The following is a 72,089-nucleotide window of genomic DNA, read 5'->3' on the forward strand; positions in this document are numbered from 1 at the left end:
TCTTAACGAAATCTACTGACACAAAGTACTCTATTTTCTAGTTTTCAGCTTTTATACTAAAAAATGTATCTTTCAGTAACTTTTTGAGAGAATTAAGCCTTGTTTCACTAAAATAGCCTCAAAATCACAAACTGCCATTAAGAGTCACCTTCTTAACGAAATATACTCTAACAGAGTACTTCATTATCTATAGTTCCACTTTTATCCACAAAAGTGTATCTTTCAGTAACTTTATGAGAGAATTAAGCATAAATCTGTGAAATGTTCAAAACAGCCTTGTTCCACTGAAATAGCCTCAAAATCACAAACTGCCATACACTTTTCTTTTCAAAAGCTGACCACTACCATGAAAATACTCTGTTTTATTAGATTTCGTCAAGCATCTGACTCTTAATGGCAGTTTGTGATTTTGAGGCAATTTCTGTGTAACAAGGCTGATTTGAACATTTGACAGATTTATGATTAATTCTCTCAGAAAGTTACTGAAAGATACACTTGTGTGTATAAAAGCTGAAAAGTAGAGAATGAAGTACTTTGTTTTATATGTTTTCTTGAAGCATCTGACTCTTAATGGCAGTTTCTGATTTTGAGGCTATTTCAGTGAAACAAGACTGTTTTGAACATTTCACAGATTTATGCTTAATTCTCTCAGAAAGTTACTGAAAGATACACTTTTGTGTATAAAAGCTGACCACTACCATGAAGTACTCTGTTTGAGTATATTTCGTTGGAAACTGACTCTTAATGACAGTTTGTGATTTTGAGGCTATTTCAGAGAAACAAGGCTGTTTTGAACATTTGACAGATTTATGCTTAATTCTCTCAAAATGTTACTGAAAGATAAATGTTTTTAGTATAAAAGATGAACACTAGAAAATGAAGTACTTTGTGTTCGTAGATCTATGTTAAGAATCGGACTCTTAATGGCAGTTTGTCATTTTGAGGCGATTTCAGTGAAACAAGGCTGTTTTGAACATTTGACATATTTATGCTAAATTCTCTCAAAAAGAAACTGAAAGATACACTTTTGTGTTTAAAAGATGACCACTACCATGAAGTACTCTGTTTGTGTAGATTTCGTTAGGAATCTGACTCTTAATGGCAGTTTGTGTTTTTGAGGCTATTTCAGTGAAACAATGCCGTTTTGAACATTTGACAGATTTATGCTTAATTCTCTCAAAAAGTTACTGAAAGATACATGTTTGTATATAAAAGATGAACACTAGAAAATTAAGTACTTTGTGTTATTAGATCTTTGTTAGGAATCTGACTCATAATGGCAGTTTGTGTTTTTGACGTTATTTCAGTGAAACAAGGCTGTTTTGAACATTTGACAGATTTATGCTGTAATGCTTATAATGTATAATGTCCTTTATTGTTTTATGTTTCATGTGGAACCTATATGCTGCAGGTCTCCCTTGAAAAAGAGATCTTTGATCTCAATGGGACCAATCTGGATAAATAAAGGTTTGAAATGAAATTAAATGAATGCTTAAAAGTAAAAAGTTACTGAAAGATACACTTTTGTGTATAAAAGCTGAAAAGTAGATAATGAAGTACTTTGTGTAGAGGAACATTCTGTGTAGCAATGCATCTGGAGTCACTGACTCATGAAAGAGACACAGGACGAGCAGGAGTTTTGATGTCAAACACTGAGATTTAATACAGGTATCGGCCGGAGAAATTCACATCACAAGTCACATAGTCAAAGGTTCTTACTGCACGGGTGGGTTGCCATGTCAAATCTGTATCCGCCTCTCATCCTAATAGACCTTTTAACCAGCTTACAGGGAGTCAACCCCCACATTGGGGAAGGCATCTGTGTCCAGCTGGAAGCACTGAATTATCTTTATCTGACTCTAGGGCTCTTGTGAACGAGAGTTGACCGGTCATTAAATTGGTAAGGTCAGCCACAGCTGACCGTTCCCCTTCCTTAAGACATATACCAGACTTTGGCTTGGTCATAAAACGTCAACAGGCTGAAAGGTCAAATATCTTTGTAAAGCTACAATTATTCCCTTACAGCCCACTCTTTTTATCATCTTTGATAACCTGAAAACGTTAGTCTAATAATAATTTGGTCAATACTTAAATCAATAGGCGTCTTCAGATATGAGTGTGGTCCCACCGTACATCAATTACATCATAAAGTAGAATAAGATTGAAACATTCAACCACAATGATTGATACAGACAACCACAATAGAAAAATCATCTTTCTTCAGTGTTTGACTTCTTTTGTCAAAAGCACAATAATAACACACATGAAATACAAACATATAATAGTAAAATATGTTTCAAAAATAAGATCTTTTATCATTTATCACTCAGTTAATCTCATTCACCAAACACAAATTCAAAATCAGTTTTCATCTCAAAGATTTACTTCAAGGCAATTACTTATTAAAACACAATTATAATTTAGGATTATAAGAAATCCAATTGAGGTATAAAATCAGAATCATGAGAGATCCAGCTAAAATTCCCAGTTAGGGTATACATTCACAGTGATGAATCGATCAATCTGTAATCTGTAAAGTTACAGTGTCCTCAATCTTTAACATTACTTTACGTTTACTTCAGTACGCTTATTCAAGAGTAAGGCACTTAGTAGTACATACATTTTATTGAAATACATTTGTTCAAAATCTGAAAAGGAAAAATCAGACATTTTATTGTGTAACAACCTGAGGAAGGAAAAATCAAAACATCTGTTCATTAATTGAAGGAAAAATAAAAAACAGCTGTTCTTTATTCTGAGGGTCAACTTTAATCAATGTATCAATCACTGAATGGGGGTACCCAAGGTGCAGAAACTGCGATGGAGACCCATGGGTCTGGAAGCTTGGCGTCGTACATCAACATTGTGTCATCTACAGTTGAATACCCCACCAGCCTCTGTGGGGCTTGGAGAGCAGACTTGACAACCCTGCGTATGGCTAATTTAACTACAGTGATCAAACAGGTCACTAGGATTAGCACAACCAAGATAAACACTGAAACAGTAACAACAAATGTAACCAACCCCGCTCCCCAGGATCCAAAGGTTCTACTTAAATCCCCAAATGTAAACCCATGAGTTTCATGCAATTCTTTTATCCCCTTCGCAGTATCATGAGCCATATCCATAACTTCAGGTGTAGCATCAGAGACGAAAGAACAGCACTCGGTTCCAATCACCTTACATGTGCCCCCCTGGGCAGCTAAGAGGAGGTCCAGCGCCATGCGATTCTGTAGTGCTACTGTCCTAACTTCCTGCAATTCTTTGTGTTCAGCTAACATCGCTGTATTAGATACATTTAGATGATTTTCCACTACTTTGGACAATGCCACGATTTCCTGCTGAGTAACATAAATAACGTACCAAGGCAAAAATAGGCTCGCTATCTGTTGTCCTTGTGTAATGGACCTGCTGTTCCTGTGTAGAGAGGGAAGTATCGCTGCAATCTCATTAGCCTCTACTTTATGGATTAAAGGGATTAGGTAGGCTAGATAACAGGTGCCATAAAAAATGTCATAGGGCACACAGCCATAGTCCCGGTCCCCACAAACTAAGTAAACTCTCTGTGGGAGGGGAATTCTGGCTAATTTTACCCTCACTATGATATTACAGTCGCTGTGTCCCACATCTGTAGAGGTGTGAGATCCTGCTTCATTCTGGAAACAGATGGACACATTCTTCCATTCATGTACTACAATTGGGGGAACATATACTGAACAGTCACGTGTAGGGGGCTTGCCGAAGGGTATTGGCTGCGTACAGTCATGTATTTTAACCTCAAGGCACAACTGTTACCAAGGCTTCAACCAACAACGATAGCGTGTGTGGTTGTTTCTTACATGTTGGACTTGTGGAGTTAGCCAAACAATTGGTCTGGGCTAGAGCTAACTGGAATCTGTATTCAAAAGCTAGGTTAATGTATTTCTTCACATATATTAGTTTTAAAAACATCAATCGTTTGAAACCGTCAGGCAGGTCATTTGTATTTACTGTATCAACAATGAGAAAGACTAAGCCCTCGTACTGTAAAGGTTGCTCAGAGTCTATGGGGTAGGAAGGAGTGTACCAGTCCTCAGCCTCATCGCTAATTCTGGATGCTATGTCATTCCAGCTCACTAAACCATAGTCAGCTTTCGTGAAAGGAATTGGGCAAAACATGGGATAATGCATGGATTCTGGCATATTTTGGCACAGCCAACAGTTGCTAATATTGCGTTCATGCGCGTAGTCTAACATTAAACTTACTGCAGAATTAGTTTTAGTTTGTTTAAAAGGAGTGATTAAGGCCTTTTTTGAAAAATCTACATCACCTCCTGATTGTTTAAGTGGAGTGGATAGAACATTTGTTTTTCTATCTGGTCCAGAAAATGTGCATGCAGTAACACCTGGATTGGGAACCTGGTAATCTGGCATCCTCATTGTACATTTTACCTTATCCCTTATCAGTGTCTTTAACTGTTCGACAGTGCTACACCACAGTTTTGGGGGCATTTCTTCATTGGTGCTGAGAGCTATTCTTACCCCCTCTGATGCGACCCTGACCCAATGGTACTGGTCCCTTGGATATATCTCCCACGTTGAGTAAACTAAGGACACAGGAAACACAATAATACAGTTAGATGAGTCACATATTGAAGTTGGGCAGTTAAAAGAAACAGTCTCTGATTTATGATCAGTGAGGGAGACAATCCTCCTGATTCTCCCTCCTTTTTTCTCTCTTTGTGTCTCTCGCACCATACTGAATGTCTGTGTGGTGATTGGATACAACCTGTCCTTGTCGCTAGGCACTGATTTGCCCATTGGTGTCGTTTTGCCCTCAGGGTCTGGGCCCTGAGTAGTCAAGTCGTCTGTGCTCTTAGATAAGAGCACCTTATTTTCTCCCTCAGAGGGGCGAGATCCCTCGCCACCTGTCATTGGGATTTCCACAGCTTCATCTAGCAGTGCGTCCTTGGTCAGGTACAGAAGACCCAGAATGACGATGATGATGACTGCCTTCACACGCCAGCATCCGGTAGAGGAGAGAGACGACATCTGGAAGCGTGAATCCACTCCGGTCTACCTTGTACTCTCAGGGCTGTTCTGGTCACTATTAACACCTGGAAAGGACCTTTCCACCTGGGAGACAAAGCATCTTTTTCAAGAGATTTGATTAGTACATCATCACCAATCTGAAAAGGGTGGCTCCTCTCCAGGCTTGGGGAGCCTGTCAGCCACCTGCCTGTGAAACTTTCTCAACATGTCAGTTAGATATTTTACATAGTTAGTCATGTAATCATCTGTCCACAAAAGAGTGAGTTTGTGGGGTGTTACTGGGGGGCTAGACCCTGCGAACATTACCCTTCCCATCAATACTTCGTGTGGGCTAAGCCCTGTTGTTGCATTTGGTGAGCTTCGGATGGAGCACAGAACTAGCGGCAGCGCGTCTACCCATTTTAGTCCTGTGGTCAACATTGTTTTAGTGAGTTTCTCCTTTATAGTCAAGTTCATTCTCTCAACCTGGCCTGAGCTCTGTGGGTGATAGGGAACATGCAATTGCCATTGAACCCTAACACTGTAGCTAGACTTTGGGTTATCTTAGAAATGAAGGCTGGACCTCTGTCACTGTTAATTCTTGTGGGCACAACACATCTAGGAATAACATATTTGAGAAGACACTTTACAACTGTTATAGCGTCTTATTTTCTGGTAGGGTAGGCCTCTACCCATTTGGAGAACTGGCACACTATTACCAACATATATTTGAATCCTTGGCATGGTGGCAAATGCGAAAAGTCAATTTGCATATTTACAAAGGGCCCTGAGGGTGGCGGTAAATGATCATGCTGAACTGGACCACTTCTTCTTCTTGTCTGCTGGCATACCATGCATCTATCTACAAGGGTCTGTGTAGCTAGTGTGATGCCTGGAGCAAACTATTGTGACTTTATAATCCCATTCATCCCTCCTTTTCCTACAAATCACCTGGCAAATGAAGATGAAGATGAACTTTTATTAATCCCTCATGGGGAAATTATTTCTCTGCATTTGACCCATCCTAGTGTTAGGAGCAGTGTGCTGCCATTTTGAACGGCGCCCGGGGAGCAATGTGGGGAACGGTGCCTTGCTCAGGGACACCTCGGTAGCACTTGGTCTTTCGGGGACTTGAACTGGTGACCTTCCAGTTCCCAAGTCCAAGCCAAGTCCCTATCGACTTCGCCACCACCGCCAAATCACATGATTTGCCACGTGCAACATGTGCCAAAACATGGAGGAATGAACGTGGACAAACCATCCGTCCGTCTGGGTGGAGCCACAAGCTGGACTCAGCGTTAAGTGTACAACTTCGTCTTAGCCATACATCTTTCTCCCTAACATCAGCGCGGGCTTGCATGTCCGCAACATCATTAAAGGAAGGCAAACAAATGGGTTCTGCGGGTTGTGTTGAGGGGCATTGGAGCACCATAGAAGAGCAGGAATCTGCTGCTTGTTTAGCCGCGGTGTCGGCTAACGCATTTCCACGCGAAATAGGATCATCAGAATTTGTGTGAGCAGCACACTTAACTACTGCTAGCTGTGCAGGGAGCATGATAGCGTCTAATAGCTCAGCTACTAACGCATGATGTTGAATAGGCTTACCAGCCGATGTTAAGAAACCGCGCATTTTCCACAAGACACCAAAATCATGGCACACACCAAATGCATACCTGGAGTCTGTGAAAATGGTTGCAACTCTACCTTTAGCCAAAATACACGCCCTCAGCAGAGCATACAACTCTGCAGCCTGAGCCGACGTGCCATTTGGCAAGGCCCGGCTTTCTAAGACCTCCCAGTCATTCACAACAGCATAGCCTGCTAAGTGTACTGTGTCAGACGGCCTGTTCGCAGACCCGTCTGTGTATAGAATCATATCTGAATTAGGGATAGGAGTTTGCAACATATCAGTTCTGGGGGAAGAAGACATGTCAATCGTTGTGACACAGTCATGTGTTATTTTAAAATCTGGAATTGGCACCAGCGTAGCTGGGTTTAGGGGGGGGGGGGCGTTTAAGTGTGATGTGTGGGCTTGAAAGAATTATCGCTTCATAACCAGATCGCCTTGCTGCTGTCATATGAGTAGCAGAGGTGTTCAGAATATGCAAAACTGCATGTGGGACATGTACTACACAGTCACTGGCCAGTACAATAGGAGAGGATTGTTTGATAACAATTGCAACTACGGCCACTGCCCGCAGGCATGAAGGCATACCGAGCACCACAGGGGAGAGTCGAGATGAGTAGTATGCAACAGGCCGGAAATTAGAGCCATGCTTCTGTACCAAGATGCCCGTTGCAAAGCCCCCCTTTTCATGGATGTGTAGATGAAAAGGTTGATGGTAATCAGGGAGCCCCAGGGCAGGAGCTGAAGTCAGGGCTCGCTTTAAGTCCTGAAAAGCTGTGTGCATGTCCTCAGACCATTGAACAATGTTAGGGTCAGCCTGCAGAGTGGCAGCACGCAGGACAGAGTCCATAGCAGCGTACTCGTATATCCAATGTCTGCAGTAGTTTGCCATACCCAAAAAGGAAAGCATCTCCTTCTTTGTGCGGGGTGGTGCCACTTTGTTCAAAAGACAAATCCTTGCTGGCGAGAGGAGTCGGTGTCCATCCCTCAGAATGTGACCCAAATACGTCACCTCAGTCTGGCAGTACTGCAACTTAGCCAGGGATGCTCTGTGTCCGCATTCAGAAAGTCTTTTCATGAGCAGAATGGAGTCGATGCGACAGGCGTCCATGTTGGGAGAAGCTAACAACAGGTCATCTGCATACTGAAGCAAGGTACTACCTCCTGTAAGGACCAAAGTGTCCAGATCTCTCTTAACCGCTGCTGCGTACACAGTAGGCGATTCAACATACCCCTGTGGGAAGCGCGTGTATGTGATTTGTTTACCTTTAAAAGTAAATGCAAACAGATACTGGCTGTCTGGATGCAGAGGAACAGAGAAAAACACTGAACACAAATCAATCACTGTGTAGTACTTGGAATCTGGGGGCAGAGAAGCAAGGATCAAATTAGTGTCAGGCACTATAGGAGCTGTCGGAATGACAATAGCGTTAATAGCTTGCAAATCTTGGACAAAACGCCACTCATCAGGGCGATTGTGTTTAGGTATGGGTAGAATTGGGGTATTACACGGGCTGGTCGTGTATCTCAACACGCCCTGATCGAGCAGAGATTGGATGACTCCTTCAATTCCCAAAATGGCTCTATGGGGTAAATTGTACTGCCGGATAGCTGGTAATCTGGCATTGGCTTTAAGTGTGACTCTGTGTGGAGGGGCTGAACAAACAAACCCCACATGATTCTTGTGTTTAGCCCATAATGTGGCCGGAACCTCAGAGAAGTCTGAAGGGGGTCCATATTCTATGAGGGCAGGTGGTTGTAAGTGGAGAAATGTGCTTTGAGGGAGAGAAATTAGCTCAGAGAGACGCAGCATGTAATGCTCCTTTCTGAGGTTAATTCGATTATGTGTGTGTGTGTGTGTGTGTGTGTGTGTGTGTGTGTGTGTGTGTGTGTGTGTGTGTGTGTGTGTGTGTGTGTGTGTGTGTGTGTGTGTGTGTGTGTGTGTGTGTGTGTGTGTGTGTGTGTGTGTGTGTGTGTGTGTGTGTGTGTGTGTGTGTGTGTGTGTGTGTGTGTGTGTGTGTGTGTGTGTGTGTGTGAGAGAGAGGCTGTTACAGCTTCCAGCCGAGCATGGCAGTGGGCTGCCATAGCCCCCACCTCCTTAGGATCACTTCCTGGAGTCACAGCTAGTGTAACGTGAGGGATCGTTTCTGCAACATAAAGAGCCTGCTGTGTGGTTGTGAGCCTAAGGGGCAATGCGCACCCCTGGGGTCCTAAAAATAGAAACTGCTCGCATTCCAACTGATCTGAGCTGTTGCAAAAACCTTTTACTGATAGCGCATAGTCATCTGATGGGTTAAAAGCAGCTGTGCAGTGACAATTCAACACAGGCCCCATAAGTAACATTAAGGAAGCACACACAGGGGAAATGATAGCAATTTTCTGAATCCCTGTTGTTGAGAAAACAGAAATCATGTTGAAATCTGGAAATGACCAACAATAAAGGTTGTCTTGAGATAATTGAATGAATTGGACAGCTTGATAGACTTTGCTGTCAGGAATAGTCAAAAACAATCCGTCTGGAGTGCAATGTATTGTTGCCTGTAATTTACAAAGCAAATCTCTGCCCATTAGATTAATAGGACTTCTATCTGAAATAATGAAAGAGTGTTGCACATTTGACCCATCGATTGAAATATTAGTACTCTCTGAAATGGGCTCGGACATAGGAATGCCAGAAACTCCCATTGATGTAACAAAATGATTAGTTGCTTCACACACTTTCTCCTTAGTACGCACTACTGACAATGTGGCTCCACTGTCAATCAAAATATCTACAGCCATACCACTAAAATCAACGGGCATTATCAGATCTTCACGCGGGTTATTGGAAAGGCGAATTGTTGCTGCTTGAATGGGGAAATGCTGTGAATCTGATCCTATTTCTCCATGGTACCTCTATCGTCTATTACATTGACTTTGCTGACCGTTTTGCCACTCTTGAGCCTGTCTGTCGTAGTGACTGGTAAGGGGGGGGGGGGCAATAATGCAGGGTGCCGGGGGGGCTGGGGGAGAGCAGGCAAGGATTGTGTATTCTGCTGTGCTCCCCACCTCTTTTCGCACTGCCCCGCCCAGTGGTCCGTCGCACCGCACACATGACATGGCATCAACTTTTTGGCATTTTTGTTCTGCTGCTGTCTGCCCTTGTCTTGATAACCCTGTGATCTTCTCCGATTTTGATACGGCTGTGTGCGGTTTTGTCCCTGAAACAGCTGGGAGTTATCCGCACTCTGATAAGCCTGTGTATTTTGAGGCAATTGTTGCAGCAGCTGGGCAATTCTGGGGGTCAGAAATATCTGGCTCCTATGCAGGGCACGTATTGTGGCTATCGTGATTTTCCAGGGTTTAAGTTGCCAGTCAGGAGTCGCCATTATGTAGGCTTGAGCTGTCTCAGGGATTAAATTATGTAACAAACTCTGTATGGCGAACAAATCATTGACCTCCCTTTTAATGCCCGCATTATTATCCCACACTGTCATGAAACGCAGGAGAAATTATGGGACAGTTTCTGTTGGGTTCTGTATGCAAGCCATCACTTGCGAAACATCTGTGTGAGTCTTAGCGCATGCTCTAATAGCCAAAGCAGCGACGGTCTGGATCCACATATCACGCGTCTGTGTCGGCATACACTCAGGAAATGTAAACTCGTCTCTGCACATGGGCCAATCTGCCTTGTATGTTACGATTATCAGCTGTTTAACATCATGAACCAAACAGTTATAAACTGAGCAGACATTAGTCAACCACAACAGATACTCATCTGGGCTTTTAGAGGGACTGGGAGCGTGATTAGTGACATCCATGACTTCAGCGGGTGTCCAAGGCTTATAAACTGGAATTTCTCCTATTAGTATTTTCAGGGCGGTCACAGTTTCAGCAGAATTATTATTCTGAGATGTTTGCAGTCTCGTGATAATTCTATGCGGGACAGGCTTTCTAAAACAACGGCGTGTCTGGATTGTATAATGTTTTTGGTGCAGGACTAGGGGTGGGGGTTTGTAATGGGCTGCTGTCTGAAACATCCCCTCCATGGTCCGCTGCACTGTGTTCCTGCTGCTCAATATCTTGTTCTCTATACTGTCCTGACTGATATCTCAACCCATTTTCATTCATGATAGCTGCAGCTGTCATTAACAGATCATCATCGGAGTTTCTCGGAACAGGATTTGAGAGTTCTATCGCAGGAATTATTTTTGTACAGAGATCTACAGCCTGCTGTTCTTCCAGCAGCCCAGCGTCTGTTAAAATGCAAATTAGCTGAGAGAGGCTGGGAGATTTCCCTTGTCTTTTCAGCCAATCGTACATAACTGATTTCGCAATGGCTGCAACGTCCTTTCCGTTTCTTTCCTTAATTCTGGACATGTTCTCTGATTTAACATCAAAAGCAGCCTCTAGGCTAAGCAAATGACAACTCGCCGCACATTAAGAAACCCTATCAATCAACGCTTTGAGCTCAATGGAGCCTCGCTCGGCGCCAACTGATTTTTCATTTTTCCACTCATCATAACCTCTTTTTTCTGCAATAGCCATCCAAGCTTTAACACATTCTTTCATGTATCCTATATCCCAGGAGCAATTCGCCTAATTTTCAATGAATTTAAACGCCTGCCACAACACGGTCATGTCAAATGTACCAGTTAAAGGCCAATGAAATTGAATCTTCCCTTTATGACTATTCTGTTGTGAGTGTTCACAAAGTAACGAGGTAAACGGCATAACTTTAGACCAATACAAGCTTCTTCCTACAATTCCAAACGGCATATTAGGGGAAAACATATGAGTGTAGTGGCTGTCTGTAATAGGATTGTTTGGAAGTGTCTTGGTGCGTGAATTCGCTTTCCACTTACCAACTGAATCGTTTGTGGACACAGTATTACCCATGTTTAACGGTTAGTACAATAAAACAAACACTGCAATGTAGACAAACAAACATAAACTCGTAACAAACATCAGCGTGACAGAAAACTCCTCCAACTTAATTTAATCCGAATTAGGGAGACTTTCAGAGGGGGTAGAGAAATATCTGTTTAATTATGAGTGCCTTCTTACTCATAATCCTTGTACAAGTGCTAAGAACGGAATCTGTTGAAGAGCAATAACTAATTTATTCTCGATCAACAACCACTGTCCTGAGTCAGCAGTGCTATGCTGTCCGTCCGAGAGCATAGACTTTAATTTTTTATTTTTTTCCCCACCCTTTCTTCCAAAACAACAGCCAAATTCAGCAACTCATCAGTTATGAAAACACAGCGCGATATCACATTCTCATACCACCCTTCCCATAAATAACCGCTTTCTTTAGTTCGAAATCGGCAATGGTGTGGAATAATGTGACACTGTGCTCCTTCCTCTCTCTTGCCTGCGGCTCCGCCACAGGGGGGAAGAGAATCGGCAGGCAGCCAGGAAGAGATGCCAGCTGTCAATTTAATCAGTTTAACCTCTGAAATCTCCAGAATTCAGCGATTTGTTTCAATACAAATCTATCACATTGCTTCTAATGCAGAAGCTCCACTTTACTGATGCTCTCTTTTAAGGTCTATCCGAATATTTTCTGTGTGTAATTGTCCGGTAATTTAATTCCGAGAAACACACACAGAGGAAATCAGTCAAAGTCGATATCCTAGGTTATTTATTAGCCCCAAATATTCTCATTGTTTTTACATGAGCTGTGCTTGCTCTGTAGGCACGTGCCCCAGCAGCAATCACAGGGAAAATCGGCCAGGACAAAGTCCCCTAGACACCGCTTCGTCAGGTTATGAATTAAACCCCCAAATGTAAACGAGTAGAGAAACCAAAAAAAAATGCAGCCGCTCAGTTTCACAGGTAATTTTATGATACCGTCAATCACAGATTCTGGTAAGGCAATGTCCAAATATAGATTTGAAATTACACTTACCAGTCTCTGAAGATCTTTTGGTATCCTGTCGACAACGCCAATTTGTAGAGGAAACTTCTGTGTAGCAATGCATCTGGAGTCACCGACTCATGAAAGAGACATAGGACAAGCAGGAGTTCTGTCAAACACTGAGATTTAATACAGGTATCGGCTGGAGAAATTCACATCACAAGTCACACAGTCAAAGGTTCTGACTGCACGGGTGGGTTGCCATGTCAAATCTGAATCCGCCTCTCATCCTAATAGACCTTTTAACCAGCTTACAGGGAGTCAACCCCCACATTGGGGAAGGCATCTGTGTCCACCTGGAAGCACTGAATTATCTTTATCTGACTCTAGGGCTCTTGTGACCGAGAGTTGACCGGTCATTAAATTGCTAAGGTCAGCCACAGCTGACCGTTCCCCTTCCTTAGGACAGATACCAGACTTCGGCTTGGTCATAAAACGTCAACAGGCTGAAAGGTCAAATATCTTAGTAAAGCTACAATTATTCCCTTACACTTTGTTTTAGTTGATTTCTTGAAGCATCTGACTCTTAATGGCAGTTTCTGATTTTGAGGCTATTTCAGTGAAACAAGGCTGTTTTGAACATTTGACAGATTTATGCTTAATTATCTCAAAAAGTTAGTGAAAGATACATTTTTGAGTATAAAAGATGAAAACTAGAAAATGAAGTACTTTGTGTTAGTAGATCTATGTTAAGAATCGGACTCTTAATGGCAGTTTGTCATTTTGAGGCGATTTCAGTGAAACAAGGCTGTCTTGAACATTTGACATATTTATGCTAAATTCTCTCAAAAAGATACTGAAAGATACACTTTTGTGTTTAAAAGGTGACCACTACCATGAAGTACTCTGTTTGTGTAGATTTCGTTCGGAATCTGACTCTTAATGGCAGTTTGTGTTTTTGACGGTATTTTAGTGAAACAAGGCTGTTTTGAACATTTGACAGATTTATGCTTAATTCTCCCAGAAAGTTACTGAAAGATACACTTTTGTGTATAAAGGCTGAAAACTGGATAATGAAATACTTTATTTTAGTAGATTTCTTGAAGCATCTGACTCTTAATGGCAGTTGTGATTTTGAGGCGATTTCAGTGAAACAAGGCTGTCTTGAACATTTGACATATTTATGCTAAATTCTCTCAAAAAGATACTGAAAGATACACTTTTGTGTTTAAAAGGTGACCACTACCATGAAGTACTCTGTTTGAGTAGATTTCGTTCGGAATCTGACTCATAATGGCAGTTTGTGTTTTTGACGGTATTTCAGTGAAACAAGGCTGTTTTGAACATTTGACAGATTTATGCTTAAAGATACATTTTAGAGTATAAAAGATGATAACTAGAAAATAAAGTACTTTGTGTCAGTAGATCTCGTTAAGAATCTGACTCTTAATGGCAGTTTGTGATTTTGAGGCTATTTCAGTGAAACAAGGCCGTTTTGAACATTTAACAGATTTATTTCATTTCATTTCAAACCTTTATTTAGACAGATAGGTCCCTTGAGATCATGGATCTCTTTTACAAGGGAGACCTGACCTGACCTGACCTGACCTTTATGCTTAATTCTCTCGGAAAGTTACTGAAAGATACATTTTTGAGTTTAAAAGATGAACACTAGAAAATGAAGTACTTTGTGTTAGTATATCTTTGTTAAGAATCAGACTCTTGGGGTTTCCGGTTATGGCGTTGGAGTGATCGGTCGCATTGGCGTTTGCTCCCTAAACCTTTTTCGCTTTTACACATATACACCCAGACGTCTGTTACTTTTCTTACTTTTCTTACATTAGGAGTGCCTCAGTAACTTTTTCGTTGTTGAAATGAGTAAAACTCAAGGCAGTCGTGGCAAAAGTCAGCAACAAACTAAACTCTTCAGCTCGCAAGATAAAGAGGCTAACAAGATGGCCACCAGTGCTTCGGAAGCTAGCGTGCAGCCGCTAACACTCGTTATGCTAGGCGGAGAGCTTGAGAAACTGCGTAAAGACGTAACAGGTGAACTTACCGCTTCTATGAACACCGCCATGGCCCCAATCCAAGCCTCTCTTCAAAACACCGACACCGTGGCTACACATACTGCCACCATCACCGGAATGGAAACGGCTCTCAGTGCTCATTCAGATGGAATCACTACTCTGGAGCGAGAGGTGGCCGTATTGAAATCCAAGTTGGAGACCACTAATCAGGTGAATGATAGATTGCAGCTGGCGGTGGAAGACCCGGTTTCACGTTCCAAACGACAGAATCTCCATGTGATTGGCATTCCAGAAGGAATGGAGGGGGATGATGCTTGTCTCTTCATGACTACACTGTTCAAGAAGATGGTCGGAGACCCTGAGCTGGATACCTTGGAGCTAGACCATGCACATCGCAGTATGGCTCCGAAATCGCCGCAAGGTTCCCGGCCCCTCATTGTCCGCTTCCATAAATATTCCCAGAAGGAACGTGTGCTGATGTGGGCTAGGAAATCCCGGGATGTCTCGTACCAAGGTCATCCCATCAGGATCTTTGAAGATTTCAGCGCCACACTCGCCAAGAAGCGGGCCGCCTTTAACAAAGTGAAGTTGCAGCTCTACAAGGAGGGAATACGCTTCGGCTTACTCTACCCAGCCCGCCTGCGTGTTACTTTTAACGGACAGACTCACATTTTTGACTCCGCGGAAGAGGCAGAGCGTTTCTATCAGGTTCATAGCAGTAAGTGAATGATCAGGAGGATTCTGTCCACATACCCCCTCTGAATCTTGTTTTTCACTTAAGTTATTTTTATTTCTATAACCGAGCTAAAGCTACACAGACATGAACGTTAAATTAGACATTGCTTGCAGCTCCCTGCTAGGCCAATAGAGGTCACTGCTGTCTCGTGTATGGGGGTGTGGACTGGGGAATGACTGCAATTCAGCTGCGGTTGTATATGTGATAATTATACATTTGGAAGGGAAGCAAACTACACCGTAGTTAACCGGAGGTGTGCAGAACATTTCCTGCGTTACAGGATGAGTTTAGGACAAGATTGTAGTGATTTGTTAGAGATTCAGACATCTGATCTCGTTGGGTTGTGTTTTTTGTGTGTGTTTTTTTCTTTCTCTTTCTTTCTCTTTTTTCTCAATACGGGAGGAACTTTTTTCTTTGGTGCCCATCTTTATAACACATTTGAAGTTGTTACCTTGCTCTGTGTTGTAGCCTACTGGCTAATTCATAATTTCATCATATTATTCCAAAGGCTGATATTGTGGCTCATGCTCTATGGCTGATATGAGACAGAGAGCTACGCAAGGATCAATCAGGTTTACAAGCTGGAATGTCAGAGGACTTGGCGGGCCTTCTAAAAGAGCCAGAGTATTCTCACATCTTAAGGATATGACGACGGACATTGCTTTTCTGCAGTAGACCCACCTGCGTGTCTGTGACCACACCAGACTGCGGAAACCCTGGGTCGGACAAGTGTTCCACTCCAGCTTCAATAGCCGTTCCAGAGGTACAGCAATTTTACTAGTGATGGCAGTTTGACACTGAAGCTTCGAACGGAGCTTCAACCCTGGACTTCCTATTCCATAGAAGCAGTGCTTCGAAGCTTGCTTCAAATCACGTGACATATGACGTCAGAAGCAGCAACTGCTTCAAATCATGTGACATGTGACGTCCGAACCAGTAACTGCTTAATTTCCTGAATTAATCACTTGACTGGTTTGCGGTCCATTCACGCTATTCAATGCACTGCCTCGTCTCTATTCTGACAGATGACAGGTTGAAACAGTTTCGAATTTGAGCGCTTCAACACTTTATGACTGCTTTAACAATGCGCAATGTGTGGATTGTCGTAGTTTGCGTTGTTGCTGTTGAGTTGTTGTTGGTATTGCATTTGAATTGTAGTATCATTATAGAGCAAGCCAGGAAGAAAGATAGGTCGTTCTGGCTCGGGAAACACTTCGAAATGTGGAGAAGTTTTGAACATAAAGACAATTATCAGTAATATAAAAACAGTTCAATATTTCAAGGAATAGATAGCCCAGTGGGTAGAGCCGGCGGACCGAATGCGGTTAGTTGTAACCCTAGCAATCGGCTATCTGCCTCACGTTTTATTACACAAATTCGCAAATCCCCCCATACAATAGTTACAGACCCAAAGGAGATAAATAATGTTTTCGCTTCGTACTATTCTAATCTTTACCAATCAGAGGCTCCACCTGACAACATCTTAATGAAACAATTTTTGGATAATTTGGACTTCCCTATGATCAATGAAACAAGTAAAATGAATCTAGATGCTCCAATCAGTTTAAAGGAGGTTACAGACAGTCTCAGATTAATACAGAATGGCAAGGCACCGGGCCCGGACAGCTTCCCAGCTGACTTTTAAAAGAAATTCTCTGATCAACTGGCTCCCTTGCTATTGGATATGTTCAACGACTCCTTAGAGCGTGGTTCCCTTCCTCCATCCGTAACTCAAGCATAAATGTTAATCATTCCAAAGAAAAACAAAGATCCAGCAGAATGTAGCACCTGTTAGTTTGCTCAACTCTGACATAAAGCTATTAGCTAAGACCCTGGCTAGCCGCCTGGACCCCTGTCTACCAAACATTATTTCGGGTAATCAAACTGGCTTCATAAGGGGTAGACAGTTGTCCTTAAATATTCGCCGCCTCCTTAATATTATAATGTCTAAGTCTAGCACACAAGAGGCTGAAATGGTAATCTCTACGGATGCGGAGAAGGCTTTTGACCGAGTGGAGTGGGGTTATTGATTTTCAGCTCTTGACAAGTTTGGTTTTGGTCAAAGATATATTTCATGGATTCAATTGTTGTATAGTGCTCCTGTAGGAGCACTATACTGCCCTGTCTCTGACCCGTCCAACTCATACTTACCTGGCAGGGGAGATACCATGATCACCAAGGTGGTGGTTCTCCTTTGGCTTTGTTGCTGTCGTGCGGTTTAAGGGGCGCAATAAAGTATCCGTGGTAACCCAAGACCAGTGGGTTCACCATGGCATCAAACCAGACCAATCGCCGGAACGCTGTTCGTTTTGACCTTCTGGAAGATCTACAGATGGACCGCTTGCAGTTCAGCCGACACATCCTCCAGAAAGAGCTTGATTTTTCATCAGACCATATGGAATACATCTTTGCTTACCCGGGGAAAAAGATATTTGAGGTCATCTTTACAACCAGCCAACACTTCCAAAACTGCCTGGAGAGATTCGAAAAGAAGAAAACGTCAGCATCAGGCTTTGATAAGATCAGCATGACACCACTTGCCGAAAGGGACCTGAAAACTGTTTATGTGATGATATTTTCAGAAGAAGTCAGGAACCAGGATGTCTGGACTTGGATGACAAGATACTGTGAAGTACAAAATGCAATAGAGGTGATGGAAATTGATGGAATAAAAACCGGGTCTAGACGTTTCCAGGTCCGTCTCCAACGACAGGATGGCCTGCTGAGACACATTCCCAACACCATACAGTTGGGAGCCTTCAGGGGATCTGTCTTCTACCATGGGCAGCCAAAAGAATGCAGGAAGTGTGGCAGTCTAGACCACCTTGCAGCAGACTGTAGCCGGAATATCTGCAGGATCTGCAAAGTAACAGACCACTCATCAGCAAATTGCCCAACCCCTGTCAAGTGCAACCTCTGCTCCTCCGAAAACCACCGCTTCAAAGACTGCCCGCATGCTTACTCCAACCGGGTGAAACTTTCACTTTTTGAAACCCCTGAAGCCAGAGAGGAGGAACACGCAAATGAGGAACCAGAAATCAGTCAGGCTTCCCGCTCAGAAACCAACCAAGAACCAACAAATAATGTCTCTCAGCAGCCAATACAAGAGCCCATTCAGGACCAAGAGAAGGAGACATCAGGAGGTGAATCGCTCATTGACTGGAGCGCCGACACAGTGGAGGACATCTTAGGCACGACCTACATCCCCCTCCCTATGGCCGACGCTACAGTCCATAAGGCAGATCCACTGCCCAACCACGACCCAGGTACCAGAAACGGGAGGAACCCTGGGACCCTTCAAGACGCCGAGAATACACTAGATTCCATAATGGCAAAGCTCACCACTCCTCAACCCCAGGGGAAGCAAGTACTCAGGGAGGACCCCCCTGAAAAAGCACAGGCAAGTGTCCCTTTAATCCTACCTATCGCCATCAACCAGAGAAAAGACGCAGGGGATTCACCATCATGGAAACGCCCCCAGGAGTCATCACAGTCAGGTGAACCCTCCCCCTCCCCAACCTCAAATCCCTTACTTGAGCCTGAGGATGTATTTGCTGTCCCTTCGGCTACATCTATAAAGGATATCTATCTGAAAAAAGAAAGGGCTATGAAATCCAAGAAAAAGAGATCAAAGAAGACGCCCCAATGGTGACACTTTGAAAACCATGCCGAACTTTCTGTATAAAATTAACCGCCTTTAAGAAATGCCAAATGTCCACACAGTCAGTGGTAAAGTTTTAGCCTCACAATGGTCCATGACTACATTCTCAGGGACAGAGTGAAGTTTAAGGTGGCCGAAATTAAAATCAGGTGGAAAATTGATGAAGTGATGGATGCACTTTAAATGATTTGTTGTTGGGAAAACTGAAGATTTTGATGCACTTTAAAATGAATTGTTGTTGGGACAAGAACTAAAGATATTGATGCACTTTAACTGAATTGTTGTTGGGAAAGAAAAAGATAAATAGCTGCAGATATTGATGCACTTTTAACTGAACTGTTGTTGAAAAAGACAAAATATTTGAATGCATTTTAAATGAATTGTTGTTGGAAAAAAGAAGAAAACATATATTTTGTTGTAATAGGAGTATAATTGTGTTTTTTTTAAAACAGGAAAATGTACCTGCAAGTTTGTCCTTTGTAAATTATGTGCCTTAATACCAATAAAGCGTCTAAAAAAAAATTGGTTCACCCAGGGCGAGGCTCGGCCATTGCACCCCGGCTATGCTGACCGCCGCAAATTCCCCAAATGTGGGAATCTCGACTGCATAATTTGTGGTAGTGGGGGACTGCGTTCGCGCTCTCCCCTGATTATAGTGTTGAAGAAAAGGTCAAAGAAAACCTGGCTACTTGCAGTGAGCCTCACTCAGCGTGCCACGCTCCAGAGCCAAGCAAGTTCAATTTGTCATCTTTAGCGACTTTGGCATTGAGTCCAAAAAAAATCCGCTGCAGTTTCTGCCCTCAATTGAAACCATCTGTTTTGGTTTCGAGATGCGTCTTTCTTTGTTTTTCCACAAGTCAGGAGATGGGTGCACCGTTCCCGGAGGCGCTGCAATACCGGGTCGATGCATGGAGTGAACGGGGCAAGCCCCTCTTTCAGCTCCCAGTGCTAAAAATCCATTTAATATATAGTCCCCGTATAGGGGACGTATCAGATATTAAACTGATAAGAACAGATTTTTTTTTTTAAATTTTTTTTTTTTATAACAAATCTTCAATTTACTTCATTCATATACACAGTTTACAAACAAGTAAACAATTGACATTAAATACAACACATATAACACTTTTACTTTTTATACATGCAAATACAGTTAGGTGTTCTGGTCTTCACCCCACCAGCCCTAAATGTTATGTTTTGCATGGGGCTTTTGTTGTTTTTGTGTTTAACTTGTTGTGTGCTCCTTTTACCCCTCACTACTCTGTCTTTCTGTCTCTGCAGGGCTGGTGTGTGACAGGGGGGCGTGGCTGGTTACTCCTGGCTGCAGATGAGGCACACCTGTCCCCACTCACTTGATTACCTGCTCTTTAAGAGCCTGGCCCTCACCTCACTTCTCTGCCAGAGTATTGTTAATGCTGTCCCGCGGTCCGGAGTGCCTTTCTGCAGCCTGGAGTCTGTTGTAGTTGGTTAAGGAGTTCTTTTTTAGTTTTGGTCGGAAACGTTTTCCCGCAGCTTTGTTTTTGGTTTACTACGGCCAGCCAAGCTCCCTGTCGTCAGTACCTGCCTTGGATTACCTTGTCTATTAAACTTTTTGAAACTTTATTTGTGTCAGTCTCTGCTTTGGGGTCCTAGTAGTATCTAAACGTCACACTAAACCTCCCTTCCATCTTTCCAAAGCTGCGTGTTGTCCCCATTTCAGAATGTCCCTCTCCATTCTCCCCTTCATATCTGCCCTTACTTTTCCTATTATCCCCCTTATGCTGCTGCAGCATTTGTTCTTTGCAACATCCTGCCTAGCCAGCCAAAGATGTCTCTTGAGCAGGCTTACCACTAGCCAAACGGGGAAACTTGCCCAAAATGTACCAGGACCCGAGCCCCTTTCAATCCCATCCCATGTAATTTTAAACCCAGGAAAACTCTGTCCTAACCACCCTTCTACTCTTCTCCATGCTCCCTGTGCGAATGTACAGTCCCACATGACATGTCTGATGGTCTCTTCATCCTTACAATCTGGCCTAGGGCACACCGGAGACCTTGCCAATCCATGACGGTACATGATTTCCCGCACTGGCAGGCACCTGAACAGGCACAGCCAGTTAAGGTCCTTCAGCCTATTGTCCAGTCCCTTCGGCTGGATCCTCCTCCACACTTTGGATGGTATTCCAATAACAGGACCTGTAAGAGAAACTTCAGTTGCAATGGAAATCAGGACACGGAGAGACAGGAGGAGCAGGAATTATGAATGTCAAACACTGGGATTTATTGAGAGATCCAACGGCCGGGAGAGATTACACATCATAGTCACATTGTCATGTCGGCCACCTTGCAATCTCTGCAGCCATAGCTCAAAAACATGGTCTGTATATCCATAAGGAGTGGCCTATTTTCCAGCCTCTGGTAATCAACCCCAGACCCTAAAAACAAAGACATCTCTATATGCGCCTTCAAACCCCTCACCCACAGGAAAGCAGAAGACCTCTTTGACCTTTGTCCTCCTCTAGTTACAGACAGAGCACAGGCAAGAAGAACTGAGAATCTTAAAATACAAAGAGACATCCTTATAATATTATCTAACAGATCCACTCTTTTATCAATTTATTGATAACCAATTAACATTAGTCTAAGAATATTTCAGTCACTACTTAAATCAAATAAAACGTCCTCAGAGTTGTGTGGATTTCTCATTACATTAATTACATCAAAAGCAGAATAAGATTGAAACAGTCAATCACAATGGTTGATACAGACAACCACAATAGAAAAATCATCTTTCTTCAGGGTTTGATTTATTTTGTCAAAAGGCACAATAATAACACATGCAATACAAAAATATAATAGTAAAATATATGTTTAAAAACAAGATCTTTTATCATTTATCACTCTGTTAATCTCATTCATCAAACACAAATTCAAAATCAGCTTACATTTTAAAGATTTACTTCAAGGCAATTACTTATTAAAACACAATTAGAATGTAGGATTATAAGAAATCCAATTGAGGTATAAATCACAATCATTAGGGATTCAGTTAAAATTCAAAGTTAAGGTATAAATTCACAGTGATGAATCGATCAATCTGTAATCTGTAAAGTGTCCTCAATCTTTAACATTACTTTACGTTTACTTCAATACACTTATTCAAGAGTAAGGCACTTTACTACATACATTTTATTCAAATACAGTTGTTTAACATCTGAAAAGGAAAAGTCAGACATTTTATTTTAACAACCTGAGGAAGGAAAAATCAAAACATCTGTTCTTTATTCAAGTAAAAATCAAAACATCTATTCGTTTGAAACCGTCAGGCAGTTAATTTTATTTACTGTATCAACAATGAGAGAGACTAATCCCTCGTACTGTAAAGATTCTATGGGGAAAAGTTGTACCAATCCTCAGCCTCATTGCTAATTCTGGATGCTATGTCCAGCTCACTAAACCAGCTTTCGTGAAAGGAATTGGGCTAAACATGGGAGAATGCATAGATTCTGGCATATTTTGCACAGCAAACAGTTGCTAATAATGCGTTCATGTACGTAGTTTAACATTAAACTTGCTGCAGAATTAGTTTTAGTTCGTTTAACACTAGAACCGCCAGAGGTCGCTGTATACCTATATCCGCCAACGGGTAAAGTTTACCCGCTATTGATTTCCAAGGTACAATGTACCATACAGAACGGTGAGTTTTGATCGCACAGGGATGACATGTATACCAATATAATCTGTGGACTCTCAGTTTTTCATATTATGTGACCCGCTCTATCAAAATCAGTCGGAAGTCGCAACGGCTCATTTCAGAATAAACGTGGATTTACGTAAACAACTATTTTCTTTCAGGGTTCGGGTGTTTTGTTTGATTTTAAACAAACAAAGTCTTGGCTTTCAGAATATGAAACTTTTATTTCCAAAATCACACGATAAATACATTTTTGAAGCTTGTAAAGGGACGAAGACAGGCACCTCTCACTCGCAATCTGCTCTTCCAGCAGCGCCGCCCCCCCCCTCCCTCCGGCTGAAATTATGAATGTAAGAGTAAAGTAATCATAGATAACACGGCAGGGTCCGTTACAGTTTGTTTTCATCTGATTTAAATTAAACAAAGTCTTGGCTTTCAGAATATTAAACTTGTTTCGGCAAATTCAGATGATAAATATAACTTTGAAGCTTCGGCATAATTACAAGCGGAGAGCGGAGTAACTTGACAGCAGGCAGCAGCAGGCACAACAACAGCCGGTGTTTCTCGTGAGGGTTTTCTCTGGGAAACAAACACAATACACACAAACGCAAAAATACACAAACACACACACGTATACACATACACACACACTCGCGAGCTTCCCCTCCAAATGAAAATATCTTCCCTCCGTAGTATTTTGATCATTTTGATCGCAAAATCAATAGCGCGAGGAGCGCTGCATTTCTATGAGGTAAATATTACCCGCTGGCGGAAATAGGTATAAATATCCATTTTTTTGGCGATTTTTTCAATCTGACTTCATATTGACCATTTTTAACAACACATGGTGTTACATAACACACTTTCAGGAAAAGTCACGGACTGGGAGACTTTAATATTTTATTGAAAAAAAGTTACATACAATAAAAAAACAGCTGCGGGTAAAATTTACCCGTTGGCGGTTCTAGTGTTAAAAGGAGTGATTAAGGCCTTTTTGAAAAATCTACATCACCTGCTGAGTATTTAAGTGGAGTGGATAGAACATTTGTTTTTCTATCTAAATGTAGCATGCAGTAGCACCTGGATTGGGAACCTGGTAATCTGGTTTCCTCGTTGTACATTTGACCTGGTAATGATTAAGGATAGTAACATTGTCTGTTATAATATTAGAAATATCTTATTGTTCAATACCTTATCAATCTGAAAATATCAATTAATTTATTTTGTTTAGTGTGAAAGTGTAATCTGATCTGACAAAATATATTTGTCACCACTATTTAACACATATCTGTTCATCGGAAATATAAAAACAATCATTAATTGTACATCTGTAATCATCTGGTCATTCAATTCAAATGTTATCTTTGTACAAGAGCTAGGCAAGGCAAGGGAAGGCAAGGCAAGGCAAGTTTATTTATATAGCACTTTTCGACGCAGGGTAATTCAAAGTGCTTTACAAAAAAAAAAATGAAAGACATTAAGCATTAAAAAAGAAAAGCTAACAAAATAAACATTAAGGAAAAATACATGGATAAAAGTTACAGTGCAGTCTAAAATATGAATAGTTCAATTAAACATTACAAGAAAAAGTACATGGATAAAAGTTACAGTGCAGTTTAAGATATGAATAGTTCAATTTAAAGCAGCGACAAAAAGAAAAGTCTTCAGCCTGGATTTAAAAGTAGTAAGAGTTGCAGCGGACCTGCAGGTTTCTGGGAGTTTGTTCCAGATATTTGGGGCATAATAACTGAACGCTGCTTTACCATGTTTAGTTCTGACTCTGGGGACAGAAAGCTGACCAGTCCCTGAAGACCTGAGAGATCTGGATGGTTCATAGTTTAGCAGGAGGTCAGTAATGTATTTTGGGCCTAAACCATTCAGTGCTTTATAAACCAGCAGCAATATTTTGAAATCTATTCTTTGACACACAGGAAGCCAGTGTAAAGACTTCAGAACAGGAGTGATGTGGTCCACTTTCTTAGTGTTAGTGAGGACTCGAGCAGCGGCGTTCTGAATATGCTGCAGCTTTCTAATATATATATATATATTTCTTTAGTGAGACCTGTGAAGACACCATTGCAGTAGTCCAGTCTACTGAAGATAAAAGCATGGACACGTTTTTTTTTTCAAATCCTGCTGTGACATTAGTCTTTTAATCCTAGATATGTTCTTTAGGTGATAGTAGGCTGATTTAGTAACTGTAAATCACTTACACGTGTGTGTGTGTGTGTGTGTGTGTGTGTGTGTGTGTGTGTGTGTGTGTGTGTGTGTGTGTGTGTGTGTGTGTGTGTGTGTGTGTGTGTGTGTGTGTGTGTGTGTGGTGTGTGTGTGTGTGTGTGTGTGTGTGTGTGTGTGTGTGTGTGTTTGGTTGGGGGTAGCTAGATGTTCCTCTTTGTGCCTTTAGGCCATAAAAAAAAACCCCAATGGTCGCTCTGTGGTCTTGCTCAGATTCTCTGCCCCTCCAAAGGTCACGCCTGTGTCTGACCTCGGGTGCAGGATTTTAGGAGCAGAGGAAGGGGGAGATTCCGTCCAAAATGCAAACCTCTCCATGACTTGTCTTTAAAACGTTCTTTAAGTCCTGTATTAAGTCTTCTGTTATGTAGCGGAAAATCCCATTTAAAAATGAAGAGCAAAATAGTTTAGTTTACTTCTCTGTCTGTTCGGATTTGGAAATGTTTATGATTTATTGTCTGTGCTCGTGAACGAGAGAAGGAGAAAACAACATCTACCTTTGAGCTGCAATTACTTATCTTAAAAATTGCAACATTATACTCCTTTAAAAATTGCTCAATTCATTTAAACACATTTATTATGTGCACAATAAAACCTCAACAAGTATATTTATCCTGGCTTAACCAGCGACCTTTACTCTATTGTTCATAAGCTCAGTATTTGACAACTATTAGGATTGTAGTAATGTCTGTATAGACCAATTGTACTAGAAATAATTTGAAACAGTTTAATAAAGAATGTTAAACTATATTTAAACTGTAATTGAACTTCAACGTATATCAATTATCTGATTCCAGTGGCCAGTTGGAAACAGACAATCAACAAGGTTTTCATTTTGCAGCAACAGCGCAAAAGTTTCAATTACTGTCTGACTATATTGCATTACATTGCATTTAGCTGACGCTTTTATCCAAGGCGACTTACAATAAGTACATTCAACCAGGAAGACACAACCTTGAAGAAAACAGAACCATACAAGTACATCAGGTTTCATAGAGCCAAGTATTTCATGCATGAGTGTGGTTCTGTCTTATCTTTGTTTCGGAATGTGTTCAATACATTAAGTTTTGTTATTCATTATTACCATACAATACATAGATTAAGAATGAATGAAACAAATAATACAACATTGAGCTGTTTGAGCTTTTCATCTTTACATTATTTTTTTATTTTTCTCAAGTCATTTAATTTTGGTGAGATAACTGAAGTTTAGTTCATTTTACCCTGGCTGTGGACTGATTCATTATGAGTTGTTACAACGCATGCACAAGACGGCGGGTAGACAAACAAACACGAAACAATTATACAAACAAACATGAAATCGCAACAAGTACCAGCGTGACAGAAAACTTCATTCCGCTCAATTTAGTCCGAATTAGGGAGAGTCTCAGAGGGGGTAGGAAATTATAGGAATGGAGCACCTTGACTCGCGCATCCACCCTTGTACAAGTGCTAAGATCGTGCCTGAAGACCGTCCAAAAGCGATAACTAGCTTATCCTCTTGCGACAACCACTACTCTGTTCTAGTGGCGCTATGATCCCCCGACCAGGAGAACATTGACTTGTTTTGCTACCCTCTCCACGACCAGCCTATACATCCGCCATTGAGTTCACCCCAACGGTGAAACACAGTTTTGTTTCTACGCTTGCTTGCCACTGCCCACCTGTGATCAATTAGCCTATAATTGTTATTTATGCACCCCGGACCGCCACCAGCATGTCCAGCAACGCAGGGAACGCTTTCAAGCAACGCAGGAAATGCTCCTCCAGCAGAGTAGAGAGCTGTGGTGCGTCAGGTGATGCACGCACCTCGTGCTGTCCCAGAATTTCCAGCAATGCAGAACATGGTCACAGACAACGATTGCTTTTAGACCATTCCGTTTTTTAATTGAGATGGCGGTGGTGTGAGTTAAAGCTTAGACAAAAAAAGGCTGTGACTTTCTTCCTGTCTTCCAACAACAGCGACATTTAACAACTCATCAGTTATGAAACACAGCTCCATGTCACATTTCCCGCATACCACCCTTCCCATTTATAATCGTTCTGTTTTGTTCCAAATCGACAAATGGTGTGAGGAAAAGAATATGTGGCACTCTGTGCTTCTCCCTCTCTGTCCGCTCTCCGCAGGGGGTGGGGTGAAATCACTAACACCCAGCAGCAGCTGCAGGCAGATTTGAGCCGATTTCTGCTGTTAATTTAACCAGTTTGACCATTGAGACCTCCAGAATTCGGCGATTTTTTAAAAATCTATCACATTGCAGCAGCTCAGTTCTTTTTTACAGGTAATTTTATGATACAGTCAACCTCAGATACTGGCAGGCAATCTCAAAATAGAAATGTACCTACCAGCCTCTGAAGATCTTTTGGTATCCTGTTCGTGACGCCAATATGTGAGAGAAACTTCTGTTGCAATGGAAATCAGGACACGGGAGGAGCAGGAATTCTGAATGTCAAACACTGGGATTTATTGAGAGATCCCACGGCCGGGAGAGATTACACAGCATAGTCACATTGTCATGTCGGCCACCTTGCAATCTCTGAAGACATAGCTCAAAAACACGGTCTGTATATCCATAAGGAGTGGCCTATTTTCCCGCCTCTGGTAATTAACACCAGACCACGAAAACAAAGACATTTCTATATTCGCCTTCAAACCCCTCACCCACAGGAAAGCAGAAGACCTCTTTGACCTTTGTCCTCCTCTAGTTACAGACAGAGCACAGGCAAGAAGAACTGAGAATCTTAAAATACAAAGAGACATCCTTATAATATTATCTAACAGAGAGAAGTACACAGAGGAGATATCACTATAGAGAGAAGTACACAGAGGAGATATCACCATAGAGAGAAGTACACAGAGGAGATATCACCATAGAGAGAAGTACACAGAGGAGATATCACCATCGAGAGAAGTACACAGAGAAGATATCACTATAGAGAGAAGTACACAGAAGAGATATCACCATGGAGAGAAGTACACAGAGGAGATATCACTATAGAGAGAAGTACACAGAGGAGATATCACTATAGAGAGAAGTACACAGAGGAGATATCACTATAGAGAGAAGTACACAGAGGAGATATCACTATAGAGAGAAGTACACAGAGGAGATATCACTATAGAGAGAAGTACACAGAGGAGACATCACTATAGAGAGAAGTACACAGAGGAGATATCACTATAGAGAGAAGTACACAGAGGATATATCACTATAGAGAGAAGTACACAGAGGAGATATCACCATAGAGAGAAGTACACATTCACTAGAGGGAAGTACACAGAGGAGATATCACCATAGAGAGAAGTACACAGAGAAAATATCACTATAGAGAGAAGTACACAGAGGAGATATCACCATAGAGAGAAGTACACAGAGGAGATATCACCATAGAGAGAAGTACACAGAGGAGATATCACTATAGAGAGAAGTACACAGAAGAGATATCACCATAGAGAGAAGTACACAGAGGAGATATCACTATAGAGGGAAGTACACAGAGGAGATATCACCATAGAGAGAAGTACACAGAGGAGATATCACTATAGAGGGAAGTAAACAGAGGAGATATCACTATAGAGAGAAGTACACAGAGGAGATATCACTATAGAGAGAAGTACACAGAGGAGACATCACTATAGAGAGAAGTACACAGAGGATATATCACTATAGAGAGAAGTACACAGAGGAGATATCACCATAGAGGGAAGTACACAGAGGAGATATCACCATGGAGAGAAGTACACAGAGGAGATATCACTTGTAGTGGACATTTTTAGTTATTATCATCCTTTTTCTATTTCTTTCATATGCTTAAACCAAATGCTTCTTATTTCCTGATATATTCTTACTATTATTATATATCTCTTCTTCCTCTCCTTCAAGGCCAAAGAGCTGCTTTGGCTACTGAGAGACTCACACAGACACACACGAACTTCCCTGCTCTGAGAACCGTTATGCTATCTCCCGCTCAAGGCCAGATGTCTAATAACAATATGTGACTGTGTGAATCCAGATTTCTCACGTTCCCACTCATTTTGCTATATAACCTTTGCTTTTCCATTGTTCTGCGCACTCTCGCGCAGACTATCTTATACTCTGTGCGACTTGTGACATATTATATTATTGTATCGTGTATTTGAAGCTTCAAATAAATAACCAAAAGACAGCTTTTCTCGATTCACCATTTATTTGTTTTGATCATTTGACTTGTACTCTCCAGCGCTGTGTTGGGCCCTAGATTTCCATAACAAATGGCGTTGTCGGCAGGATCTCTGTAAGTTAGATTGGGGACATCTCCGGACGCTGGTGGTCGCTCCAGGATCTTTGGATTTTCCTCTACCTCGACAGAAACCGTACGGGACGAGAGGACCAGCGCCGGGGTGGAACCGATTGACTTCACGAGATCCAACGAACTCAAAGGGCTTTGTGAGATGTGCAAAGTCTAAATTGTTTAAAGTTAAACGTAATTAAAACTCCATGACATCTGGGAGAGGGACTGCTCGAAAACAGAGATATTTGGCATATCTGGCATCGACGGATGAAAAATAGTGTTTTGGTGACACGGAGTGTTTTGGTGACACGGAGTGTTTTGGTGACACTTTAAAAGACTTTGCTATGGAGGCAAAGCAGGGGAGGGGGTATGTACAGCCTCCTGAGGGTCCGATAGTTGATGTCATGCGAGCAAAATATGGTGAAGAAAGTCTGTCTAAATTAAATATATGGACGGAAATGTTCGGATTTCCTAAGGGAGGTTCTTTGAGTAAATTAAAAATCAAAAACCTAAGGGATAAATTACAAGAGTGTGAAGATGGAATGAAGAAGAAGAGTACAATTAAAGTAAAAGACTTAGAAAAACTGGACACTCATAGAAAGTGTTTAAAATGCTGGGAGGATGAAGCAGAGTGCCGTGAAAGAAGGCAATTGGCCGCGGAAATAAAAAAGATACAGGCTGAGGATAAAAGTGCAAAGGAAGAGAAAAAGTGTTTTGTGTTTCCTCCACAACATAAACTACAGGCTCCCCTCATTCCTCTGTTTGCAGGCGTGCGGGACCCTCTCCTCGACTCGGGATTTCCATCCCCTCCTCCACTTCCCCCCGTCTGCTACCTGCAGTGGAGGCTCCTGGAGGAGCTGCTGCTGCTGGACCATGAGGTCAACATACCAGCCGCCGCTGGAGCAGCTGCACAGCAGCAAGACACACAGAGAGGGAGCAGAGACGAAGAGAGACAGAGAAAAGAAAATGAAGAAGAAGAAGCAGGACTGAAAAAGATCCATGACAAGAGAGAGAAAAAGAAAAAGAGACGCGAAGAAAGCTGAACTCTACAGAAAAGAACACCTCCAAAAAGGAATAACTACATGCCCCGCTTTCCCCGGCCAGCTGACCATGGTCCAGGCTGGCACAACCGCCTGGACCCAAAGTGATGGCCGGGGCAGAGGAGGGGGTTTCCGAGGCCGGAGCAATAACTACAATCGCTGTTTTAACTGCGGACAGACGGGTCATCGGTTCGCTGAATGCCCACACGAGAAGAAGAAAAATAACTTTTGATCGGATAAATCGGACCACAACAAAGACAATTCTTCAAACTGACAGTCGAGGGAGGGAGTGGAGTAGGAAGGAATTCGGTCGGAGGAGACGGACCCCAGGCCAACCACATCTAACCAGGGAAGTGACACACACACACGCATCATACATGCTATTGAGAAATTAGAAGAATTAGAGGACATGTCTGTAATTAAAAAGGGTACATATTTGAAATATGACAGTGAATGTTTGCATTAAGAAATGTCCCACACATTTTTGGTTGATTCTGGGGCTACACATTCTGTGGTAAAAAAGGGTAGATTTGCCTGAATGCAAATTTAGTGATAGATTTATTCATGTGCTGGGTTTATGAAAAGGAGAAGTTTCTGTACAACTTCAGGGTGGAGATAACGGTGTTGACAGTAATCCATTTCCCACATCAGTAAAAAACAGTTATTTTATCATCTGTCTGCCCAATACATTTACTGGGCAGAGATCTGATTCTCCGGTTCGGCTTGGACCTCATTTTTCCACAAATGAGGGTCTTAAAGTCCGACAGCCATCTCCTACGATGGTTCAAAAAAGTGTCATTTGATGATAAATAACTGGTGAATGTGTATCAATGGGCTGCTGACATATCCTGATTTTCAGGAGTTGTTGCGTTTGACTGATCAACGTGGTTTTCCACCTGCTGTGTGGAAACTTCTCATTTTGCATTGTACTGCTAACGTGGTTGAAAGATCCGTGTAAATGCTATGATGAGAGTTTTACTGTTAGAATGTGTGAATGATGAGCTCATATTTAAAAATGTATTGGAATTCGCTGGGTAGCGCTATCTCTGTTAGACTCACACACACACAAGACACAACCAGCTGTGTCAAATCCCAGGGGCGGTCCACACATTTCACTAGCCAGGGGGCCCCACTGATAGATGGAGGGATTTGGGTCCAATCGTTAAAGATTGGGAGTCAGTCACTGATTGGGCACCTACACACACAGAATATGTCATGTACTCTATGTCACGTGACGTGTATCAAAGGAAAATGTGCACGAACGTAGCCGTTCTGCGCACATTGCTGTTGGTTGAGGATAAGGTAATTCTCATATCTCTGAGCTTCCTGCCGCGCTTTCAGATGTGCCATACTCACTCTGGGCAGCTCACAGATATGACGTAGGGTTAATGTCCACGTTCACGTACCGTACCCATTGAAACGTGAAGCTGTTGATGGCATTCGGCCAGTGTTTACCTCTCTGCTTAAACAAGGGGTCATTATTCCGTGTAAAGATTCCAGTGTTTCCTGTCAAAAAGATCAGAGACAAACCTCCGGAATTCTTATCTGATTATTTCCCAAGTTCCAGCCTGTGCAACATATTTACTGCCATAGATGTCTCAAATATTTTTTTTCCAGTGTTCCGGTACACAAAGACAGTCAATTTTTGTTCACATTTGAATATAATGGTAAACCTTACACATTCACACGTTTGTGTTAAGACTAAATGTTAAAAAAGTCACTAAGCAACAGATGATGTCATTCTTGCGTATGTGTTCATAACACACGGCTGTTGTTATGCTTGCTGTGACGTTACATTAGTCCGTTCTCTGCTTGTAATTATGCCGTTACAAGCTTCAAAGTTGTATTTATCATCTGAATTTGCCGAAACAAGTTTAATATTCTGAAAGCCAATACTTTGAAGATGTATAAGTGAGGTGTCTTGAGTAGTCAAAATTACCTACAAATCATTGTACACACCAGGGTTTCCGTTAGCCGGTAATTACCGGTTTTTAGCTGGTAACATTTATAAAAAACCGGTAAATTCAAAACCTGACGGTCAAAATGTCTGGTAATAATTAGGGAGGCTCCGATCGATCGGCCGCCGGTCATTATCGGCCGATATTCACTCTTAATAGTTTGATCGGTGCTCTCTATAAAGGCCGATCAGGAGAGCTGGATCTGATCGATATGGACATGAACGCGAGTGAAGTGTAACCGGAGCGAGAGAGAGATCAGATCAGCTGCTGAGTCTGACCGAGACACGCAGCTCTGCAGAATCACCTGAAGCCCCGCCCTCTGTTTAGTGCGCTGCAGGAGCTGCTTAAGAAACTGACTGCTGTGAGAGAGAGGGAGGGAGAGGGGAAAAGAGAGGCTCCGTTTCTCCCGTGTTATTATTCAAAGTTGATGTAAACTTCTGAATAATGTACGTTATCTACTACAAGTAGTTTGTTTGAATGTAATAATTATGTTGTTTGTTGTTTGTGGAATCATTTATTGAAAAATTAATCTGAATTTTTTTCGATCTGTTACGATTATAAACTGAAGCAATATAAAAATGAGCCCCGTGAACTGAGTTTTAAACATCAGCATATCTGCTCATAGTCCGGTAATTACCTGCTAACGGAAACTCTGCTACACAACTATTATTATTATTATTGAAATATGACCGGTAAGTTTCAAATTTGTCCGGTAAAATAAAATCTGCCCGGACATTTGACCGTCGAGAAAAAATCCTAGCGGAAACCCTGGTACACACGTGTACATATTATTCTATTTTTATGCAGCTCTGTGTGATTTTGTAGCTACAATTCAGACTAATATACTACCAAAAGTGGAATAAGTACTCAGATATTGTACTTGAGTAAAAGTAGAAGTACCAGAGTGTTACAGTAACAGTCCTGCATTCAAAATGTTCCTCAAGTAAAAGTAGAAAAGTATTATCGATAGTGAAAGTAAAGACAGTAAAAGTAGTCGTTGTGCAGATTGGTCCATTTCAGAATAATATATATATATGTTTTATAATGATTGATCATGAACGTGTTCTCAAAGCTGGTGAAGGTGCAGCTAGTCTGAAGTACTTTGTAGACTGCAGGGTAGCTGGTGGATTTACTCCAGGTGGAACTAAAGTCTGATTTAACACTTGATTATATTTCACATCATTCATCCACATCTGTGAAGTAACTAAAGGTATTACATACATGTAGTGAAGGAAAAGTACACCATGTACCTATGACTTATGTTCACTTCCAACCTAAAAGTACCTACAAAAAAAAATAGTAATCAATAACGTATTGAAAAGTTATTTGCTGATTGGTTTTTATATCGGCTCAGACAGGTTATATGGGAGGCCCAGTCTACGTACACTCTAACAACAAATGCCTTGGCTTAACAAAGAAAATCAAGGCAATAGGTTGCATCGATGGTTATTGAGTTAAGACAACTTCTATTGAAATGTTGTTAAAGCAACACAGTTATTTGGGTTAGGGGAGAAGGCTTTTCCTCTGCAATCAGAGGTGTTTTCAATTACCACTCACTTAATAATTGGTAGCATAAACACAAGTTTTTAAGTTGATTACTCCAAAGTTCCAACTTGTTTTACCGTATTATTTAAATATAATCTTAAATTGTATGTACTTAATTACCACATGTTGAACATGAACACATGTTTTTAAGTTGACAACTATTTATAAATTAAGTTGCTCCAAATAATATTGTATTCAATAGGGTTTTTCTCTTAGCTTTTTCATGTTTTTGCCTTTAAAGAAAGAAATTAATTGATTCCACAACAAAATATTAGGCAATTCATTTTTTATTTTTGAACTGCAGGTGTTTATTTCAACACATGATGTTTCAAAAGGAGAGACTTCATTTAGTTTGAACATTGCCTGAAGACGGTTGACGTACTTTCCATGGTGTGCACACCTAGACCGGACTTAACAGACAGACAGGTTTTTTTTATTTATTTTTATTGTTCGGACTTAAAAGACGTTCCTCTGACCAACGCTGACCTCATTTTGTATGTTGATGGGTCTGCCTCTCGCGACCAAGGGGGCACTAATCGGGTGGTTTTTTTTTCTGTTGTTTCAGATTCTGCTGTACTCCGTTCTGGACCGCTTCCATGCCACCTCTCAGCACAAGCAGCAGAGCTCATCGCACTAACTGAAGCCTGCACGTTTGCAGAAGGCAAAACCGTGACTATTTACACTGACTCACGATATGCTTTCGGGGTAGTACACGATTTTGGGGCTATTTGGAAGTGTAGACAATTCCTGAAATCTGATGGCAAATCATTACTTAACCATGTACTGGTTGCAGGCTTACTAGACGCCATTCTGCTCCCATCTGAGGTTGCAGTCTGTAAATGTGCCGCACACGCAAGCAGTACAGACCCAGTTTCCCTAGGAAATGCGTCTGCTGACTCAGCCGCAAAGGCAGCTGTCCTGATTCCTCTCGCACCTCACGCACACTCATTTGTTAAAATCCCTGTCTCCTCCTTTACTGACAAAATGTCATCACTGACTTCCATGCAGCAGCTAGCTACGCCAGTTGAGAAGGCTCAATGGAAGGCTGCTGGGGCTGTTTTTGGGTTGGCCCAAATTCCAATCCATGTCTTCCCAGACATTTTTTCCCTCATTTCGCTAAGTTGACACATGGGTTGGATCATGTGTCAAAAGGAGGGATGTTAGAGTCTATAAATCAGGAGTGGTTCACAAGGGGGTTCACAGTAACAGCTCAAAAGCACTGTGAAGCATGCTAATCTGCATTATGCAAAATTACAAACTAACAAAATGCTGTGCAGACACAGGTCTGTCATGGACACAAGCTCTGCCCATTGTGCTGATGTACATGAGGATGCGGAAAAGAACACGGAGTCAACTCAGCCCATTTGAAATCCTTTTTGGGGCTCCTCCACAGATTGGACTCAAGGCTCCAGGATGTCCTCCTCCCTCCACAACTTTGTGTGAGGATGCTATGTTGTCATATTGTGTTAACCTATCATCCACTTTAGCGACTGCCACTGGTCCGCTTCACCGCCTTCAACCGGGCGACTTCGTGCTGGTCAAGGATTTCCGGAGAAAGAGCTGGAAATCCAATCGTTGGCAAGGTCCCTACCAGGTGCTTCTCGTCACCCAGACAGCGGTCAAGGTCGCCGAGAGAGCTACGTGGGTCCACGCCAGCCACTGTAAGGTCGTAGTCACAGGAAAGGAGAAACGATAGAAACAGACGACAACAAGTGACATGTCCAAGTCACCAACAGATGACAACAAGTGACGTGTCCGAGTCACCAACAGATGACAACAAGTGACATGTCCAAGTCACCAACAGATGACAACAAGTGACGTGTCCAAGTCACCAACAGATGACAACAAGTGACGTGTCCGAGTCACCAACAGAGATGACAGCAAGTGACGTGTCCTAGTCACCACCAGCACCACACTTGCACTACATACACCAAAACACACTACACACAAGGTGTCATGAGCGAGTGCCAGCTGAGCGGTTCCATATGCTCTCTGGTTCCTCGTTTGTGTTATCAGTGTGCGAAGTCTGACGGTCCGTGTCACGAAATCGACCGAGAGAATACACTCACACACACCATGGAACATTTCCCCCTCGTGATGAGGGCTCGCCTGGAGAGACGACAACGCAACCGTGAGCAATGTGAATGCTACTGGAGAGCCTGGACAATCATAGAATGGTTCCTCTGCATACTTGCCATGATAGTTGTGTTAGGACTAGTCCTATATTTTATGTATCCATTTCAGCACACAGCATGTCAGCCAAAATCGAGGTATCTAAGAGGTACATGGGGAAAGCAGGGCGAACCACATTTATTTTATTTTGTTGTCTGTATGTATGTATCCGGCGCCGACCCGTGTGGCACATTTTACATAGACATCGCGCCCAAAACTCAGACCCCGGAAAAGCGTAAGCAACCTTTGACGCCACTGTTGACATCCATAGGTACATCTACATTTAATCTATACATAGGCGATAAGGACCATAGCAACATTGATGTGGTTCAGACCAGTAATGGGATCACCGGTAACGTCTGGTGGCATACTCTGAGATCATTCTTGCAGGCCGCAGGACAAAATGGGTCATGTTATGCATGCACCCTTTTCCCCCAGGACTCATCAGTGTCCGTGCCAGTTCATCCGCGCTCTCTGACCCAGGTTGAACACCTCTGCGCGTTTATGGCTCTGACAAAGCCCATCAAGGGTGAAGACAGCGTAAACCGAGTGGCGTTATGCTAGGCAGCTTCCCCCACCATGCAGCAATCGGTCTGACTCCTCTTTGCGTGCATCCACGCTTGATAACACATACGCAAAGTACCAACCCGTCAGCCTTGTGCACCCCAGTCATTTGAGAGGGATGAAACACAACCTCTGCATCCAGAGAGTTTACCACAAAACGTCTCTTACACCACCTTATTTTTTCCTAGGCACTACTACTGGTTGTACTCGCATCCTACGGAACACATGCGGTGACGGTGCTTACAAAATCTCGTATTGTCACATATCTGGTGCCCCTGAGAGAATCCTTTCTAACGTAGCATTCCCTGATGTTAAACATATTTCCCTGCAACTGGCCTGGCCCAGTGATGCTGGGTTTAGCGCGCCAGAAGATTACGTTTGGTTGTGCGGCAACAAGCTCTATCAAGTTCTGGCTCCCCTTTGGATAGGGACATGCACTCTAGTGGATTTGAATCCAGCAGTCACTGTACTCACGTCCTTAATGCACACGACACATCATTACCCAGAGTTCCAACACCCCGACCACCACAAGGTAAAAAGAGATATGACGTCCGCTGGAGCTAAATTCATAAAAATAGATACCTTACACGTCCGGCTAGAGAATCTCACTTACGAAACGACGCAAGGCTTCCAGGCATTGACCCCATTCATAATAGCCTCTAGGAACATGCTCATGCAGCACCAATTCGCTCTTGACCTTTTGTTCGCCTCAAAGGGTGGCCTGTGTCATGTGATCGGTGACTCCTGTTGCACTTACATTCCCGACGCCACCAAGAACATCACTGACACCGTGCTGCATCTTAACAACCTGTTAGCTGACATGAAAGCTGATGACATATCCAACGCAGGTGGCTGGGACTGGTGGGCCTGGCTTACATCAGGCGGGTGGAAAGCATGGCTGGCTAGTATAGTTACACCCCTGGCGATCATTTTTGGCCTATTAATCAGTTGTACCTGTTTGATTATCCCAATACTGAAGAAGTGCATTTCCAGCATGGTATCCTCAGCTTTCGTTCAGTATACTACTATTCCATTACAAGACAATCCTTTGCGCCACAGTGAGATAGATCAGCTAGAATCAGAAGAGTCTGATTCCGATTTATCAATATAATCATGTGTGTATCTCCTCTCTTATGCTTACATTATATTGGAGTCTGTCCTCCACAAAAACAGCCAGTTTTCTATGATATATTTGTGATGTGTTTACTTAAACCAGCGATGGAGTGTATTCATTGATGTGTTATATCCTATCATTTGTTTTTTCTATTGATCAAGTATGATCAAAAGGGGAGAATGTAGTGGAAATTTTTAGTTATTATCATCCTTTTTCTATTTCTTTCATATGCTTAAACCAAATGCTTCTTATTTCCTGATATATTCTTACTATTATTATATATCTCTTCTTCCTCTCCTTCAAGGCCAAAGAGCTGCTTTGGCTACTAAGAGACTCACACAGACACACACGAACTTCCCTGCTCTGAGAACCGTTATGCTATCTCCCTTTGAAGGCCAGGTGTCTAATAACAATATGTGACTGTGTGAATCCAGATTTCTCACGGTCCCACTCGGGTTCTATATAACCTTTGCTTTTCCATTGTTCTGCGCACTCTCGCGCAGACTATCTTATACTCTGTGCGACTTGTGACATATTATATTATTGTATCGTGTATTTGAAGCTTCAAATAAATAACCAAAAGACAGCTTTTCTCGATTCACCATTTATTTGTTTTGATCATTTGACTTGTACTCTCCAGCGCTGTGTTGGGTCCTAGATTTCCATAACACTACTGAAAAGCTGCCCCGATCGACGTGTTGGAGACCCCTGTTCTAGACCCTGCTCATCACGTCACGGGTCACAATTTTGTTGGAGCAAGGAGTGGTCTGAAACCCACCTCGGCTCCGTGCGTCCTTTAATGAGCTAGTCAAATTTATAAAAGAAGGAATTCAAAGCACCAGATAAAGTGTTAAACAATAATCTGTTTGAATGGTAATAGAACAGCAATACAAGTTTAAAAGGGGGACCCCCTGCTCTGGTCCGAGTGCTGTTAGATCTTATTATCTTGGCAACAGGAAGAAAAAGGAGACCGGACAACGCACACAACAGGATACATGTAAGAACAACGGGGAGGAGTTGTGTCCGATGCTCCTCCCATAGGGCCCATCTATTGGGAGATATAAAAACGACAGCCTGTCACAGCGAATCAGCGCGAGCCTCTTATGTTTTTGAAAAAACAAACACATATGGTGTTCGTTGTCACACATCCTTGCAGTTTGGACACACACACACATTTTCTGCATATATTTCCCTCTCTCCGGCCCCCTCCCCCATCAGTTCAATACACACAGCTCCACACAACCTTGACATTTTAAAGATATGTCTAAGATATAGTTGTTTATAGTTGACTAATACAAGTAATACATGTAAGTTACTTTAATATCAATAATAACGAGGAAAACATTACCTCTGCTCTTAAGCAGTCCTACAGCCATGCTTCTGAAATAGTAACGCACACTCATTCTACCATGCTATAACACGTTACTTTAAGATGCGGACACACACACAAATATATTTATAAATATATACAATTTAAAGTATGAGAGCACTCTCATAATAACGTAACACAATCAAATATCGACTCTTTGTTTGTAGATATCTACTAAACTAAATCAAATAAAGAGAGTAGGCTTGTTATACTGAGTGATATATATTATACACACTGCTCTGCTTTCTGCACGGACCTCACAGCTGTTCTCTCTGGAAACATCGCGACGCGATGAAAGCAGTTTCAAAATAATATCCAGGGGATGCATGCAGAGCTGTCATTGGCTGAGATAAGTCCGGCCGTGCGTCACGCCTCCACCGTTCCCGGAAATGCATCCGCGGAGGAGCCGTGGAGGAACCATCAGTGTATCCTCGGTTAGAGCTCCTCCAGAGAGCCTCCTCGACGCTCGATCCTCGGTCCTCGGAGTGCATTTAGAGAAATGAGATGTCCTTCAAAATGGCGCCCTGAAATTCATTTCCGGGTCACTACCGGAGGACCGAGGAGTCGAGGAGGGGAAATTTGAGTATTGAGAAGCCTCTAATGTTAGCGTGAAACCGGAAGTGACGCCATTGTAAACAGCGGGGACACCTTTCAATAAAGCTTTTCAAAATAAAACTGTACATTCATTTAACATTCAGAAATAGCGTTAGCCACAATCCAATGCTAACCCGGAAATTAAGTATTTTCAGAATAAAACAGTTTTAAGCTTAACGTATGTTTAATCTAAATTACGTCATTTAAACATTGATTTTAATTTCTTACACAACACAAAATAAAACATGGGAGTGGTGGAGTGATGAGGAGGTGTTGTTAGGAAACTTGACTCAATAGTTTAGAGGACTCAAATGCACAACTCAGAGACAAAAAAGGTTTGAAGAAAAATAATCTTTACTTGAAAAAACTAAATCACTCTTTAAGAGGAAATAACAAAATGACAAAAGTAAAGCGCTCACATGGAGGGAAAAAGGCAAAACACTGAATCTCTTAATAGTCTAGCAGGAAGGGCCCTCAGATCTTGAGATACCCCTACCCGAGGTAGAACAAATGACAACATTGATTTTTCTTATCTTTAGGGTCTCCCATCAATGGGGCGAAGCCTGCGAGCTAGTTCAGGCAGTCAACTCGAGCACTTATGCTGCATTCATACATAACGCCCCTTGCCGCTCTACAACCAACCAAACAGAGTCTCCTTAATATGCCGCTCTATTTATCCTGCCAGATCTCTCTCCATGCATTGCTTGCTGCTGCTATTGCTGCAGCTACGTCGCTGCTGCTTGCTGCGTTCACTTGCTATTGCTGCGTTCATTTGCTATTGCTGCGTTCATGTTCGTGCTGCTGTGTTTCATGTTGCTGCTGCTTGCCTGCCGGTGCTGTCCTTGCAAATGTCTATTGCAATCTCCGACTCCGGAACCGAATCATCATACGCAAGAAGCCGTAAGAAATGCCTCATTCCCGAAACACAGGCTAGCTCAGAGCATGGTTCAGACGCCGCTGGAACGAGCCACAGGTCCCGCACGACACACATTCAGGTGTCCCTTCCGTCCTCATCTGGAGTAACTTTTAATATCCTTTGGGCCAGAGGAAGTCCCGAGTTCTACGCCAGCTCTGGTAACAACCCTTCTCTTGTGTGTCAGCTAAGAGTCGCACTGTCTCTCGGTCGGTGGGTATTTAAACACCAAAAAAGGCAGGAGCAAGCTGATTCCCAAAGTACCTGCCATCCTGTCCTACCTTCTCGAAGTAAAATCAGCGCTTGAAGCCTTTAATTGCACGATATATTCCCGTGAACAAACTCGATTTCCTCTACCTGCAATGTAAACAAATGTTTCTACTTCCGCGTTCAACCACGTTGTGCCGGCGACGTCACACTCCCGGGGAGTCTGGGAATTGGAGTCCCAGATCCAGCCACGAGTTCTTGCTTCCTGACAGGTATATAATACTATTCTGCATAAGCAATATTTTATTATGGAAATATTTGGCCTGCAGTAAGTCATATTTGAGGCAATTATACAGAAGTTGATTGTATATAAGTATTTATACTAGGCCTACTATAAATCAATGAAATTAAAAACGGAAATAAATTAATAATTTCCATCACGTGAATATGAAGGGAAGCTCGATACATTTTTGACCATCATTTTAGACTTCAATCTCCTACAGTGTCTTTTCTATGAATACCATGAATCATTCTCTGCCAAGCGGCCATGTACATTTAATCACCTACCAAAGAAGAGTTTTTCCTGACAGGAATTAAGCTCTACCTGCAATATCTGCCACTCGCTGGGTGTGCCTCAGGAGGCTTCATGCTGCAAATCGTTTCCAAGCTCTTCCTAATCACAGATGTTCGTCAAATTACCTTATCACAGGCTTAAATCAAGGTTTCTTAGCAAGTTATGCTGGCTCCCAGGGACCCATGTCTGTTGAAACCTGCACTCAAGACTGAAGTTTGCACTGAAGGAGCCAGGAGTATTACACGTGCTGCTATTTAAACGTTTAAAAACACAACAGGCCCCTAGCCTAGTGCTAGGAGGAATTATTCTAGCAACGTTTCTTTATTGAGCCGTTAGTTCCTCACAATTATTCTGTCAAGAGTATTAAATACTAAAATTGTTCCCGTTTCTTTACTCTGTAGATGACATGGCAGGGAAAGCAGACATCCCATATGCCTTCTGTGGCATATATATTTTAAGGTTTTACAATCAAATGTGCATTTGGTTGCCATAGTAGCCCACGTTTCTTTGACACCAGAAGCATTATGCTGGATTCTCTACGACACACATACATTGTCATCTAATTTAGAAACACCGGGAAAGTCTGCGAGAGTGTGATTTGAGCTTAAGAAGCAGTCCTGAAGAACCATCATCGCAGGAAAACAAAAAAAGACAAACATATTTTGTCGAGCAGATTGTCTGTGACAAGGCAACCGGTAATTGTTGCGAGCCTGTAGAAATTGCGACTGCCTCCAATGACGTGATGACCTTAAGGCACCATAGTCTTAGGTCACGTTCACACCTGCTTGGTTAGTACTATTGAATCGGTCCCTGTAGCGTTAACCCCTTGATGCGGTTCGTTGGATTGGTGTGGAAGCAGTCCGATACCTCTGCTCCGCCTAAAAGAGGTGGTCTCGGGTCGCTCGCTAGTAAACTCTGGAGAGGTTCATTGCTGGTGTGACGCAGTCCGCATCAAAACATGGGAACAACTATTTGCGCGTCATCGCTTGTTTTGCTATCTATGCTGTGAACATACAGGGTCATGCATTCTTTCTGGTGACTGCTTAGCTCACTGGTCCCCTGTGTACAGAGAAAAGGCAGTGGTACAATCTCATCAGAGCCACCTGTCATCGGTGAAACCTCCTCACTGCATAACGTCTCATTATGTGTTATAATGTTTTTAATGCACGTTGTCTGATTTATAATCCTATGCGCCGGCCGCAGAGTCTGTTGATGTACTCTCCAGATTAACAGCAGTATGAAAATAACCTGCCAATGCTCCATGATGCAGGCTACTGTAGGAATGGCTGGGATCTGCATTTTATCCGCTTAATGTCCCGCCAATTGTTGAAAAAGCATCTCCGTACAATGACTTTAGTGTACAGTTCATAGTCTGTTTGAGGTTGCCTGGGTGAACGCAAACCCAACCTTCTGCAAATGAAACGATGTAATACACTTGCGTCTGGTGTAAAGACGCGGACTATTCGGCATGAATGCAATCTTAGAGATGGCTATTGCTCAGATCTTTGGTCCTTAGCCACTCTGCGACGAGTGGAAGGTTATGTTCATTCTTTTATAATGACCTTGCGGTGTCCTCAGACCCTCTCTAGTTACTTACAGATGCTGCGCCTTCTGCTGGTTCGGGGGATTTCACAATGAGTGGTTTGCCCCACCAGCTTGCCATGCCCTTCGTTCAACCAAATGACTCTGGATCTACATGTCAAGCCCTCAAGGATTTCCCATATTCTGCCTCCAACCAAGAGCATGATTCAAAGCATACAATTCAGCTTGGTACTTTATCTTCTTCTGTCCCAACCTCCTCTGTGTACTTATGCAATAGATATAATAGTTGTTCATGCATTAATTGTATTTTCATTCAAGTGCTAAGTATTAAGCCACGCTAGAGTTCATTAATTTGCTCCTCAAGGGCCTTTAGAAGGCCACGCAATAATAAAGACTGCCTCTTAACTTTGCACCCGTGCAAAGGTTAATGTATAGATTCAGGCAAAGGGGTTTCACTATATATTGATAAACGTCAGATGAAGTTGTTACAGCTTTCTATTGGTTTCTCAGGTGGCGAATACACACAGACCTCTCACCTTTTAATCCTCAGCATAATCTCTCCCATACTGAATTAACTTTGGAAATCAAATATACACACTTTTTTGAAACATTCAATGTCTGACAGTTCTGATTGGGGAGTCAAGGAACCCCGAATAATCATTGCTAAAACTAACACTGTTTTCTTTGTCCTTTATCTTCCATGCTGAACTTCTCGCATCATTGCCCTCTGACACATGCGTCGGCACCCATGTGTATTCGATGGCTGCAAACCCAACGACGAGGGTTCTCCTCCAAGCTGCGTGATCTCTGCCTAAGCTGCGACCTGCCCCCAGATCGCTATTCCCACTGTTTAAGAATCTGCACAGCCACAACCGCAGCTCTATATCCGCCTACCTCAACCCTGAGTATCCTGGGCCGTCGGGCATCTTCTGCCCACCAGCGCTATATCATGCCTCACATGAATGAGATCCTTTCAGCACAAACAACCATGAGCTCTTGCACTACTCAATGATGAGTAACGTTCAAAGATGTATATCTGTAGAATCCTGTTATTGCATACCAGGTGGTTGCTGGGTTAGATTATATTTATATATTCCCCTCATAGCTGCATGCTTGGGGGGGAAAGCTCATTGTCGCTGCCTCAAAGACCTAGACACGGCAGTCTTGATAGGTAGTATATTCCCCTCAAAGCCGTGGTGCTGGGGGGGGGGTCGGCACTGGTCACTTCCAGGCCTACACATAGCAGTCTCGCTAGGTAGTATATTCCCCTCAAAGCCGCGGTGCTTAAGGGGGATGGCTTTTCGGGCTGTTCCCGGGCCTTCACATAGCAGTCACTAGGTAGTATATTCCCCTCAAAGGCGTGGTGCTTAAGGGGGATGGCTTTTCGGGCTGTTCCCGGGCCTTCAGATAGCAGTTTCACTAGGTAGCGTATATAGGTAGTATATTCCTCTCAAAGCCGCTGTGCTCAGGGAAGAATCGGCTCTGGGCTATTCCTCAGGCCTACACATAGCAGTCTCACTTGGTAGTATATTCCCCTTAAAGCCGCTGTGCTTAGGGGGAATGGCCACATGGCAGCTCGCCAGGCCCTCTACTTATCAGTCTCACATCACCAGCGTCAGGCTCGGGCTACGCAGTTTTGGGGGATAGTATCTAATCTCCACGCAGTTTTGGGGGTTAGTTATTTAATCATCACTCATCGTGCTATGTATATCTATGGAGTGATGATGCCCGAGCCTAGTCGCCAAACTCAACTATATGCTGCTTCTAATAAACATGTTAAAGGAACACGTGAGTTGTCTGACTGAAATGGGGCGAAGCCTGCGAGCTAGTTCAGGCAGTCAACTCCAGCACTTATGCTGCATTCATACATAACGCCCCCGTGCCGCTCTACAACCAACCAAACAGAGTCTCCTTAATATGCCGCTCTATTTAACCTGCCAGATCTCTCTCCATGCATTGCTTGCTGCTGCTATTGCTGCAGCTACGTCGCTGCTGCTTGCCTGCCCCACCACCACCCCAGCTTCCACCTGTAGGCTCGGGGGTTAGTTATTTAATCATCACTCATCGTGCTATGTATATCTATGGAGTGATGATGCCCGAGCCTAGTCGCCAAACTCAACTATATGCTGCTTCTAATAAACATGTTAAAGGAACACGTGAGTTGTCTGACTGAAATGAAATTGATTGTTGTCAAATTTTATTGTGGGGGAAAAAATGTTTTTTTGGTTGTTCTTTAGAACTACCCAATCCCTGAAAAAGAGCCAAATTAGACCAGGCCGAATATGGGAAAGGTGACAAAAAAGCTCATAACTTGAGAATGACCACTCTTTTCCTCTTAAGATTTGCTGAGATATGAACCAGATGGCTGTCCTACATCACCAAATAGTCAGACAATTATTTAACTAAAGAAATACTGAATTATAGTCCTGTAAAATTAGCTGTAGTTTAGACGGAAATTGTACTTTTTGGTGATAGGAACATAGGATTAAATCACTTTTCTCTCATTTATCAGAAAAACAGAAATCCCTAAAAAGTATACCATTACTGAATTGTCTAGGGTGCTATTGAACACTAACCAGTAGTTGTATGGAAATATTGCAAGTGAGATTTCTTTAGATACTGTCAAATTCCGAATGGGGGATAAGTGGCACAAAGATAAGAATGCTCACTCTGATGGTCATTATATTTGGAGAGGGAAATACCAGGTGGCTGAACTACATCACCAAATAGTCAGAATAAGAGTAACCCAATACAATCAAGTGTATTAGTTCTAAATTGCAAGCCTCTAAAACATAGGTGTAATTGTAAATAGTACAGGTTTTATTGAAACTGGAACCTTAATTCAAAGTACAGTATACAATTCATCAAATAATTCTGTGAGAGGTCAAGTATATAGATACTAGAATATAATGTTAAATGTCAGGTTCCTCAGAAACGTTAGGGGACACATTTTGACATTCTGCACAGCAGGTGTAGAACTCTGTACAGAGAGGCACTGGCACTGTCCACTCTCTCCACACTTTGCATCTTTGCAATACAAGTGAGTAATGGCTCTCACTTCTGTAGGTGCTGGGGGTTTTGTAAATAGCACTGGTTGAATGGCCCCATCTCTGACAATCCACCGCTTGCCAATAGGACTCCATAACAAGGGTTTGGGTTCGGGCTGTGACACCATATCGCTGTCTGAAACATTGCTCTTTGTACATGTTGTTGAAATGCATCCTATGTTGGCGGCAGATTTTCCGAGGCTGCATCTGTTGTTGATGCAATTATGAACCTCAGTTCATCCAAGTTTGTGCATCAGTCCAATTTCCTTTTTCTTTTTTCCATATAGCAGAAGCGCTAATTCTCTTGCGATTGGCAAAGACTCTTCCAAGCTGGCAGAGAGTCCAACATGGGCCAGATCTTTGAGCTCGCTGAGATGGGTCTTGAGTTTGGTGAATGCTGTTGTCTTTCCTATTCTGTACAAACTAATTGTTTTGCCACAGCCAGTGAGTGCATGACATGCTGGTAGACATCATTGTAGTTGCCGCCCAGCTTCAGAACCATCTCTAACTAAACTGCCTCTTTGAGAAATTCCAGTCCGGTTTCTGTTCCGCCCACAGCACTGAAACAGCTCTGGTCAGGGTCACAAACTACCTGCTGATGGCGGCTGACACTGGTTCCCCATCTCTCCTCATCCTCCTGGATCTGACTGCAGCATTCAACACTGTCAGCCATAACATCCTCCTTCAGCACCTTAAACACACCATTGGACTCTCTGACTCCGCCCTGAGCTGGTTCTAGTCATACCTGTCTGGAAGAACAGAGTACATCTCCTTGGGAGGTGTGAGGTCCCAGACACACCCTGTCACCTGTGGTGTCCCTCAAGGGTCGGTCCTTGGGCCCACTCTGTTCACCCTGTACACTATGTCCCTTGGCCGTGTCATCAGCCAGCATGGAATATCATTCCATTGCTACGCTGATGACACGCAGCTATATATAAAGACAGACCCAATGCCACATGCATCCTCACTGTCACCATCATCATCACCGTTCCCACCAACATCCTTTAACACCTGCATTGAGGAGATAAAGGCTTGGATGCAACAAAACTTCCTGCAGCTAAATCGCTCCAAAACAGAGGCTATTTTAGTTGGCAAGACGAACCGACAACTAACAAGGGGAGACAGGACAATATATACATGAGGTAAGTGGGCACAGGTGAATACAATCCACCAGCACTTAGTCGCCCGCAGGGGCAACGTGAGTCGCCCGCGGGGCAACGTGAGTCGGGGCATGTTTGCCAAGCAAATCCAAAATGTATAAAATACACAAAACAAAAAAGGAAATGTAATTAAAATAATCTACCCTATGCATAAACGAAACCTAAATCATAGCGAACTCTATCTACTTACTACAACTCTAAATCTAAACAGCCTATCATGCCAGCCTATAAACAGCACATGAGGGGCAGAGTTTTAATCTGTGTGTTGCAACTTGCATATATATTTATTGCACTTGACGCACACGCACTTTTCGAAATCCCGTTTGTGTCCCCCCACTTTACAAATATGTTTTTTGTTTTTTTTAACGCAAGCCGTCATAGCCACGAAGGAGCATTCAGCCTCTGTGAGCGAGCGAGACAGAGGGAGAGAGAGGGGGAGAGCGAGAGAGCTAGGGAGAGCACACCTTTATATATTTAATATATATAAAGTAAAAAATCATTCCAATGTGTACTATAGCAGGGTTTCCCAACCCCGGTCCGTGGACCGGTACCGGACTGCGGAGGTGTTACTGCCGGGCCGCGAAAGCTGTGAGTTTATTGTAATATTTGCAGAATTATAAATATATGAAAATATTTGATCAAAAACAAATTCAACCATCATCCAAAACATACAAAATAAATCAAAATTGGTTTGCATAAGGTGTGCAGAGAAAGTTACCGGTGCGCCAATAGGAAGTGGAGCACACAGTAGACTGTTATGTTTATGTGGGGAAATGGCAGTGCATACATTATTTGAGATATATTTCGAACTCGGACTTCATTTTAAGGACGTTGCGGCCAGGGGTGTAGAGCTATTTTTTTATTTGTAAAACCTCCTTCACTTCATGAAATGGCTGCAGGCAGGCAGCCTCTGAGAAGTGCAACACCAGCGCGTACACACCGCCTTCACTGTGTTCCCCGCTGCAGGCTGCTACGTTTCAACCACACACACCTCTACACACACACACATCGAACGGCCCGATTATTCCCCCTATTACTCATTGTATGAAGGAAATGTCCGGTCACAAAGGTGCATGATGTGTGTGTGTGTGTGTGCTCTGCTGTGTGTGTATGTTCGGTGTGTTTGTGTGTGTCCAACAACGGCATTTGTTTTCAAATGACCATTATTGGAGCAATGAGTGCTCTGAAACCCACCTCGGCTCTGCGTGTCCTTTGATGAGCTAGTCAGATTATAAAAAGAAGGAATTCAAAGCACCAGGATAAGGGTTAAAAAATAAATAAATAATCTGTTTTAATGGTAAAACAACAACAATACAAGTTAAAAGGGGTACCCCTGCTCTGGTCCTAGTACACTTTAAAGGGGCACACCTGCTCTGTTCCCAGTACTGGGAGATCTTACTATCTTGAAGGCAGGAGGAAAAGAGACCGGACAAAGCACACAACAGGATACATGTAAGAACAACGGGAGGAGTTGTTCTATTTCGTATAAGGCTTCGCCCTCTAAGGCTATCGCTATTGGGTAAATCCCACTGCACGTGTGCAGCACTGACAGACTTATTCCACGCCCACCTACGACGTGGGCCCCACCTCCGGGCTCACTTCCGTATAAATAGGAAGTAGGCCCTACAATCCGCACCTACTTTTCTTCAGCACTCCGTTGCAGAAGCATTGACAGGCAAAAACGGTTCTTTTCAGAGCTACCTCTGAAAAACAAAGATTCCTCCTAAAAAGCTTTGTTTTCCTAACATGGAGACTGGACAGGAAAGTCAAGGCTGTGTCAGGGATTGCCTCGTGTGCGGGTCGGGCTACATCATGAGCTTTGACAGGCACTCACAGTGTGAGTCCTGCCTGGGAATAGAGCATGCTCGCATTGTGCCCGTCTCCTGCTGGCCCTCAGACAGCAGAGAGCGCAGCTGCCGAGGACGATTGGCACGTCCGGGAGGAGTACTCCGGGGACAAAGCCATTGATTTTCTGGATCAGAGTGGAGGGCACGAGTCGGAAGACTACGTCCCCTCCATACAGGGATCAACGGGTGATTCCCCCATTATCTCTCCCCTCCGGACGGAGGAGACAGATAGGGAAACCGGTGTAGGTCCGGTGTATGATCCCGTGATCCCTATCTCCGCCAACACCGCATTGCCGTCGATTGGCGGGATTCTCCTGGAACTGCCAGAGATCATATCCAAGGCGGCCGCCTGGAGAAATCTCCCCGTTCCCCTAGCTCAGGAGAGCTCGCCGCCGGATGATATGTCCGGGGTGTTCTCCCGGGTACACAGGGTCAGGAGGGACCCGGTCTGGCCACGCTTCCCGGCCATAAGGAAGTACCAGGAGGGGGCGGCAGCGGACCCTGGAGCCATGAGGTCTCCGATAGGGACATACGTGCCTCTCACGAGAGTGGAGGGACTCACGGACGTGGGTTTCCCGACCGTGCCTCCGCTAGAGCCGAACCTCACGGCATTCTTTGGGGCTAGGCAGGCCAGCTCGGTTTCCAGACGGCAACCCATGCTGGCTGCCACCAAAGACAGGTTTGTCGCCAAACAGACGGACCGGATGCACCAGTGTGCTTTCCAGGCGTCAGCGGCGGCAAATAACATAGCGTTGCTGACAAACTCCATGGTGGAAATGTCGGAGCAGTCTAAAACTATGTCCTCAGGGGAGGCTGAGGAGATAGGTAAGGCGGCCAGTACTGCACTCACCCTGTGCGCAGCAGTCGCAGTCTCGCAGGCGCGGATTGCGGCATGGGCGACACAGGTCCACCGGTATCTCTGGCTACAGCAGGGGAATATACCGGAGGGTGCAGGAAAAGACCTTCTGGAGGCTCCAATTAGTCCGGACGGACTATTTGGACCACAGTTCCATGCCATGGTGGAAGGTATGAAGTCTGCTTCAGAGCAAGCAGACGACATAAGGCGTCATGCTAGCTGGCTACAGGACAAACGTCCGCAGCGACAGCAGCGTCAGCAACGACAGCATCCGCAGCCCCCGCTACAGTTTCAACGGGGGCAGAGCGGGCAGCGGCGAGAGCAGCAAAGGCGTCAGCACCGCCCTTCGGCAGCGGCAGGGGCTCCATCCCAGGTCTCCGCTCCTCCGCCGCAGAGACAGGATCTGCAGGCGGCGAGTCGGAGGGGAAGGAAGAACCCCCGCTCCTGGTCTGCTCCTCCGAGAGAACCTCCGAGGAAGCAGAACAGAAGATGACTCTTTGGGGGGATTATGTGGTGATTCAAATCTCAACAGTGTGTCTGTAGCACCTGTGTCTCACGTATCCCCCACACTAGTCAGGCCGGTTGCTATTAATCTATTGATTAAAAAGCAGCGGGACTTGTTGCATAATCCATCTGCTGTTAACCGGTCGGTTAATAGACAGAGGGACTCGCTGGTGGAGCCAGCTGTTTCTAATCGAACGGTTAGCAAACAGCTAGGCTCGCTGTATAAGCCTGCGGTATTTAACCAGTCGGTTATAAGACAGCAGGGCTTGACATTTAAATCGGCCGCTTCTATCCTTACGGGTAACAAGCAGCGCGATTTTTCCTCTGTCTCAGTTGTGCCTACACACAGTCGTATTAAGCCTAGCACGGCTGTTACGCAGGAGGTGAAAAACACTGCACACACCTCCACAAGTTGGAGCATAAACCCCCCTCAGGGTCCTGTTTATGAGCCTTCTCATAAACAGAGACAGGATGAGAGTCGGGGTGTGATGCAGCGTGTGGAGACCCCTTCACAGCCCTTTAGGGTGGGGCCCCCCTTGGGTTGCGTCACGAGCAACGGCGGCAAGGGCTCTGGCATGGCTAGTCACCATGACTACCACAGCACAACAAAAACAGGTACGCCCGCTCTCAGAGCGATGCTCAGAGTGGAGGCGGCTATGTTTAATGGACGGATGGATGAGCAGGCTGATCAGCAGAGGGTACTTTCTGCAATTTGCCTCCCCCCCCCGCAGTTCAATGGAATTCAGGAAACACTTCTGTCATCCCAAGAACAGTGCCTGGCGCTGTTGGAGACTACCGGACCAGGTCCGTCCTCCGCGCAGATCATTTGGATATGGCCAGAGCGGGGTCGTTGTCCGGATCCGCCGATGACCGTTCTTAGTTCTGAGGGAAAAGGAATTGTGTCCTTCGACACTATTCTCGGTTAGCTGTACAAAAACTAGACTTTGCACTCCAATGGATTGTTTCTTCAAATAAGCACTTTATTACACAGTTCAACAAAGATACATCAATCTGATACTATACCACAAAGCGCTTTGGACTCCTTCTTGAGTTCTCACCGTGACAAGCTCGTCAGAGTAAGATCCCAGTTGAAGTGAGCCCCGAATCCTGAATATATCTTGTTCTTTATAGTATTTGCTGTGAAGCCCCCACCTTTGGTGCTCTCTTGTGCTGTAATCTGCCTTTTCTGCCCAGAAACATCCAGTTTTAGCCAAGGTCAGGGCCAGGGCCCTACTCCCTCTTCCTAATTTCGATGTGTCTTTATTACCTGCTTTAATTGGTTTTCGCTCACAAGACAGTTGCGCCTTTTGAAGGTCGGGGCCACACATACTGTAACATGGTGTTCTAGTCCTTGAAGATAACAGGATGTAGCCGGCCAACTGCTGAGGCATCTCAGCAGTAAACTTTAACACATTACTTTTCCACTCAGACAGCTCAATGTTTTTAGCGTTTCCATTACAGGATTTACTATATCTTATATTCACTGTTACTTTTGCCTTATCTTTATCCTTCAATCCCCCTTTTGCCCCATTCTAATGATTGGGGCAACAAAACAACGCTATTGTTTATGTACATTTATGTCAGCTGTTTTAGGCTTCTGTCTCTCTTTCCCACATTATGCCATACTGTGGTAATGGTGGTGCTGTCGGGAAAGTGTCCATTGCTGCCGCTTCTTCTTTGCCTTCCTCAATGTCTGGGTTGTTTTCTAAGGATAGCAAGGCGAGTTGTTGGCCCAGGGGAGTAGAAGGTGCTATGGCGGTACTAATTATTTTGAGCGGATACATGGGATGCAGCAGCACCCGCACAAGGTCAAAATTGCTGCAAACACGGCCATTGATACCAATACTGAGGTGACCAGGGTTTTGTATTTACCGAACACTGACATCCATTCGTCCCATTTACCGTCGATACCAGATTGATCTTTCATGCGGGAGTTGAGGGTTTTCAGACCGTCCAGTGCTATTTGTAGAGTGCCATCTGCAGCGGTGTTGTTGGGAATGAAGGTGCAGCATTGCTCTCCGAACATTGCACATACTCCGCCTTTTTCTGCTAGGAGCATGTCTAGGGCCATTCTGTTTTGATAGGCCATGAGTAGTGCTGCGTACCTGGACTCACATTCAGGTTCAGGTCCGGACTCAAGTCCAGAGGTTCAGGTTCAGGTCCGGACTTATAAGTCCGGAACTGAACCCATGGCTTGTGTCAAGTTGTGTGAGTAACTAAAGTGAACTTATTGTGAGCTAATTATCAATTGAAAATTAACTCATAATCAACTCAAATTCAAACTCATCAGGTTTATTGTGCTCCCTTCCAACTTGTGTCTACATTTCTCTACAAAGTACAAATGTGCCACTTAGTCTACAAATGACTTATGACAGCAACTACAGTGAACTACTACAAAGTTCAAACATGTATTTCATTTACCAAACTAAAGTAACCAAACAGTCCCTGAGCTGACTGAGCCTAAATCCCTAAAACGTTGCTGAAAGGTAGAGTGTAGAGTAGACTATACGCATCACACTGTTACACGCCTAATATACAGTATAGGCTACACTCTAGTGACTGTACAGTCAGAGTGTACTGTACTGTCTGTGCACCATGTATTTTCTACAACTCTACAATACATACTGTTAGAAATTAAAATCAATGTTGATATGGCGTAATTTTGAATTAAAAACACTAATTTAAATCACTTTTATTCTGAAAAAACCGAAAGTTCACACTATTAACTTAAAACTTTTATTCTGAAAATTCTTCACTTCCGGTTAGCATTAGCATGTGGCGAAATTCTACGTTTTCAAACCGTAAATCGAAGGTGAAATGACATGTGATGTTGTACACTGAGCACACTGGGATTAGCACTCATTTATTGACGCTGAATAACGTTTATCAGGGAATGTTTAAATAACCACAGACACCAGAATATACGTAAGTGCTAGTTTTTTTGCGAGTCCAAGTACCGGTTCCTGACGTTCCGGTTTTAACCGGACTTGAACCGGAACTTTTTACAAGTCCAGTACCGGTTCGGCGTACCGGTACGCAGCACTAGCCATGAGTGATGTGGCTTTCAATTGCTCACTAACTGCCTTGAGTCCGACATGTGTGAGGTTTCCTAGGCGTTGGACATTATAATGAACGTAATTGATGTGGTCTGTGTTTTTATTGATTAATAATTAATAATTAATTAATAATTAATAATAATAATTGATGACACACCAGGGGCAGATGATGGATGTGAAGCCGTCCGCTACTTGATCGGCTATTTTGTATTCACTTGGTACGCCCCGTGGTACCCCTATCGCGTCTATGTACGTTGGATCTGGGTCAATCATGGCTTTGCGTTTGACTCTGTTCGTAGTATGATAGGGGTATTGTTCTGCCAGGTTTGTTATGTCCCCTACTTTTAATTTGTAGGTTTTCACTGGTAGAAGCAAAGTGACCAGTGCACATAGACCACTGGCATTATATGGGATGCGATCGTGGAGTTGGTTGCCACCGCAGTGGAACCATATGTCTGCTCGGATTACACCACGTCCAGGTGTAGTTGGTGTCACTATGTGGTCGCAGAGAGTTGTGTTGAACCCCCCAGTGTTTCTAATTGTGGTGTTGAAACAGGTGTAATTCAACCTCGGAACTTTGGCAAAGAATAAGGGCGTTTTTAACTCTGCATTGGCTAAAGGGAAGTAAACGTCGTATTTAGAGCAATTGTGTTGAGGGTTGTCTGTCCCCATTAATTAATTGGCACACATTGGTTCTACCGGGGCAGGAATTATGTGGAGCAGGGGTCTGGCTCCCATACAAACGAGGCAGTCATCGCCTGTGTCTAGCGCGGCTTGTTGTGCCATCAGTAACCAGTTGTTGCTGTTTGCTGAGTGTCCCGAGATTCAAGTTGCTACTTGGAACTCTTGATCAGTTGTCCACTCCTTAGTGGAGTGGATCACCACCCCCTTTTGGATGGATACTATGTCAGATTGTGGTCTTTTAATGCGACTGGACATGCATACGTATATAGAGAAATGGGGGCTTGGCGATGTCTTGGGCCATAGATAAAAGGATGCGCAAGGGGGTTCATCTTTCTTGGGTTGGGGTACCCCCGTTAAGTCTAACTGTACTATGAGGCCAGATGAGGATTTTGCTAGGTGTACTCTTTGCCTTACTTTTTTCGCTGTTCCTGTTGACGATGAACTCCAATCCGCCCCTGTCTCTCCCACCAAGTCGGTCCATGCTCGACCATAGCTATGTCTTTCATTGGGATCGCCTTTTCCGAACCAAAAGTCTAGCGTCATGTACCATTGGTATTTGTTTCCCCACGACCCTCCTTTTTGGTTGCGTTCGTTTGACAAACTGGTGTACGGGATGAGGGTAGTGGTGCTTGAGTCCGAGGGTATGCAAAGTGTCAGCGAGATGTGTCTTAATGCATCTTTCTGGTTACATTGGGTGACATTTGCCGTATCTACTGTGCCGGCTACATTGCGGACGTGTCTAGTTAGGCTGTTTTTTGGAGGAGAAAAGGTATCTTGTGTAGTTTCATTTTGTGGGGAATTTGGATTATTACTTTGGTCAATGATTTGCCTCCCCCTTTCACCCACTATGATAATGATTATTCCAACAATGATGAAAAAATACAGTGTTAAGGCCAAGCAATAGAGGTGTTGGTTAGGTCCTGAGTTCTTCTTCATCTTCGTTTTTCTTGTAAAAGTTCTTTGGTGTATCAGTGTAGGTGAGTGTCTCTTGTGTGGTGTGTGTATGTGATGCGTGTGGTGTACCGCCTACTTTGGGGGAGCGGTCCCTTGTTGGGCCTCCTCGTCGGCTGTTATCTCCTGGGCTGCCGTTGGTTCTCCTGCTGTCTCCTCCTCCTCGGAAGTGGAGTCGATGTCCGCACTTGGGGGTTGGGGGGCTTCGGTTGTTTGCCTGATGTTCAGTCGGCCTAGGTCCTGGATGGTGTCAGCGAGGGTCCTGGTAGGTGCTGGTGCTTCCACACACCTGCTCCAGTGGTACCACGTGTCTCCTTTTCCGTCTACTCTGACTGCATGATCTGTTCGCTGGGTTATCTTGAGTGGTTCAGAGAACCTTGGAGCACACCACTTGGGTTTGATCGTCTTCAGGCGGACGTCTTCAGGCGGACGTCTTCAGGCGGACTTCTTCAGGCGGACGTATTCAGCGTCCCTGCTGCCCTCAGCTTCCTCTGTGTGTCCTTTGGCTCTGGCTGCTGTGGATTCGTCCGTGAACTCTGTAACGAGGCATTTTAGTTGTTTATAGTAGGCCTGGTGCCCCATTTTGTCATACAGTTCCTTTGAAACCATGGCTCCCGCCCCTGGGCCTGGAAACTGGTGCCCATGAGTCATCTCATATGGAGTGAACCCAGTGGTCCTGCAAATGGAACTCCTGATAGCCAATAGGGCGAGAGGTAGTGCCTCCAACCATGTCATTCCTGTTTCTTCCATCGCCTTTGCTAGTTTCTGTTTTAGATTTAAGTTCATTCTCTCAACCTTTTCCTGTGATTGTGGATGATACACTGCTCCAAATCTGTGGGTTAGCCCAAGAGAGGCTTCCACCACCGCTAAATCGTGATTTTTGAAGTGGCTGCCATTGTCACTGCGAATCTTTTTGAGGAACCCGTGTCTTGGAATGTAGGTTTGTACCAGGAAGTTGATTACAGACTGGCTGTCTTCTTTTGCAGAGGGGATGGCTTCTGGCCACCCTGTGTAGGCATCCACAACCATGAGTATGTACCTCTTTCCCCTATGTCTGTCTATCATGTCTGTATAGTCTATGACTATCTCCTCTCCTGCCATTGTTACTGCAGGAAACTTTCCCTCATGTGGTTTGATGGTTGCCCTCACATTGTAGCGTCCACAAATACTGCATTCTTCAAGATGATTGGCTATTAAATCTGGTAGGTAAGGGTGCCACCAATGGGTCAGGGCCCTAACCATTTGGTTCTTTCCTACGTGTGCCATTGAGTGTGCTTCCTTCATCATAGCTCTTACCCACCCTGGTGGGATCACTGGCCTCCGTCTGGGGAGTACCAAATGTCATTTGCTCCCTTTCTTGCCCCTTTGTTTCTCCAGGCCGTTAGTTCTTGCGGGGAAGCTTTAGATTGTTCTTTAGCCAACGCCTCATCTGTTCTGGCTTCTAGTATTCCTTCTTGGGGAGCCCGTACAACCATTTGTGAGAATGTGGCTTCGTATCCGGCTGCCTGCTTGGCGGCCAGATCGGCGGCATTGTTTCCATCGGTTAGGTACCCTGTGGTTTTGGAGTGTCCTTTGTATTTGATTACAGCTACTCTGTTGGGTTTCATGATAGCCTCCTCTAACGCCTTGATTTCGAGATAGTGTTTCACTGGTGTTCCTAGTTACGAATCCTGCCCTGAGCCATCTTTTTAAACGATGCAGAGAAACTAGTCCATGCATTTGTTACTTCTAGGCTGGATTATTGTAACTCTTTATTATCAGGCAGTACCAAGAAGTCAGTCAAGTCGCTTCAGCTGATTCAAAATGCTGCGGCTCGTGTACTAACCAGAGTTAGGAAAAGGGACCACATTACTCCTGTTCTGGCTGCCTTACACTGGCTCCCTATAGAACACAGGATAGAATTTAAAATTCTTCTTCTCGCCTACAAAGCCCTTAATTGGCAGGCGCCATCTTACCTTAAAGAACTCATTATACCCTACTGTCCTACTAGGGCATTGCGTTCCAAGAATGCAGGGTTGTTGGTTGTTCCTAGAATCTCTAAATGTACAATGGGAGCCAGAGCCTTTTCTTATCAAGCTCCACATTTGTGGAATCAGCTTCCAGTTTGTGTTCGGGCGGCAGACACCCTATCCGTTTTTAAGAGTGCGCTTAAGACCTTCCTTTTTGATAAAGCTTAGATTAGATTCAGCCCCTAGTTTTGCTGATATAGGCTTAGTTTGTCGGGGGACATCTTACTTCTTCCTTCTCTCTGTCTATACCTGTGTACTCTCATGTTCCGATTAACCCAGCTTCCCCACATGTCTTTCTTTTTGGTGTCTATATACGCTGGGATCCGGAGTCATGGATGATCCTGCGGTCCTGTGTCCTGGATCGCGAGCGCTGGATCTTGAGTCGTGGCTGTGGTCCTGGATCATCGGTCCTGGATGGATATCCTCGTGGATTCATCTTCCTATTATACACACATGCATTTCCAAAAATGTGGACTACCTATGTTGCAAATGTATTATCTTTTCAATTTACACACGGCATCTATTGCACGTCTGTCCGTCCTGGGAGAGGGATCCCTCCTCTGTTGCTCTCCCTGAGGTTTCTCCCATTTTTCCCTTTAAACTGGGTTTTCTTTGGAAGTTTTTCCTTGTACGATGTGAGGGTCTAAGGACAGAGGGTCTGAGGACAGAGGGTCTAAGGACAGAGGGTCTAAGGACAGAGGGTGTCGTATTGTCATACTGATATTCTGTACACACTGTGAAGACCACTGAGACAAATGTAACATTTGTGATATTGGGCTATATAAATAAACATTGATTGATTGATTGATTAGGTCGTGGTGCACTACCCCGTGTACGTATGCTGAGTCTGTGTACACATTGATGTCTTGATCTATTCCTTGGTTCAAAGTGGCGATTACGCCCTTTAGTTCAGCTAGTTGAGCTGACACTTTTCCTTTGATGGGGGAGCAGTCAATGTTTTCAAAAAGTCCTGTCTCATTACTTCGTCCTACCACAGCGTAGGCTCCTTTTAGGCCGTCCTGTGGGTGTCTGTAACAACATCCGTCAGTGAACATGTCTCTTGCCCCTGTTACTGGCGTTTCCTGCATGTCTGGGCGTATTTTTACATCCTGCACTACTTTTTCCTCACACCTGTGTGGGACTCCTTCTCCTGGTAAGTAGTCTGCCATGTTGGTGCCTTCATGTGTGTAGGTTATGTGTGGCTGTGTCAGACACTTTTCTAACCTGGTCTGTCTTGCTGATGTCATGGTGAAGGCCGCTGAGTTGACTAGGGCTACAATGCTATGGCTTGTGAGCACTGTGAGTGGGTGTCTCATCACTATGTGTTGGATTTTCCTTAGTACTCTAGCCACTCCAGCTGCATGTCTGATGCATGGGGGTTCTTTTGCCTCTGCTGCATCTAGTGCTACGCTAGCATACAGCAAAACATTTCTGCCTGGACTCTGATCTCCCTTTTTCTGGAAAAGTACGCCGTTTACGGTGTTTTCTTTTTCAGAAACATCCAAGAAGAAGGGGTATTGATAGTCTGCTGAGGCCAGTGCGCATACTGTAGACATATCTTGCTTGAGAGTTATGAAAGCGTGTTCTGAGTCCCATTCTAGTTTGGCAGTCATGTTCCTATGCCCTTTCTCGTTTATCAGTGCTCTGAGTGGTGCTGTGCGTAGTTTGTAGTCCGCTAAATACATACTGGAGTACCCACACAGGCCCAAAAAAGAGACCATGTCTTTGACCAGTATTGGTTTTGGGTGGGCCAGTATTGAGTCCTGGTGGGTGGTGGACATTGCGGTGCCGTCTTCAGACAGCACTCTCCCTAAAAAGGTAACCTCCTTTCTGGCACATTGGATCTTTGCTTTGGATGCTTTGAACCCTCTCTCGGCCAGTCGTGTTAGAACGGCTTGTGTGGCTTTTAGGCAGGAGTCTGCGTCAGGGCTGGCTAAGAGTAGGTCGTCTACATACTGTACCAGGATGGTGTCTTTGGGTAGGTCTAAGTCTTGTAGCTGTTCCCTTAACACTTTGTTAAATATTCCTGGGGACAGGTTGAATCCTTGTGGTAGTCTTGTGTACTGAAACCTGTGCCCTTTGTGAACGAATGAGAAGATGTGTCTTAGGTCTGTTGCCAGGGGAATGCAGAAAAATGCATTAGCTAAATCTATGACTGTGAAATGTCGGTGTCCTGGACCAATCTGGGCTATTGCCACATGTGGGTTTGGTACCGGAATGGGAGGTGTCGTGATTCTAGAGTTTATGCGTCTTAGGTCATGGGCCATTCGGTATGTCTTACCCCCTGCCTTCTTTACTGGGAGTATGGGAGTGTTCCACTGTAAGTCTGTTGAGTCTTCCAATACCCCTGATCTTATTAGTCCGTCTATGGTATCATCAATACCCTCTTTCGCCGCTTGGGCCATAGGGTATTGGGGGGCGTAAACTGGTGGGTCAGCTGTGTATTGGAATCACACTGGTTCGGCCAGGATGCAATGTCCTACGTCGTATGGATCTTTTGACCAAAGATGTCCTGGTAGTTTATCAAACATGCTCTGTGTGTCGGGGTGGTCCTGTTTATCCATGTGGTGGTCTCTGACCACCGGGACTTCCTCATAGTTAATGCCTTCCTCTGATGAGTGTGAGATAGCATGTGCTTTGAGTGAGGGTGAGTATTCGACCTGTGGGATGTCTGTAGGTAAGCCTGTGGGGGTGCTTGTGGAGATCCTGCTGGATAATATACTCCCTGTGCTACCTGTGCGGGTTGGTAGCCTCCCCTTGCTTGTGGTCCACCTCAGACAGGACCTCCCCTTCCTCTGAATCCCCCTGTTTGTTGGGGTCTTGGGTGTGCATAGGCCTTTATGGTCCCTGCGTTTTTATCTGCTGCCAGAGCTCGGCAAGCTGCTATGTAATGGCCTGGTTTTCCACAGTAGTGACAGCCGCCCTGAACTGCCGGTCCACCAGGATAGTATGGTGCCGGGGTATAGTGGCCATTAGGAACGGTGTAAGCCACCTGGGGGGCTCCCATCTGCTGGGGATGTCCATACTGTTGGACTGGGGCCATCACATATGGTTGTACTGGTGCCATTATCTGAGGGGCTGGAGTGGGGGTGGGAATAGGAACCGGAAGTTGGGCCATCTGTTTCTTTCCTTTAGTTTATTTTCCTTCCTGCTCCTGTTTGGTGGATACCGCTAGCTGAGATAGCAGTAGTTTGAGCTCTAGCTCCTCTTTCTTGGATGCTAAACTCTGCACTTTGTCTGTGGTTTTCTTGTGGTGGAACAAAACATGTCTTTTCCAGGTAGGCATTGTGTGGTACGGGGTCTCTGGGTTGTCTTCCATCGCGTCTTTTACAGACTTTGGTAAAGCAGCCCACACAGCTGTCTTGAACAGGTTGGCGTGCGTCTGATCACTGGCATGATGCGCCCCTGTTATGTCTCTGTACTCTCCTTCTACTCTATTCAGGAAAGCAGAACAGTCTTCCCCTGTTTTTAGGGCGAAAGTAATTGTTTTTGGCTCGGTTGGCCACTTGGTTCTGACTGCATCGCCTAGCTGGGTAATTAAAGCGGTTGTCAGCTGTACCTCATTCAGTCTTGCTCCAGTCTGAGCCCTTCTTTCCACTTCAGCTAAATCAAAAGCGTTTGTCTGATCACCTAGGATGCGGCGGAAATCTCCAAGGCATAGTGCTTGGCCAGCTCCCAGGGAGGTAAATGACCTAATCCATGGTGCCCCCCCTTGGGACAGGGGTGGCATTTGGGCGGACATGGTCCCCAAGTCTGATAGGGAGAAAGGTTGGTACACCCTGGTCCCCTGAGAGGTGGTTATCAACGGCATTTGTCTAGCGGGGGGTTCTGGGGAGGTCGGTGAGCTAGGTGGGGGGCTAGTGTCCGTCAGGTCAGTCATCAACATCTGGCTGCTAGATTCAGGTTCTCTTGCCCTTGCCCTGGTTACTGCTCCTGGAACATACCCAGATTCGATGATCCCTGTCAGAGCTATTGTCATTGGCCTGACTGGGCCGTTCCTCCGTCTTACTGTCCCCTGTCTTGGTTTGGGAGTCCTGCCTGTGTGTCTAGGAGGAGCTGGTTCTTCCTGTTGCCTTTCATCGTCTGTATTCATTACTTCTGCCCACTGTAGTTCATCCTGCTCTTCTGCCTCCCTTGCCCTCTTTCTTTCTGCGGCCTCTGTTCTGCGTATTATGTCATCCTCTTTCTGCCTGATGTCCTCATCCTCTTCCTCCTCCCTCCTTCTGCTCTCTGCTTCCTGTTTTCTGGCGGAGGCTTCGTATTGTTCCATTTGTTGTCCCATTTTTAAGCCCAATCTTATGCTTCTCATGTCTTCTCTGTTTAGTGAATTGAGTGTTTCTTCGGGTCCGCCTGTTGCTCCATCTAACCAGTGTCCTCTCTGAGAGGTTTTTGGGGTGCTAGTGACCCTGTCTCTGGTTCCTTGGGCTAGTTCTGCGTCTAAATTGGCCTGAGCCAATGCCCCGTGTGTCTGGAGAGAGCCTACGTTATTTGGACCATTTGGTGAGTACCCCTCCCCCTTGGTGTGCCCCTGTCTAGGGTGTTTGGTGTCTTGGAATCTTCTGTCTGGGGATGGTCCCTGCACCATTGGTCTGGTTAAAGGTGGGGATGTCTGATTTAATCGCACCTTTCCCTCAATTTGGTAGTACCTGTCTGGGGGTCCTGCCGGTCCTGCCCTCATGGGGGTCAGTATTGCCTGGGTGAACGGTTTACAGGGGCTGTATGGGGGTGGAACTTCATGCTGTTCTCTGGGGAGCTCAGGATACAGAAGAGCTGGGGCGGTAGCGGCCGTGTGTTTTTCCGGTTGGGTGGGTTCTGCTACTGCGGGGATTTTTACAGTCGGGGCTGCTATTGGCGCTACTACTAGGGGAGCTTGTGTGGCTGGAGTGGCTTTAACCTTGTCCTCCATGCGGCTAGTGGCTGAAACCATGGCATATGAGGTCCTAATTAGCTGCTCTAGTTTTTCTTGTTCGTCTTGGTGTGCTTTCTTTTTTAAAGACCATCTTCCCGGGTCTATACTTTTATGGCGGCAAAGTTCCTCCTCAAGCCCCTCTGTGGCTTTCTTGAACATTCCCTTTGTATCCTTCCCACCTAACAACTCTCCTTTTGTATCCTTAGTTCTTTGTCTGTGTGCTGTCAGTATGCCATTATCTGTCAATTTTCGGTACAATTTTGCTACCCCTTTTTCCCATTTTTTGTGATCCTTTTTCTCAACTTCCTTTTGTCTTTCTTCCACCCATTCTTTCCAAACCTCGCGACGTACATCTGGGATTTTGAAGCCTAGCGCTTCTTCTCTCGCAAATTCGCCTTCCATTTTCTACTTTTCCTTACCTTTCTTTCTTAGATTGTCTGGTTGCTAGTGTCTTTTGCTAGTCTTCTACCTTTTCTTAGATACTAGTGCCTCGCCTAGTTTTACACTGTGCTATGGCTACTGGTACGGCGACCAGTTTTACACCTTTCCTTAGATACTAGGGCCTCGCCTTAGTTTTACACTGTGCTATGGTTACTGGTACGGCGACCAGTTTTACACCTTTCCTTAGATACTAGGGCCTCGCCTTAGTTTTACACTGTGCTATGGCTACTGGTACGGCGACCAGTTTGACACCTTCCCTTTGGACCGCGGCGGATCCTCATAAATTACGGGTTTCACCCGCTTCTCACCACAGATTTGTTTATGCCATTGTTGATCTATTTAGTGCACACAATTTTATTTACGTTTTATCTTTACTTTTTAGCTGAGACAATTATTTCTGCCATTTTCACACAATCCTAAAATTTAGTGATATTTCAAACACATCTATTTGTTGTAACAGGCAGATGCTTACCTTGATTCTGAGTTACCAGGGTTTTTGATTGTGTGAGATGGTTTCTTGTAAAAGCCGTAAACTCAATGTTTTTTGGTGTCCTCTCAGAAGGTCATTGGTGTCCAGACTACCCGCTCTAGACCATCGCCGTCCGGATCCGCCGATGACCTTTCTTAGTTCTGAGGGAAAAGGAATTGTGTCCTTCGACACTATTCTCGGTTAGCTGTACAAAAACTAGACTTTGCACTCCAATGGATTGTTTCTTCAAATAAGCACTTTATTACACAGTTCAACAAAGATACATCAATCTGATACTATACCACAAAGCGCTTTGGACTCCTTCTTGAGTTCTCACCGTGACAAGCTCGTCAGAGTAAGATCCCAGTTGAAGTGAGCCCCGAATCCTGAATATATCTTGTTCTTTATAGTATTTGCTGTGAAGCCCCCACCTTTGGTGCTGTAATCTGCCTTTTCTGCCCAGCAACATCCAGTTTTAGCCAAGGTCAGGGCCAGGGCCCTACTCCCTCTTCCTAATTTCGATGTGTCTTTATTACCTGCTTTAACTGGTTTTCGCTCACAAGACAGTTGCGCCTTTTGAAGGTCAGGGCCACACATACTGTAACATGGTGTTCTAGTCCTTGAAGATAACAGGATGTAGCCGGCCAACTGCTGAGGCATCTCAGCAGTAAACTTTAACACATTACTTTACCACTCAGACAGCTCAATGTTTTTAGCATTTCCATTACAGGATTTACTATATCTTATATTCACTGTTACTTTTGCCTTATCTTTATCCTTCAGCGCTCCAGACGGAGCTGCAGGAACTCCTGGTAAAAAGTGCGATTTCCAGGGTTCCTCAGGGGGAAGAAAATCGGGGGTTTTACTCCCGTTATTTTCTTATCCCGAAAAAGACCGGGGGGATGAGACCCATCCTAGATCTGTCAGCATTCAACAGAGTGATACGGAAAAGACCGTTTCACATGCTGACAATCAAACAGGTAATGGAGTGTGTTCATCAGGGAGATTGGTGCACCTCTATGGACCTGAAGGATGCTTACTTCCATATAACCATCATCCCAAAACACAGGAAATTCCTGCGTTTTTCATTCCAGGGAATATCGTACCAGTTCAATCGACTGCCGTTCAGATATTCCCTGGCTCCACGCACTTTTTCAAAGTGTGTGGAGACGGCGCTGGAGCCGCTACGCAGAGGAGGGATGAGAGTGTTATTTTTAATTCAGCACTTTGCCCCGTTGCTGTGGAATCATCATGTGATGATTCGGACAGACAACAAAACGGCGGCAGCCTACATAAATCGTCAGGGAGGTGTACGATCAGCGCAGCTGCTGGACACAGCCAGGCGGCTGTTGTGCTGGGCGCGCACACACATGATCTCGATCAGAGCAGTGTATATTCCCGGCGAGCTGAACAGAGGGGCAGATATCATGTCCAGAGGAGGTCCTCGACAAGGGGACTGGAGCCTCCACCCCGAGCTGGTCTCCCAAGTGTGGAGCAGGTTCGGGACAGCAGAGGTGGATCTGTTCGCTGCTCGCGGGAACGCGCAGTGTGCTCTCTGGTTCTCCCTGAGAAGGCAGGATCACCCCCCTCTGGGGGAGACGCGTTCGCACACAGACCTTGGCCCAGGGTGTTACTGTACGCTTTCCCACCAGTCTCTCTGATCCCTCGGTTCCTGGACCGAGTACAGGAGGAGCGACTGGTAGCGGTCTTAATATCCCCGGAACGCACGGGAGCGTCCTGGTTTCCCTGCATGCAGCGGATGCTGTCAGGGAGACCGTGGGAAATTCCGTGGCGGAGGGATGCTCTCTCCCAGGTGGAGGGAGCAATCAGCGGTCACCCAGTATTAGGCCAACGTTTGTGGGCATGGCCCCTGAACGGGAATACTTAGAGGGGCTCGGCCTCTCTCAAGATGTTGTGAGGACTATTCAGGGGTCCAGAGCCACGTCCACCAGGGCGTTATACACAACCAAATGGACGGCGTTCCAACGGTGGTGTGTAGGAAAAGGCGTGGACCCTGTGGCGTGTCCTCTGCCTCTCGTGCTGTCATTTCTCCAGCTGTTGCTGGACAGGAAATTGGCCCATAGCACGATAAAAACGTATGCGGCTGCCATCTCGTCATGCCATGTAGGGTTTGGGGTCAGCACGGTGTTTAGTCACCCGCTGACAAAACGTTTCCTACGAGGAGTACAGAGACTCAGACCGGTATCACGCGCTTTAGCGCCTCAATGGGATTTGGCTGTAGTGCTGTGCGCACTAGGTAAAGCCCCTTTTGAACCGCTGGATCAAGTTCCCCTGAAGTTTCTGTCAGCCAAGGTAGCTCTGCTCCTGGCTCTGACGTCAGCTAAAGGGTGAGTGAATTGTCTGCTCTCTCTGTGGCTCCTTCATGTCTCCAGATCCAAGGAGATGGCAGCTTAGCGGTGTTGCGCCCGAACCCGGCGTTTATGCCGAAGGTGATCACAAACTCGTTCAGATCGAGAGTGATAACGTTGGAGGGCTTCTTTCCTCCGCCTCACACATCAGAGGAGGAAGCCACATCTCATCTCCTCTGTCCCGTGCGCGCGCTGGCATGCTAGGTTACACGCACGGCTGCGTTACGCAAATCCCAGCGTCTGTTTGTGCATTATAGAGAGCGCTCATTAGGGCAGCCTCTATCTGCACAGCGCCTGTCCCACTGGCTGGGTGAGGCGGTGTCACAGGCGTATGTTTCCTCTGGGTTGGATCCCCCGGAATACATTAAAGCGCACAGCACTAGGAGAATATCAACTTCTACGGCATTGTTCGGAGGAATGACAGTGGAAGACATTTGCATTGCTGCATCTTGGTCTTCACCCTGTTCGTTTACTCGTTTTTATTTGAGGGATGTCTCCCATTCCTCTCTGACACACTCAGTACTGAATAGTCTGCCAGATTGAGGAATATCGGGGTTTTTCCAAATTGCAGGCCTCTCTCCTGCCTGTCGGCATGTAGAACGCGGCCGTTGCTCCCCTCTCTTGATCGTTTTTAACAAGTAAGACTTAAAAAAACTCTACTTTTTAAACGACAGGTAGCCCGAGTAAGCCTACCTTCGTTCCTTGATGGGGAAATATTCATTTTGTAATGCTATATTCCCTGGGAACGTGATGCTCCATTTACGCACGGCGAAATGGACATGGGTTATTAACTGAGTAGGTGTGTTTTGTGCTTCTGGTAACGGACGGAACCAGTGGGGCGTAGACTACATCCTGCTTCGCCCTTAACCCAATAGCGATAGCCTTAGAGGGCGAAGCCTTATACGAAATAGGCCTAGGGTTACGTATTGTAACCCAGCTTCTATGAGTATAGGGGCCGCCCTCTAAGGTTCGGGCCCCACTGGTGCCGCGAATAGCTGAAGAAAAGCTGTGGGAGCGGATTGTAGGGCCTCCTTCCTATTTATACGGAAGTGAGCCCGGAGGTGGGGCCCACCTCGTAGGTGGGCGTGGAATAAGTCTGTCAGTGCTGCACACGTGCAGTGGGGTTTACCCAATAGCGATAGCCTTAGAGGGCTGCGCCATACTCATAGAAGCTGCGTTACAATACGTAACCCTAGTGTCTGATGCTCCTCCCATAGGGCCCATCTATTGGGAGATATAAAAACGACAGCGAATCAGCGCGAGCCAGCCAGGAGGCAGCCCAGAAAAAAGAGTCTCTTCAGTTTGAGGCAAAACAAACACATCTGGTGTCCGTGGTTCCACATTCCTGCGCCCTGCATACACACACATTTTCTGCATAGACTTCCCTCTCTCTGGCCCCCTCCCCCATCAGTTCAATACACACACAGTTTCACATACTTTTGGTATTTTAAAGATATGTTTACGACCTAGCTGTTTATAGTTGGCCAATACAAGTAATACATTTAATATCAATAATAACGAGGAAAACATTACCTCTGCTCTTAAGCAGTCCTACAGCCATGCTTCTGATATCGTAACGCACACTCATTCTACCATGCAGCATTCCAGAGGTTTGAGCTGTTGTCCAAATAAGGATATCTCATCTCCCACATGTCAGAGTCCGTGTCCGAGTTAGTGTCAGAGTGAGAGTCCGTGTTCGTGTCAGAGTCCGTGTCCGTGTCGGAAGTCCGAGTTTGTGTCCGTCTCCGAGTCCGTGTCCGAATCCGTGTCTGTGTCCGAGTCCATGTCCGTGTCCGTCTCCGAGTCAGTGTCAGAGTCCGTGTCCGTCTCCAAGTCCGTGTCCGAATCCGTGTCCGAGTCCATGTCCGTCTCCGAGTCAGTGTCAGAGTCCGTCTCCGTGTCCAAGTCAGAGTCAGAGTCCGTTTCCGTGTCAGTGTCAGAGTGAGAGAGAGTTAAAAAAAAAAAACTTTTATTTTTATTTTCAACAACAATGAGCTCATTTAACTAGACAATGAGAGAGAGATTTTTTTTTAAAGACATCTTTTCACATAAAAACAGAGTTAAAAGCGAATTTTCCCTCCACTATACAGTAGAGCACACAGCTGTAGTGAAACACCACCGGTTTAAAAACTATTCTTATGTAATCTAAAATCCACACTCACTCTTCTTTTAAGAGAGCGAGAGAGAGAGAGAGAGAGAGAGAGAGAGAGAGAGAGAGAGAGAGAGAGAGACTTTTTTTTGACTTTTAATAAAACCTTTATTTAAGTCATTTTAAATTAAAAACTTACAAAATCATCACATTCATGACTTTTTTTTTTTTTAAATATTCATATCAAAGCCACTTTTTTTTTTTTTCTCTTTTTTTTTTTTCATTTTATAAATTCAGCTCCAGCGTACCATCTTCCCTTGTCGTACATAGCACATGATTGACCCCCCAAAGAGTCCTGAAAGCAGGCAGGTTGTTGGTCACACTGTAAAAAGCATGTTCGACTTTTAGCCGAGCAGCCACCAAACCCTTCACACTCTGAACAACATCTGTCCAGCCCTGCCCTAGCATCTGGTTCTTCCTGGTCCTCCAAATTGCTAGTTTAGCAGTTGCAAAGATAGCATTAATCAGAGTGAGAGTTACTCCTTTTGTTGCCACATATCTAGGCCCATATACAAATAGTGGAAGTGAAAACACCTCCCCTAACCCTTCCACCCATCCTTTCAGTAGCCCAAATAAGCCTGCCAGCCGCGTGCAAGAAACTACCAGGTGCTCAACTGTTTCACTCTGCTGGCAAAACGGGCACTCGTCCCCAGCGCTTGGATCAAGGTGAGCTCGGTGTCTGTTTGTAGCTAAAGCTCCATGTATAATCCTCCACTGGAGGTCAGCCATCCGTTTTTCAACAGGACGCTTATACAGGACCCTCCACCTGCCTTTAGGGGTAAAGCCTGAAGGGAAAAACTCGTTCCACCTCGACTCCTTGACCTCAGCCAGAAGACGGATGTGAAGCGTCTTGACACAGCACTGGTACAGCTGCTTTTTCCCACAGGAACTGAAACTGCCCAGAATTGGTGTTTTTAGCGAGAGAAGTTTTCCACGCTCCTCTTGCCACTCTCCGACAGCAGGACTAACGGTGAGTGAGGGAAACTCATAGTCATTCTCCTCCTTCCAAGTGTCCAATCTAGCAGGATCCTCAATGAATGCCCTCTCTGGCGCCGACAGGGACTGCATGATGTCTTCAATGACCCTCTGTATCACTCTGGAAGACCTGATGTTTATGGTGTGACAAAGAGTTTCAACCGATGTTCTTTTCAGATGACCCAGCTTGGTGATGCCAGCCTCAACAAACTTTGTTCCCAAAGCTGCAGATGAAAAGGTTGCAGTTGGGAAGAGGTCATTCTTTTGGAGTGGCTCCTCGAACACCCACATTCCCGGTCTCTGGTCCGGGGTCCGTGCGACCTTTAGTGTCTGCCAGGCGTTAAGAACGGATCTGTAGAAGGATGTAAGTCCCGTCAGGTCAGCTTCAGTCGTCCTGATTAGGAAAAGGTGTTTATCCATCCCAAGCCTTCCAGCCTTCCTGAGGAGCAGCCGAGCAGGATCCAACCAGCGCTGCCCGCTGCCGTACAGCAGTCTCTGAGCAGTCTGCAGTCTAAAAGCCGCTGTTCTGGACTGAATGTCTATGAGCCCTTGCCCTCCCTCTGCCACAGGGAGATACAGGACCGAAGCCTTCAGCCAGTGTTGTCCAGACCAGAAAAAGTTTACAAGGCACCGCTGTAGTTCTTTCCCCAGCCCTGGTGGTGGTGCCAACACTATGAGCTTGTGCCAAAGAGAAGAGGCAACAAGATTATTCACAACCAGAGCTCTTCCCCTGTATGACAGCTGAGGTAGCAACCATCTCCATTTAGACAACTTAGCTTCCACCTTGTCCAGCACTCCCTCCCAGTTCTGTTTTTTAAACTCCTCAGTCCCTAACTGCACACCTAGGACTTTAATCCCTCGTCTACCCCACCTGATGCCTCCAGGAAGACTAGGAATGTCCCCTACTCTCCACTGGCCCACTAAAACAGCCTCGCTCTTTCCCCAGTTGACCTCGGCTGAAGATGCTTTTTCATAAAGGGCAAGGCTTTCCTTCAGTTCCTGTACATCCGTGTGACCCTGGATAATGATATTTATATCATCTGCATATGCTGACACAACAACAGGAGGGCTGTGAGACATCTCTGGTAGACAGAGACCCCTCAGTCGGCTCCTCAACCTGCAGAGAAGAGGCTCAATGGCAATACTGTAAAGCTGACCTGAGATAGGACAGCCCTGCCTGATCCCCCTCCCAACCGGCACAGGGACACTCAACCCTCCTCCCACTTTTATTACACAAAAAGCTTCATGGTACAGAATCCTTACCCACGACAGGAACCCCTCCCCAACACCAAAAGCCTGCAGTGTTGTAAAGAGAAACTTGTGATCTACACGATCAAAAGCCTTCTCTTGGTCAATTGATATGATGCCAGCATTGATATCATACAATTTACATATGTCAAACACATCCCTCATTAAAAACAAACTATCAAGCATCGACCTATCTGGCACACAGTATGATTGATCCACAACAATCAGTTGACCAATAAAAAGTTTTAATCTGTTTGCTAAAACCTTTGAGAGGATTTTGTAGTCCGTACATAAAAGAGCCACTGGTCTCCAGTTTTTTAAAGAGGTCAAGTCTCCCTTTTTAGGAAGCAGAGAGAGAACTGCACGCCTGGAGGAAGCTGGGAGTATCCCTTCTTCAAAACATTCTTTAAAAACATCCAAAATGTCCTGTCCCATAAGACTCCAAAAATGCTTAAAAAAGTCTGATGATAATCCATCTATTCCAGGAGCCTTTCCTGACTCCATCTGTGACACAGCGGCAGTTAGTTCATCAAAAGTCAGTTCAGAGCTGAGCGTGTTCTGTTCCTCTGAGCTCAGCTGAGGAAGTCCCTGCAGAAGCTCTGCAGCAGAATCCACATCACATCCATCAGCCTTGAACAAATCCGTGTAGAAATCCACTGCATGCTTCCTCATCTCAGCCGGCTCCGTGGTCACCTTTCCCTCAGGAAGCCGCAGACACAACATCTGTTTTCTCTTTACCACTGATTTTTCCAAACTGAAAAAGAAGGCAGTGGGTGCGTCTATGTCCTGGAGTTTGGTGAAACGGGCTCGGACTAAAGCTCCTTTGGCTCTTTCTTGCATAAAGGAGTTAAGCTCCTGTCTTTTTCCTTTTAAACTGGCATTCTTCTGTGGATCAGCTTGTGAGAGACTTTCCAAATCTATTATGTCTTTTTCTAAATTCTCCACTACTCTCTTAATGTTGGCTGTTGAATAGGAGGTGTATTGTTGACCAAAAACCCTAATTTGGGCTTTTCCTACCTCCCACCACTGAGTAAGGGAAGAAAAACTATCTTTCCTAGATCTCCAGTAAGCCCAAAACATTTTAAATTGTTCACAGAAATTCAAATCATGTAGTAACCTATTATTGAAATGCCAAAAAGACCTGGGTTTTCCATTGGAAGATAAAATCAGCTCCATCAAGACTAAATGATGGTCTGTAAAAGCAACAGGGATGATCTGACAGTTTGAAACCCTAGCAGAAAAGGCCTTGGGTAAATAAAACCTGTCCAATCTGGCTGCACTAATTCTACCATCTGATATTTTGACCCATGTGTATTGCCTGCATGTAGGATGCATCATCCTCCACACATCCACCACATCACTTTTCTTCACAACATGGGACGACACAGAGGAAGACTGAAGATGTGGCTCAGCTCCAGTCCTATCCAAAGTGAAGTCAGTGCAACAATTCCAGTCTCCACCCAAAACAATAAACTCCCCTTGACCAATATCACTTATTTTCTCTTCCAATACTTCAAAGACCTCTTCACGCTCAGAGCCTTGGCTTGGTGCATACACATTAATAAAGCTAATCAGAAAATCATCTATTTCAGCTCTCACTAGAATGACTCTACCCTTCACTACCTCTGTGCTGGATATTATTTTTATATTTAAAAGCGGTGAAAATAGAATCGCTACTCCTGCACTCAAATTTGTCCCATGGCTAAGGACGTGCGGCCCCCCCCACCAGAGACCCCAGTCAGTTTCATTTCTGCTGTCACTGTGAGTTTCTTGTAGAAATACTACATCTAGCTTTTTCTGTTGGATAACTTCCGTTACTAAGGCTCTCTTTTGAGCGTCTCTGCCCCCATTCATATTTAATGAGGCTACCCTTAGACCCTGAATGTGAGGAGAAGAGAGACAGGCCATTAAGAAAAAAGATAGGAACAGACAGTAAGGAGGAAACACCCGGTGCTGTATGATCATATTCAATTATTTACGACTCCTTTTTTTAGGCACTTCGGTCCCTTTGTTTAAAGCTTTCCTCAGTGTAGTGATGTGTTTCTTGAGGCGATACCGTTTTTTTTCATCAAGTAAGTCTAGCCCAACAACCCTCTGAATTGTCTTGGCTGACTTAACAAACTTTTCAACATCTGGGAAATAATTTTTTACATTTACTGATTTCCCGAAAGTTTCATCCAGAAACTCCTGGATCTGTTCAAAAGAGTAGAGATCCCCACTCTGAGAAACACTGTCAGACACGGAGACACTATCCGATTCAGAGTCACACTCCATATCTGCTCCATCATAACCAGCTGATTTGCCCCCCTGCTCTGCCTCATTTTCCAGTTTTTGTGACAGCTGAGCTTGTTTCCCAGAGACCACCTGAAGCTCCTGCTCTGAGCACTCCATCACACCCTCTTTACATCCAGCCCTTACCTGAGCTTCAGCCTCCACAAATGTTTTTATATTAAACCCTGCAAACAACGGCTTAACACCCACAGAAACTGCGGCTTTACCCGCCATCATGGGACCAAACATAAACCCGCCTGGCACCACTGCTTCGGGCAACACAGGCACAGGCACGGCTACACTGGGCACAGCGAGTGCGGGCACGACGGCCCCAAGCACGGCTGCACCAGGTGTGGGTACAGCGGGAGCGGGCACGGGTGTAGCAGGAGCGGGCACCGCGGCCCCCGGCACTGCAGCCGCACACACGACTGCCCCAAGCACGGGCACGGCGGCCCCGGCGGCTGTAGACACG

The 72,089-nt window shown here is 44.5% G+C and overlaps 2 pseudogenes; one reads left to right on the plus strand and one right to left on the minus strand.

The window, feature by feature from the left end:
- The first annotated feature begins 19,399 nt into the window (after positions 1–19,399).
- On the plus strand, positions 19,400–19,552 carry LOC117448739 (U1 spliceosomal RNA; annotated as a pseudogene).
- Positions 19,553–19,766: 214 nt separating this feature from the next.
- Positions 19,767–19,936, minus strand: LOC117448760 (U2 spliceosomal RNA; annotated as a pseudogene).
- Positions 19,937–72,089: the final 52,153 nt, after the last annotated feature.

This window comes from Pseudochaenichthys georgianus, chromosome 6, assembly GCF_902827115.2.
Source record: "Pseudochaenichthys georgianus chromosome 6, fPseGeo1.2, whole genome shotgun sequence".
Classification (NCBI taxonomy): domain Eukaryota; kingdom Metazoa; phylum Chordata; class Actinopteri; order Perciformes; family Channichthyidae; genus Pseudochaenichthys; species Pseudochaenichthys georgianus.